Source organism: Moschus berezovskii, chromosome 2 (assembly GCF_049115385.1).
Source record: "Moschus berezovskii isolate FMDL1 chromosome 2, NW_MosBer_1.0, whole genome shotgun sequence".
Taxonomy (NCBI): domain Eukaryota; kingdom Metazoa; phylum Chordata; class Mammalia; order Artiodactyla; family Moschidae; genus Moschus; species Moschus berezovskii.
In genome coordinates, this window is record NC_142461.1 from 142,307,733 (window position 1) to 142,378,470 (window position 70,738).

The following is a 70,738-nucleotide window of genomic DNA, read 5'->3' on the forward strand; positions in this document are numbered from 1 at the left end:
CCCCTTGGGTGTTGGAAGGGGAACTTCCGGTTTCCTCTCGAGCCCTTCAATGTGCACAGGGGCTTCTCTCGAATTGAGTCCGTAAAGTGTGTTCTCCTCTCCAAAGGGGACGGCTGTGTGAGGGAACTTTCTGAGTCGAATAAAGGGTGTCAAGTACCTTTTTGCCTTTCCAGAGGGAATGTGGTATTTCTCTTGAGATGCTGCATCGCCAAATTTCCTCATCTCGCATGGAGGGGAGAATTTTGGGGTGTTTCTCGAGTTACGGCGGGAAGCTGGGGGTGCTTCTCGAGTTGCGACGGGGACCTCAGGAACTCGCTGGCGTTGCTTCAGGGAAGTCAGGTCCCCTTTGGTGTTGGAAGGGGAACTTCCGGTTTCCTCTCGAGCCCTTCAATGTGCACAGGGGCTCCTCTCGAATTGAGTCTGTAAAGTGTGTTCTCCTCTCCAAAGGGGAAGGCTGTGTGAGGGAACTTTCTGAGTCGAATAAAGGGTGTCAAGTACCTTTTTGCCTTTCCAGAGGAAATGTGGTATTTCTCTTGAGATGCTGCATCGCCAAATTTCCTCATCTCGCATGGAGGGGATAATTTTGGGGTGTTTCTCGAGTTGCGGTGGGAAGCTGGGGGTGCTTCTCGAGTTGCGACGGGGACCTCAGGAACTCGCTGGGGTTGCTTCAGGGAAGTCAGGTCCCCTTTGTTGTTGGAAGTGAAACTTCCGGTTTCCTCTAGAGCCCTTCAATGTGCACAGGGGCTCCTCTCGAATTGAGTCCGTAAAGTGTGTTCTCCTCTCCAAAGGGGACGGCTGTGTGAGGGAACTTTCTGAGTCGAATAAAGGGTGTGAAGTACCTTTTTGCCTTTCCAGAGGGAATGTGGTATTCTCTTGAGATGCTGCATCGCCAAATGTCCTCATCTCACATAGAGGGGAGAATTTTGCGGTGTTTCTCGAGTTGCGGCGGGAAGCTGGGGGTGCTTCTCGAGTTGCGACGCGGACCTCAGGAACTCGCTGGGGTTGCTTCAGGGAAGTCAGGTCCCCTTTGGTGTTGGAAGGGGAACTTCCGGTTTCCTCTCGAGCCCTTCAATGTGCACAGGGGCTTCTCTCGAATTGAGTCCGTAAAGTGTGTTCTCCTCTCCAAAGGGGACGGCTGTGTGAGGGAACTTTCTGAGTCGAATAAAGGGTGTCAAGTACCTTTTTGCCTTTCCAGAGGGAATGTGGTATTTCTCTTGAGATGCTGCATCGCCAAATTTCCTCATTTCGCATGGAGGGGAGAATTTTGGGGTGTTTCTCGAGTTACGGCGGGAAGCTGGGGGTGCTTCTCGAGTTGCGACGGGGACCTCAGGAACTCGCTGGCGTTGCTTCAGGGAAGTCAGGTCCCCTTTGGTGTTGGAAGGGGAACTTCCGGTTTCCTCTCGAGCCCTTCAATGTGCACAGGGGCTCCTCTCGAATTGAGTCCGTAAAGTGTGTTCTCCTCTCCAAAGGGGAAGGCTGTGTGAGGGAACTTTCTGAGTCGAATAAAGGGTGTCAAGTACCTTTTTGCCTTTCCAGAGGAAATGTGGTATTTCTCTTGAGATGCTGCATCGCCAAATTTCCTCATCTCGCATGGAGGGGATAATTTTGGGGTGTTTCTCGAGTTGCGGCGGGATGCTGGGGGTGCTTCTCGAGTTGCGACGGGGACCTCAGGACCTCGCCGGGGTTGCTTCAGGGAAGTCAGGGCCCCTTTGGTGTTGGAAGGGGAACTTCCGGTTTCCTCTCGAGCCCTTCAATGTGCACAGGGGCTCCTCTCGAATTGAGTCCGTGAAGTGTGTTCTCTTCTCAAAGGGGACGGCTGTGTGAGGGAACTTTCTGAGTCGAATAAAGGGTGTCAAGTACCTTTTAGCCTTTCCAGAAGGAATGTGGTATTTCTCTTGAGATGCTGCATCGCCAAATTTCCTCATCTCTCATAGAGGGGATAATTTTGGGGTGTTTCTCGAGTTGCGGCGGGAAGCTGGGGGTGCTTCTCGAGTTGCGACGGGGACCTCAGGAACTCGCTGGGGTTGCTTCAGGGAAGTCAGGTCCCCTTTGGTGTTGGAAGGGGAACTTCCGGTTTCCTCTCGAGCCCTTCAATGTGCCCAGGGGCTCCTCTCGAATTGAGTCCGTAAAGTGTGTTCTCCTCTCCAAAGGGGACGGCTGTGTGAGGGAACTTTCTGAGTCGAATAAAGGGTGTCAAGTACGTTTTTGCCTTTCCAGAGGGAATATGGTATTTCTCTTGAGATGCTGCATCGCCAAATTTCCTCATCTCGCATGGAGGGCAGAATTTTGGGGTGTTTCTCGATTTGCGGCGGGAAGCTGGGGTTGCTTCTCGAGTTGTGACGGGGACCTCAGGAACTCGCTGGGGTTGCTTCAGGGAAGTCAGGTCCCCTTTGGTGTTGGAAGGGGAACTTCCTGTTTCCTCTCGAGCCCTTCAATGTGCACAGGGGCTCCTCTCGAATTGAGTCCGTAAAGTGTGTTCTCCTCTCCAAAGTGGACGGCTGTGTGAGGGAACTTTCTGAGTCGAATAAAGGGTGTCAAGTACCTTTTTGCCTTTCCAGAGGGAATGTGGAATTTCTCTTGAGATGCTGCATCGCCAAATTTCCTCATCTCGCATGGAGTGGTTAATTTTGGGGTGTTTCTCGAGTTGCGGCGGGAAGCTGGGGGTGCTTCTCGAGTTGCGACGGGGACCTCAGGAACTCGCTGGGGTAGCTTCAGGGAAGTCAGGTCCCCTTTGGTGTTAGAAGGGGAACTTCCGGTTTCCTCTCGAGCCCTTCAATGTGCACAGGGGCTCCTCTCGAATTGAGTCCGTAAAGTGTGTTCTCCTCTCCAAAGGGCACGGCTGTGTGAGGGAACTTTCTGAGTCGAATAAAGGGTGTCTAGTACCTTTTTGCCTTTCCAGAGGTAATGTGCTATTTTTCTTGAGATGCTGCATCGCCAAATTTCCTCATCTCGCATGGAGGGGATAATTTTGGGGTGTTTCTCGAGTTGCGGCGGGAAGCTGGGGGTGCTTCTCGAGTTGCGACGGGGACCTCAGGAACTCGCTGGGGTTGCTTCAGGGAAGTCAGATCCCCTTTGGTGTTGGAAGGGGAACTTCCGGTTTCCTCTCGAGCTCTTCAATGTGCACAGGGACTCCTCTCGAATTGAGTCCGTAAAGTGTGTTCTCCTCTCCAAAGGGGACGGCTGTGTGAGGGAACATTCTGAGTCCAATAAAGGGTGTCAAGTACCTTTTTGCCTTTCCAGAGGGAATGTGGAATTTCTCTTGAGATGCTGCATCGCCAAATTTCCTCATCTCGCATGGAGTGGTTAATTTTGGGGTGTTTCTCGAGTTGCGGCGGGAAGCTGGGGGTGCTTCTCGAGTTGCGACGGGGATCTCAGGAACTCGCTGGGGTAGCTTCAGGGAAGTCAGGTCCCCTTTGGTGTTGGAAGGGGAACTTCCGGTTTCCTCTCGAGCCCTTCAATGTGCACAGGGGCTCCTCTCGAATTGAGTCCGTAAATGTGTTCTCCTCTCCAAAGTGGACGGCTGTGTGAGGGAACTTTCTGAGTCGAATAAAGGGTGTCAAGTACCTTTTTGCCTTTCCAGAGGGAATGTGCTATTTCTCTTGAGATGCTGCATCGCCAAATTTCCTCATCTCTCATGGAGGGGAGAATTTTGGGGTGTTTCTCGAGTTGCGGCGGGAAGCTGGGGATGCTTCTCGAGTTGCGACGGGGACCTCAGGAACTCGCTGGGGTTGCTTCAGGGAAGTCAGGTCCCCTTTGGTGTTGGAAGGGGAACTTCCGGTTTCCTCTCGAGCCCTTCAATGTGCATAGGGGCTCCTCTCAAATTGAGTCCGTAAAGTGTGTTCTCCTCTCCAAAGGGGACGGCTGTGTGAGGGAACTTTCTGAGTCGAATAAAGGGTGTCAAGTACCTTTTTGCCTTTCCAGAGGGAATGTGGTATTTCTCGTGAGATGCTGCATCGCCAAATTTCCTCATCCCGCATGGAGTGGAGAATATTGGGCTGTTTCTCGAGTTGCGGTGGGAAGCTGGAGGTTATTCTCGAGTTGCAACGGGGACCTCAGGAACTCGCTGGGGTTGCTTCAGGGAAGTCAGGTCCCCTTTGGTGTTGGAAGGGGAACTTCCGGTTTCCTCTCGAGCCCTTCAATGTGCACAGGGGCTCCTCTCGAATTGAGTCCGTGAAGTGTGTTCTCCTCTTAAAGGGGACGGCTGTGTGAGGGAACTTTCTGAGTCGAATAAAGGGTGTCAAGTACCTTTTTGCCTTTCCAGAGGGAATGTGCTATTTCTCTTGAGATGCTGCATCGCCAAATTTCCTCATCTCGCATGGAGGGGAGAATTTTGGGGTGTTTCTCGAGTTGCGGCGGGAAGCTGGGGGTGCTTCTCGAGTTGCGACGGGGACCTCAGGAACTCGCTGAGGTAGCTTCAGGGAAGTCAGGTCCCCTTTGGTGTTAGAAGGGGCACTTCCGGTTTCCTCTCGAGCCCTTCAATGTGCACAGGGGCTCCTCTCGAATTGAGTCCGTAAAGTGTGTTCTCCTCTCCAAAGGGCACGGCTGTGTGAGGGAACTTTCTGAGTCGAATAAAGGGTGTCAAGTACCTTTTTGCCTTTCCAGAGGGAATGTGCTATTTCTCTTGAGATGCTGCATCGCCAAATTTCCTCATCTCGCATGGAGGGGAGAATTTTGGGGTGTTTCTCGAGTTGCGGCGGGAAGCTGGGTGTGCTTCTCGAGTTGCGACGGGGACCTCAAAAACTCGCTGGGGTTGCTTCAGGGAAGTCAGGTCCCCTTTGGTGTTGGAAGGGGAACTTCCGGTTTCCTCTCGAGCCCTTCAATGTGCACAGGGTCTCCTCTCGAATTGAGTCCGTAAAGTGTGTTCTCCTCTCCAAAGGGGACGGCTGTGTGAGGGAACATTCTGAGTGGAATAAAGGGTGTCAAGTACCTTTTTGCCTTTCCAGAGGGAATGTGGTATTTCTCTTGATATGTTGCATCGCCAAATTTCCTCATCTCGCATGGAGGGGATAATTTTGGGGTGTTTCTCGAGTTGCGGCGGGAAGCTGGGGGTGCTTCTCGAATTGCGATGGGGACCTAAGGAACTCGCTGGGGTTGCTTCAGGGAAGTCAGGTCCCCTTTGGTGTTGGAAGGGGAGTTCCGGGTTCCTCTCGCGCCCTTCAATGTGCACAGGGGCTCCTCTCGAATTGAGTCCATGAAGTGTGTTCTCCTCTCCAAAGGGGACGGCTGTGTGAGGGAACTTTCTGAGTCGAATAAAGGGTGTCAAGTACCTTTTTGCCTTTCCAGAGGGAATGTGGTATTTCTCTTGAGATGCTGCATCGCCAAATTTCCTCATCCCGCATGGAGGGGAGAATTTTGGGGTGTTTCTCGAGTTGCGTCGGGAAGCTGGGGGTGCTTCTCGAGTTGCGACGGGGACCTCAGGAACTCGCTGTGGTTGCTTCAGGGAAGTCAGGGCCCCTTTGGTGTTGGAAGGGGAGTTCCGGGTTCCTCTCGAGCCCTTCAATGTGCACAGGGGCTCCTCTCGAATTGAGTCCATGAAGTGTGTTCTCCTCTCCAAAGGGGACGGCTGTGTGAGGGAACTTTCTGAGTCGAATAAAGGGTTTCAAGTACCTTTTTGCCTTTCCAGAGGGAATGTGGTATTTCTCTTGAGATGCTGCATCGCCAAATTTCCTCATCCCGCATGGAGGGGAGAATTTTGGGGTGTTTCTCGAGTTGCGGCGGGAAGCTGGGGGTGCTTCTCGAGTTGCGACGGGGACCTCAGGAACTCGCTGGGGTTGCTTCAGTGAAGTCAGGTCCCCTTTGGTGTTGGAAGAGGAACTTCCGGTTTCCTCTCGAGCCCTTCAATGTGCACAGGGGCTCCTCTCGAATTGAGTCTGTAAAGTGTGTTCTCCTCTCCAAAGGGGACGGCTGTGTGAGGGAACTTTCTGAGTCGAATAAACGGTGTCAAGTACCTTTTTGCCTTTCCAGAGGGAATGTGGTATTTCTCTTGAGATGCTGCATCGCCAAATTTCCTCATCTCGCATGGAGGGGAGAATTTTGGGGTGTTTCTCGAGTTGCGTCGGGAAGCTGGGGGTGCTTCTCGAGTTGCGACGGGGACCTCAGGAACTCGCTGAGGTAGCTTCAGGGAAGTCAGGTCCCCTTTGGTGTTAGAAGGGGAACTTCCGGTTTCCTCTCGAGCCCTTCAATGTGCACAGGGGCTCCTCTCGAATTGAGTCCGTAAAGTGTGTTCTCCTCTCCAAAGGGCACGGCTGTGTGAGGGAACTTTCTGAGTCGAATAAAGGGTGTCAAGTACCTTTTTGCCTTTCAAGAGGGAATGTGGTATTTCTCTTGAGATGCTGCATCTCAAAATTTCCTCATCTCGCATTGAGGGGATAATTTTTGGGTGGGTTTAGAGTTGCGACGGGGACTTCAGGAACTCGCTGGGGTTGCTTCAGGGAAGTCAGGTCCTCATTGGTGTTCGAAGGGAAACTCCGGTTTCCTCTCCAGCCCTTATGTGCACGATGGTTCATCTCGAATTGAGTCCATAAAGTGTGTTCTCCTCACTAAAGGGGACGGCTTGTGAGGGAACTTTTTGAGTCGAATAAAGGCTGTCAATTAGCTTTTTGCCTTTCAAGAGGGAATGTGGTATTTCTCTTGAGATGCTGCATCGCAAAATTTCCTCATCTTGCATGGAGGGATAATTTTCGGGTGTTTCTCGAGTTGCGGCGGGAAGCTGGGGGTGCTTCTCGAGTTGCGACGGGGACCTCAGGAACTCGCTGGGGTTGCTTCAGGGAAGTCAGGTCCCCTTTGGGGTGGAAGGGGAACTTCCGGTTTCCCCTTCAGCCGTTAAATTTGCACAGGGTCTCATCTCGAATTGAGTCCATAAAGTGTGTTCTCCTCTCCAAAGGGGACGGCTGTGTGAGGGAACTTTCTGTGTCGAATAAATGGTGTCAAGTACCTTTTAACTCGGATGACCATTATATCTACTACTGTGGACAGGAATTCCTTAGAAGAAATGGAGTAGCCATCATGGTCAACAAAAGAGTCCGAAATGCAGTACTTGGTTGCAATCTTAAAAATGACAGGATGATTTTTGTTCGTTTCCAAGGCAAACCATGCAATATTACAGTAATCCAGGCCTATGCCCCAACCAGTAATGGTGAAAAAGCCGAAGTTAATCGGTTCTATGAAGACCTACAAGACCTTTTAGAACTTACACACAAAAAAGATATCCTTTTCATTATAGGGGACTGGAATGCAAAAGTAGGAAGTCAAGCAACACCTGGAGTAAGAGGCAAATTTGGCCTTGGTGCACGGAATGAAGCAGGGCAAAGGCTAATAGAGTTTTGTCAAGAGAATGCACTGGTCATAGCAAACACCCTCTTCCAACAACACAAGAGAAGACTCTACACATGGACATCACCAGATGGTCAACACCTAAATCAGATTGATTATATTCTTTGCAACCAATGATGGAGAAGCTGTATACAGTTAGCGAAAACAAGACCAGGAGCTGACTGTGGCTCAAATCATGAACTCCTTATTGCGAAGTTCAGACTTAAATTGAAGAAAGTAGGGAAAACCACTAGACCATTCAGATATGACCTCAATCAAATCCCTTATGATTATACAGTGGAAGTGAGAAATAGATTTAAGGGACTAGATCTGATTGATAGAGTGCCTGATGAACTCTGGACGGAGGTTCTTGACATTGTACAGGAGACAGGGACCAAGACCATCCCCATGGAAAAGAAATGCAAAAGAGCGAAATAGCTGTCTGAGGAGGCCTTACAAATAGCTGTGAAAAGAAGAGAGGCGAAAAGCGAAGGAGAAAAGGAAAGATATAAGCATCTGAATGCAGAGTTCCAAAGAATAGCAAGGAGAGATAAGAAAGACTTCCTCAGTGATCAATGCAAAGAAATAGAGGAAAACAACAGAATAGGAAAAACAAGAGACCTCTTCAAGAAAATTAGAGATTCCAAGGGAACATTTCATGCAAAGATGGGCTCGATAAAGGACAGAAATGCTATGGTCCTAACAGAAGCAGAAGATATTAAGAAGAGGTGGCAGGAATACACAGAAGAACTGTACAGAAAAGATCTTCACGACCAAGATAGTCACGATAATGTGATCACTGACCTAGAGCCAGACATCTTGGAATGTGAAGTCAAGGGAGCCTTAGAAAGCATCACTACTAACAAAGCTAGTGGAGGTGATGGAATTCCAGTTGAGCTATTTCAAGTCTTGAAAGATGATACTGTGAAAGTGCTGCAGTCAATATGCCAGCAGATTTGGAAAACTCAGCAATGGCCACAGGACTGGAAGAGGTCAGTCTTCATTCCAATCCCAAAGAAAGGGAATACCAAAGAATGTTCAAACTACCGGACAATTGCACTCATCTCACACGCTAGTAAAGTCATGCTCAAAATTCTCCAAGCCAGGCTTCAGCGGTATGTAAACCGTGAAATCCCAGATGTTCAAGTAGGTTTTAGAAAAGGCAGAGGCACCAGAGATCAAATTACCAACATCCGCTGGATCATGGAGAAAGCAAGAGAGTTTCAGAAAAACATCTATTTCTGCTTCATTGACTATGCCAAAGCCTTTGACTGTGTCGATCACAATAAACTGTGGAACATTCTGAAAGAGATGGGAATCCCAGACCACCTGATCTGCCTCTTGAGAAACCTGTATGCAGGTCAGGAAGCAACTGTTAGAACTGGATATGGAACAACAGACTGGTTCCAAATAGGAAAAGGTGTACGTCAAGGTTGTATATAGTCACCTGGCTTATTTAACTTATATGCAGAGTACATCATGAGGAACGCTGGGCTGGAAGAAGCACAAGCTGGAATCAAGATTGCCGGGAGAAATATCAATAACCTCAGATATGCAGATGACACTACCCTTATGGCAGAAAGTGAAGAGGAACTCAAAAGCCTCTTGATGAAAGTGAAAGAGGAGAGTGAAAAGGTTGGCTTGAAGCTCAACATTCAGAAAACAAAGATCATGGCATCTGGTCCCATCACTTCATGGGAAATAGATGGAAAAACAGTGGAAACAGTGTCAGACTTTGTTTTTTTGGGCTCCAAAATCACTGCAGATGCTGATTGCAGCCAGGAAATTAAAAGACGCTTGCTCCTTGGAAGGAAAGTTATGACCAACCTTGATAGTATATTAAAAAGCAGAGACATTACTTTGCCAACCAAGTTCCGTCTAGTCAAGGCAATGGTTTTTCCCGTGGTCATGTATGGATGTGAGAGTTGGACTGTGAAGAAGGCTGATCGCCGAAGAATCGATGCTTTTGAACTGTGGTGTTGGAGAAGACTCTTGAGAGTCCCTTATACTGCAAGGAGATCCAACCAGTCCATTCTGAAGGAGATCAATCCTGGATGTTCATTGGAGGGACTGATGCTAAAGCTGAAACTGCAATACTTTGGCCACCTCATGCGACGAATTGACTCACTGGAAAAGACTCTGATGCTGGGAAATGTTGGGGGCGGGAGGAGAAGGGGACGACGGAGAATGAGATGGCTGGATGGCATCACCGACTCTGTGGACATGAGTTTGAGTGTACTCCGGAATTGGTGATGGACAGGGAGGCCTGGCGTGCTGTGATTCATGGGGTCGCGGAGAGTCGGACACGACTGAGCGACTGAACTGAACTGAACTGAACCTTTTGGCCTTTCAAGAGGGAATGTGGTACCTCTCTAGAGATTCTGCATCGCAAAATTTCCTCATCTCGCATTGAGGGGATAATTTTGGGGTGTTTCTCGAGTTGCGGCGGGAAACTGGGGGTGCTTCTCGAGTTGCGATGGGGACCTCAGGATCTTGCTGGGGTTGCTTCAGGGAAGTCAGGTCCCCTTTGGTGTTGGAAGGGGAACTTCCGGTTTCCTCTCGAGCCCTTAACTGTGCACAGGGTCTCATCTCGAATTAAGTCCATAAAGTGTGTTCTCCTCTTCAAAGGGGACGGCTGTGTGAGGGAACTTTCTGAGTCGAATAAAGGGTGTCAAGTACCTTTTTGCCTCTCAAGAGGGAATGTGGTATTTCTCTTGAAATGCTGTATCGCAAAATTTTCTCATCTCGCATAAAGGGGATAATCTTGGTGTGTTTCACGAGTTGCGGCGGGAAGCTGTGGGTGCTACTCGAGTTGCAACGGGGACCTCAGGAACTCGCTGGAGTTGCTTCAGGAAAGTCAGGTCCCCTTTGGTGTTGGAAGGGGAACTTCCGGTTTCCTCTCGAGCCCTTAAATGTGCACAGGGGCTCATCTCGAATGGAGTCCGTAAAGTGTGTCCTCCTCTCCAAAGGGGACGACTGTGTGAGGGAACTTTCTGAGGCGAAAAAAGGGTGTCAAGTACCTTTTTGCCTCTCAAGAGGGAATGTGGTATTTCTCTTGAGATGCTGCATCGCAAAATTTCCTCATCTCGCATTGAGGGGATAATTTTGTGGTGTTTCTCGAGTTGCCGCGGGAAGCTGGGGGTGCTTCTTGAGTTGCGACGGGGACCTCAGGAACTCGCTCTGGTTGCTTCAAGGAAGTCAGGTCCCCTTTGGTGTTGGAAGGGGAACTTCCATTTTCCTCTCGAGCCGTTAAATGTGAACAGGGGCTATTCTCGAATTGAGTCCATAAAGTGTGTTCTCCTCTCCAAAGGGGACGGCTGTGTGAGGGAACGTTCTGAGTCGAATAAAGGGTGTCAAGGAACTTTTTGCCTTTCACGAGGGAATGTGGTATTTCTCTTGAGATTCTGCATCGCAAAATTTCCTCCTTTCGCATTGATGGGATAATTTTGTTGTGTTTCTCGAGTTGCGGCGGGAAGCTGGGGGTACTTCTCGAGTTGAGACGGGGACCTCAGGAACTCGCTCGGTTTGCTTCAGGAAAGTCAGTTCCCCTTTCGTGTTGGAAGGGTTACTTCCGGTTTACTCTTGAGCCCTTAAATGGATGACGGGTATCTCCCGTGTCGGGGTCACCCGGCACCGCACCCGACTCGCACCCGGCTCACGTGTCAGCACTGTCTGGGTCGCCTGGGACCACCGTCTGGCCGAGTGTCAGCCTTTCGTGATCGCCTGTCACCAACACCAGCCTGCATATCAGCACCATCGGGGTCGCCCGGCACCATGTCCAGGCCGTGTGTCAGCCTAGTTGGTGTCACCAGGCATGACACTCGGGCCACCATCAGCCCCTTCTGGGTTGCCGGTACCACACCCAGGTGACGTGTCAACCCTGTCGGTGTCGCCCGGTACCATCCCCAGGTCACATATTAACCCCTCAGGGTCTCCTGGCACCACCCCTGGGCCTCATGTCAGCGCTGTTGGAGTCACCTGGCACCACCACCGAACCGCATGCCAGCCCCACCTGGGTCGTCCGGCACTGCCCCCTGTCAGCGAGTCAGCCACGTTGGGGGTCACCCGGCACCACAACTGGGCCATGAGACATCGCAGTTGGAATCACACGGCACCACCCCCGGGCCGAGTGTCAGTGCTGCCAGGGTTTCCCAGCACCCATCCTGGGCCACATTTCAGCGTCATTGTAGTCACCCAGTGCCAACCAAGAGGCATGTCTCAACCCCATCGGGGTCACCAAGCACCGCCCCTGGGCCCCGTATCAGTGCCATCAGGGTCACCCGGCACCACCTCCGGGCCGAGTGTCAACCTTTTCAGGGCCGCCAGGCAACATCCCCTGGCCGCATATCAGCATCCTCAGAGTCGCCCGGCGATGCCCCCGGGGCCATGATTCAGCGCCGTAGGGGTTGCATGGCAATGCTCCCAGCACACGTGTCACCATCGTCAGAGTAGCCCAGCACCACCCGCGGGCCGCATATCAGCACCGTCAAAGTCACCCGGCACCACCCCCAGGGCGCATGTCAACCTTGTCAGGGTCATCCAGCACCATCCCCAGGTTGCGTGTCAACCCCTCAGGGTCTCCAATCACTACCCCCGGGCAGCGTGCCAGCCCAGTCGGAGTCGCCCAGCACCACTGCCGAGCCACGTGCCAGCTCTATCTGGGTCGCCTGGCACTGACCCTGTCCGTGAGTCAGCCCCATCGGGGTCACCTGGCAGCACAACTGGGCCGTGAGTCATTGACATTGGAGTCGCCCAGCAGTGCCCCCGGGCTGCATGTCAGCTACGTCGGAGTCGCCCAGAACCACCCTCAGGGCACTTGTCAGCATTGTCAGAGTCACCCGGCACCACCCCCGGCCACATGTCAACCCTGTCAGAGTCACCATGCACCACCCCCAGGTCGTGTGTCAACCCCATCGAGGTCACCTGGCACCAACCCCGGGTCACATGTGAACCCTATCAGGGTCACCCAGCGCCGCACCCGTGCCACATGTGAGCACCGTCAGGATCGCCCAGGCACACCACAGGGCTGCATTTCAGCATCGTCAGAATTGCCTGTAGTGTCCCTGGCCCGCATGTCAGCACTGTCTGGGTCACCCAGGATCACTTTGGGGCGCGTGTCAACCCTTCGTGGTCGCCTGGCACTGACCCCAGCCCGCAGGTCAGCACCATCAGGATTGCCCGGCACCGCCCCCGCGTCGCATGGCCATGCCATTGGAGTCACCCGGCACCACCCCAGGGCCACATGTCAGCCCCATCAGGGTCGTCAGGGACCACACTCGGGTCACGTGTCAGTGCCATCCGGGTCTCTTGACACTGCCCCCGGACCACATGTCAGCACTCTCTTTGTCACCTGGGACCACCCCCAGAGGACGTGTCAGCCCTTCATGGTCGCCTGGCATTGACCCCGGCCCACATGTCAGCACCATAAGGATCGCCCAGCACCACTGCCAGGCCGCGTGTCAACCCCATCAGAGTCACCCTGCACCACCCCCAGGTCGTGTGTCAGCCCCATTGGAGTCGCCCGGCACCACCCTCAGGTCACATGTCAACCCCTCAGGATCTCCCAGCACCACCCCCGGGCCGCATGTCAGTCCAGTTGGAGTCGCCCGGCAACACCGCCGAGCCACGTGCCAGCCCCTACTGGGTCTCCTGGCACTGGCCCCTGTCCACAAGTCAACCGCATCGGGTTCACCCGGCGCCGCTCCTGGGCCACGTTTGAGCGCTGTCGGAATCGCCCGGCCATGACCCCAGGCTGCATTTCAGTGTCGTCAGAAAGGCCCAGCAGCGCCCCCGGCCCACATGTCAGCACTGTCTGGGTTGCCCAGGACCAGCCCCGGGGTGCATGTCAGCCCTTCGTGGTCGCCTGGCACTGACCCCGGCCCACATGTCAGCACCGTTGGGGTCGCCCGGCACCACCCCCGGGCCACGTGTTAGTGTTGTGGGAGTCTCCCAGCACCAATCCCAGGTCGCCTGTCAACCCCATCGGGTTCACCCGGCACCACCCCGTGACGCATGTCAACCCCATCGTGGTCACCCGGCACCGCCCACGGGCCACATGTCAGTGCCATCGGGGTCACCCGGCACCGCCCTTGGGCCGCATGTCAGCCCTGTCGGGGACGCCCAACACTGCCTCTGGGCCGTATGTCAGCCCCATCGGAGCTGCCCAGCACCATCCCCAGCCCGCATGTCCACCCCTTCGGGGTCACCAGGCACTGCCCTGGCCCCGTGTCAGCCCCGTTGGGGTCCCCAGGCACTGCCCCGTCCACGTGTCTAGCCCATTGGGGTCTCCCAGCACCACCCACAGGCCGCGTGTCAGCATTGTCAGTGTCACCTGGCTCTGCCCCCGGGCCACATTTCAGTGTCATCTGGGTCTCTTGGCACCACCACCGGACCGGGTGTCAGCCCCATCGGAGTCGCCCAGCACCACCAGCGGGCTACATGGCACCCTCATCGGAGTCGTCCAGCACCACCCGCAGGTCACGTGTCAACCCTGTCAGGGTCACCCGGCACCAACTCCAGTTCAAGTGTGAACCCGGTTGGGGTCGTCCGGCTCCACCCCCGGGCCACGTATCAGCACCATCAGGGTTTCTGGGCACCACACCTGGGCCGCATGTCAGGGTCGTAGGAGTCTCTCGGCACCGCCCCCGAGCCATGTCTCAACCCCATCAGTGTTGCCCAGCGCCACTCCGGGGCTGCGTGTCAGTGATGTCAGGGTTGCCCGGCACCAGCCCCTTGCCACGTGTCAACCCCTTCGGGGTCACCTGACACCACCCCTGGGCCGAGTTTCAGCGCCATTGGAGTCGCCCGGCTCCACCCCTGGGCCGCATGTCAACCCCATTGTGGTCACCTAGCACCACCCCTAGGTCGTGTGTCAACCCCGTTGAGGTTGCCCGGAACCACCCCCAGGCCGTGTGTCAGCCCCATTAGAGTCGCCTGGCACCACCCCCCGGCCGCGTGTCAGCATTGTCGATGTCGCCCGGAACCACCCCCTGACCGCGTGTCAGCCTCATCAGTGTCACTTGGCACCACGCCCAGGCCGCATTTCAGTGTGGTCAGAATCGCCAGGCAGGGCACCCGGCCCACATGTCTGCCCCATTGGGTTTGCCCGGCACCACCCCCGGGCCATGTGTCAACCCCATCGGAGTCGCCCAGCACCACCCCCAGCCCACATGTCAGCATTGTCTAGGTCACCCGGGACCACCCCAGGGCCTTGTGTCAGCCCTTCATGGTCACCCAGCACTGACCCTGGCCTGCATGTCAGCAGCACCGTTAGGGTCATCTGGCACCACCCCCGGGTCACGTGGCCACCCTGTTGGGGTCTCCTGGCACTGCCCCCAGGCCGCAATCCAGCCCCGTCCAGGTCGCCAGGCACCACACTCAGGCTGCATGTTAGCCCCGTCAGGGTCACCCGGCACCACCCCCGGGCCACACGTCACCCCCGTCGGGGTTGCCCAGCACTGCCCCCAGGCCACGTTGTCAGCATCGTCGGAGCCACCCGGTACCACCCCAGGCCACATGTCAACCCCATCGGGGTCACCAGGCACCACCCATGGGCCAAGTGTCTGCACCTTTGGAGTCACCCGGTGCCACCTCCTGCTGCCTGTCAGAGCCAACAGGGTTCCCCGGCACCACACTGCAGGCCACGAATCAGCGCCATGGATTCACCCCGCATCACCCCTGGGCCTCAAGTCAGCATCGTCAGAGTCGCCCAGCTCCACCTCCGGGTAGTGTGTAAACCCTGTCGCGGTTGCCTGGCACCACCTCTGGGCCGCATGTTGGCATCGTCGGAGTCACCCGGCACCATCCCGTGACACATGTCAACCGTATCAGAGTCACCTGGCACCGCAAATGGGCCACATGTAAGCCCCATCGGGGTCACCAGTCACCACCCCGTTGCGTGTCAGCATCGTGAAAACCACCCGGCATCACCCCCTAGCCTCATGTCAGTCCCATCGGGGTCACGTGGCACCGCACACGGGTGGTGTGCCAGCCCCATCAGGGTCGCCCGGCACTGCCCCCAGCCTGCGTGTCAGCCCTGTTGGGGTCTCCAGGCACTGCCCCGGCCACGTGTCAGCATCATCAGAACCACCCAGCACCACCCCCGAGTCTCATGTCAGCCCCATCGGAGTCGCCCGGCACCACTGGCAGGCTGCATGCCAGCCGCATCAGAGTCACCCGGCACCACCCGCAGGTCATGTGTCAACCCTGTCAGGGTCACCCGGCACCAAAACCAGTTCTAGTGTGAACCCCATCGGAGTCATCCGGCATCACCCCCAGGCCACGTGTCAGCACCGTCAGGGTATCCCAGGACCACTCCCAGGCTGCATGTCAGCATCGTGGGAGTATCCCGGCGCCACCCCCAAGCCACGTCTAAACCCCGTTAGTGTCAACCGGCGCCGCCCCCAGGCTGCATGTCAACACCTTCGGGGCCACCCAGCACCATCCCTGGGCCACGTGTCAGTGTCCTTGGAGTCACCCGGCACCACCCCTGGGCCGAGTGTCATCGGCGTTGGAGTCTCCCGGCACGACCCATGGGCTGCATGTCAGCCCCATCGGAGTCGCCCAGCACCACCACCTATCCACGTGCCAGGCCTGTCTGGGTGGCCCGGCACTGCCCCTTGTCCGCAAGTCAGTGCCATCAGAGTCGCCCGGCACCGCACCACGGGAAACGTGTCAGCGCTGTTAGAGTCAACCGGCACTTCCCCCAGGCCACGTGTCAGCATTGTCGGTGTCTTCCGGAACCATCCCCGGGCTGCGTGTCAACCCCGTCGGGGTCACCCGGCACCAACCCCAGGTCGCGTGTCAACCCCGTCGGGGTCACCTGGCATCACCTGCAGGTCGTGTGTAAACCCTGTCGGGGTCTCCCGGCACCAACACTGGGTCACATGTGAACCCCTTCGGTGTCTCCCGGCACCGCTCTCGAGCTGTGTGTCAGTGCCGTCAGGGTCTCCTGGCACTGCTCCCGGGCCTCATGTCAGCATTGTCGGAGTCTCCTGGTGTCATAACCGAGCCGTGTCTTAACCACATTGGGGTCGCCCGGTGCCACCCCTGGGCCACATATCAGCACCTTCAGGGTCGCCCGGCACCACCACCGGGCTGCAAGTCAACCCCTTCATGGCCACCCAGCACCATCCCTGGGCCACGTGTCAGCATCTTCAGAGTCGCCCGGTGCTGCCCCCAGGCCACGTGTCAGTGCCATAAGGGTCACTCGGCACTGCCCCCAGCGTGCGTATCACCACGGTCTGAGTTGCCCGGCACCACCCCCAGGCCACATGTCAGCACCATCCAAGTCAGGAGACACCACCCCCAGGACGGGTGTCAACCACGTCGGGATCGCCCGGCACCACCCCCAAGCCGCATGTCAGCCCCATTGGGGTCATCCGACACCACCTCTGGGCCACGTTTCAGTCCCGTCGGGGTCTCCCGTCAACGCCCCCGGCCCACATGTCGGCACTGGATGGGATGCCCAGGACCACCCCCGGGCAGCGGGTCAACTCTTTGTGGAAGCCTGGCACCGACCCTATCCTGCAGTTCAGCACTGTCGGGGTCGCCTGGCATCCCCCCAGGTAGTATGGCCACCCCGTTGGGGTCGCCCAGCACCACCCCCGGGCTATGTGTCAGCCCCGTAGGGGTTGCCCAACACCAACACTGGGCAACGTGTCAGCCCTGTCGGGGTCTCCCGGCACCACCCCCAGGCCGCGTTTCAGCGTGGTTGGAGTCGCCCGGCAACACCCCCAGGTCCCGTGTCAACTCCGTTGGGGTTGGCCGGCACCACCCCCAGTCCGCGAGTCAGCCCCATTGGGTTCACCCAGCACCACAACCGGGCCGCATGTCTGCGCCTTAGAGGTCGCCCGGCCACCACCCCCGGGCAGCATATCAGTTTCATCAGTCTCCCAGCAGCGCCCTTGGCCCTCATGTCAGCCCCGTCTGGGTCGCCCAGCACCACCCCCAGGCCGCATTTCAGCGTTGTTGGAGTAGCCTGGCAACACCCCCAGTTCACATATCAACCCTGTCGCGGTAGCCCGGCACCACTCCCGGGGCCGTGTCAGCCCCGTCGGAGTCGCCCAGCATCATGGCCGGGCTGCGTGCCAGCCCAGTCTGGGTCACACGGCACCGCTCCATCTGCAAGTAATCCCTGTCGGGGTCACCCAGCACCACGACCAGGCCACGACTTATCGCCATTGGACTCACCCAGCACCACCCCCGGGCCGCGTGTCAGATCCGTCAGAGTCACTTGGAACCGTCCCCATGCCATGTGTCAGCGTCGTCAGAATCGACCAGCAGAGCCCCTGGCCTTCATGTCAGCCCCATCAGGGTCACCCGAAACCACCCACAGGCCACGTGTCAGCCCCATCGGGGTCGCCCAGCACTGCTCCCAGCTGGCATGTCAGCATTGTCTGGGTTGCCCAGGACGTGTGTCACCACCATCAGAGTCGCCCGGCACAAACCCCGGGCCGCCGGTTAGTGCCATGGGAGTCGCTTGGCAACACCCCAGGGCCGCATGTCAGCGTTGTTGGAATCACCCAGCGCCACACCCGGGGCCGTGTCAGCCACATCAGAGATGCTCAGCACCACCGCTGGGCCACGTTCCAGCCCCTTTGGGGTCGCCCAACACTGCCCCCGGTCTGTGAGTCACCACCTTTGGGGTCACCCAGCATCGCCCCCGGGGCGCATGTCAGCATTGACAGAATGGCCTGGCACCACCACAAAGCCATGTGTCAGCCCCGTCGGGATCTCTCGACACGAAACCCTAGGCCATATGTCAAGCCCGTAGGGTCACCCGGTACAGCGCACGGAAAGGGTGTCAGCGCAGTCGTGTAATCACATGTTATCATCTGTTATCACATGTAATCACATGTTATCGTGTGTTATCACGTGTTATCGTATGTAGTCACATGTTATCGTATGTTATCACATGCTATCGTATGTTGTCACATGTTTCCGTATATTATCGCATGTAATCACAATTTATGCTATGTAATCACATGTTATCGTATGTTATCACATGCTATCGTGTGTTTTCATATGTTACAGTATACTATCGCATGTAATCACATGTTATCGTATGTGATCACATGTTATCATATATAACCGCATGTAATCACGTGTTACTGTGTAATCACGTGTTATCATATGCAATCACATGTAATCATATGTTATCGTATGTTATCACATGTTATTGTACGTAATGACGTATTATCCTGTGTTATCACGTGTTATCGTTGGTGATCGCATGTTATCGTGTGTAATCCCATGTTACCGTATGTAATCACATGTAACCACATGTTATCGTGTGTTATCACGTGTTATAGTATGTTATCGCATGTTAAACTGGGTAATCACGTGTTATCATTTGTTATCACATTTATCGTGTGTAATCACATGCAATCATATGTTATCATTTATAATCACATGTTATCACATGTTTTATATCGCATGTTATTGTGTGTGATCACATGTGATCCTATGATATCGTATATGATCACAGGTATTCACATGTTATCGTATGTTATCACAGGTTATTGTGTTTAATCTCGTATTATCGTTTGTTATCACCTGTTGTCAATTGTGACAACATATTTTTGTGTGTAATCACGTTACAGTATGTAATCACATGTTACCTTATGATATCGCATGTAAGCACATGTTATCCTATGTTATAGCATGAAATCACATGTTATCGTGTGTTATTGTATGTTATCACATGTTATCACATATTAACATGTGTCATTGTATGTTATCGTTTGTCATCTTATATTTTCCCATGTTATCGCATGTCATCGCATATTACGTATGTTATCACATGTTACGGTGTGAAATCACGTGTTATCATTTTTATCACATGTAATCACATGTTATCGTGTGTTATCACGTGTTTTCGTATGTTATCACATGTTATCTCATATAATCATATGTTATCGTACTTTATCATATGTCATCACGTGTTATTGTATGTTATCACCTGTAATCACATGTTATCATAGGTTATCACATGTTATTGTGTGTTAGCACGTGTTATCGTATTTTATCGCATGCAATCATAATTCATCATATATAATCACGTGTTATCTTATGTTATCGTGTGTTATCGTATGTTATCACCTGTAAGCATATGTTATCATATGTAGTCGCATGTTATCATATGTTATAACATGTTATCTTATGTAATCACATGTTATCATTTGGTATATGTTATCACATGTTATCGTGATATATTGCATGTTATCACATATCATGTGTAATCTAATGTGAGATCGTATTAAATCGTACATTATCGCATGTAATCGCATATTATCAAATGTTATCACATGTTATCGTGTGGAATCAGATGTTATCATTTGCTATTAAATATTATCGTGTGTTATCGTATGTTATCACATGGAATCATACGTTATCGCATGTTATCACGTGTCATCGTATGTTGTAACCTGTAATCACATGTTATCATATGTAGTCGCATGTTATCGTATGTTATCACGTGTAATCACATGTTATCGTGTGTTACAACGAGTTCTCAGGTTAACGTGTGTTATCCCATGCAATCATATGTTATCGTATGTAATCGCGTGTCATCGTATGTTATCACGTGCAATCACATGGTATCATTCGTAATCACATGTTATCGTATGTTACCACATGTAATCACAAGTTATCTATCGCATGTTATCGTGTGTAATCTCATTTGATCCTATATTATCGTATATGATCACATGTATTCACATGTTATCGTATGTTATCATATGTTATTGTGTTTAATCACGTATTATCGTTGGTTATCACGTGTTGTCATTTGTAATCACATGTTTTCGTGTGTAATCACATGTTACCCTATGTAATCACATGTTACCTTATGATATCACATGTAATCACATGTCATCTTTTATTATCGCATGTTATCACATGTTACCGTGTGTAATCGCGTGTTATCATTTGTTATGACATGTAATCGCATGTAATCATATGTTATCGTATGTCAACACGTTCTATTGTATATTATCACCTCTAATCACATGTTATCGTATGTTACCACATGTTTTCGTGTGTTTGCACGTGTTTTCATATATCATCAAGTGTTATCGCATGTTATCGCAAGAAATCACATGTTGTCGTGTCTTATTGTATGTTATCACATGTTAACATATATGCTATCGTTTGTCATCTTATATGATCGCATGTTATCGCATATTATCGTGTGTTATCACGTGTTATCGTATGTTATCACCTGTAATCACCTGTTATCATATATAGTCTCATGTTATCTTATGTTATCACGTGTAATCACATGTTATCATGTGTTACAACAAGGTTTCATATGTTATCGTGGTTATCCAATGCAATCATATGTTATCGTATGTAATCGCGTGTCATCGGATGTTATCACGTGCAATCAAATGTTGTCGTTCGTAATCACCTGTTATCGTATGTGACCACATGTAAACCCATGTTATCTATTGCATGTTATCTTGTGTGATCGCATGTGATCCTATATTATCGTATATGATCACATGTATTCATATGTTATCGTATGTTATCACATGTTATTGTGTCTAATCGAGTATTATCGTTTGTTATCACGTCTTATTTGTGATAACATGTTTCCGTGTGTAATCACATGTTACCATATGTAATCACATGTTACCATATGATATCATATGTAATCACATGTTATTGTATGTTAGCGCATGAGGTCACATGTTATTGTGTGTTATTGTATGTTATCCCATGTTAGCACATATTAACATATATGTTCTCATTTGTCATCTTATATTATCGCATGTTATCGTATGTTATCACATGTTACCGTGTGTAATCACGTGTTATCATTTGTTATCGCATGTAATCATACGTTATCATACGTTATTATATTTCATCACGTGTTATTTTATGTTACCACCTGTAATCACATGTTATCATATGTTATCACATGTTATCGTGTTTAAGCACGTGTTTTTATATGTCATCAAGTGTTATCGTATTTTATCGCATGAAATCACATGTTATCGTGTGTTATTGTATTTTATCACATGTTATCACATATTAACATGTATGTTAACATTTGTCATTTATATTATCGCATGTTATCACATATTATCCTATGTAATCACATGTTATCGTGTTTTATGACGTGTTTTCCCTTGCAATCATATCTTATCATATGTTTCTCATGTTATCATATTTAATCGCGTGTTATCAACTGTAATCGTGTGTGATCGCATGTGATCCTATGTTATCGTATGTGCTCACATGTTATCGCATTTAAAACATATTATCGTATATTATCATGTGTTTTCACATGTCACCATATGTTACCACATGTTATCGTGTGTAATCAAATGTTATCATATGTAATCACATATTATTGTCTGTAATCACATGCTATCGTATGTAATCACAGGTTATCGTATTTTATCGCCTGTGATCACATATTATCGTATGTCATCACATGTAATCACATGTTATCATATATTATTGCGTGTAATAACGGGTTATCGTGTGTAATCACGTTATCATATGTAATCACGTGTTCTCCTTTTTGATCACCTGTTATCGTTTGTGATCGCATGTTATCGTGCGTAAGCTCAGGTTACCGTATGTAATCACATGTAACCACATGTTATCTTGTGTTAATACGTGTTATCGTATGTTATCGTATGCAATTATGTTATTGTATGTCATCACGTGTTACCTATGTTATCACCTGTAATCACATGTTATCTTATGTAGTGGCATGTTATCGTTTGTTATCACATGTAATCATATGTTATCACAGGATATCACATGTTATCGTGTGTAATATCATGTTATCAGTTATCGTATGTTATCACATGTTATCCTATGTTATCGCATGTAAGAATATGTTATAGTATGTAGTCGCATGTTATCACGTGTAATCACATGTTATCGTATGTAACCACATGTTATCGTATTTTATCACGTGTTATTCTATGCTATCACATGTAATCGTGTGTTATCGTCTGTTATCCTATATTATAACATGTAATCTCATGTAATCACATGTTATCGCATGTTATCGCATGTGATCACATGTTATCGTGTGTAATCAAATGTTTTCGTGTGTAATCACGTAACCGTATATTATCGCATGTTATCCTATGTAATCACATGTTATCGTATGTTATCACATGTGATTCTGTTTTATCGTATGTTGTCGTGTGTAATCATGTGTTATCACTTTATCGTGTGTAGTCGCATATTATCACATGTTATCGTCTTTTGTCACATGTAGTTACATTTTATCGTATGTTATCACACATGGTCACATGTTATCGCATGTTTCCACCTGTAATCACGTGTTATCGTATATTATCACACTTAATGACGTGTTATCGTATATAATCACATGTTATCATATGCTATCATATATAATCACGTGTTATCACATGTAATCACCTATTAACAAATTTTGTCATATGTTATAGCATGGTATCGCATGTTAACATATGTTTTCACCTGTTACAGTATGTTATCGCCAGTGTTCGCATGTTATCGTGTATGATCAACTGTTATATGATCACATATTTTCGTTTGATATCACATGTTACCGTATGATATCACATGTAATCACATGTTATCATGTTATCGTATGTAATCACATGATATCGTATGCAAGCACATGTTACCATATGTAATCGCATGTTACCATATGTCATTACATGTTATCATATTCTTATGTTATCGTATGTTATCACAGGAATCACATGTGATTACATGTTTATCGTGTGTGATCACATGTTCTCGTATGTTATCACTTGTTATAGTGTGCAATCACGTGTTATCGTGTGTAATCACATGTTATCATATATAATCACAGTTTATCATGTGTAGTCGCATGCTATTGTATGTAATCACATGTTATTTTATTTTATCGCCTGTTATCACATGTTATCCTATGTAATCACATGAAACCATATGTAATCGCATGTTGCCATTTGTCATTACATGTTATCGCATGTTATCACATGTTATCGTGTGTAATCACGTTATCGTTTGTTATTATGTAATCACATATTATCGTGTTTTATCACGTTTTATCATGTTATCGCATGTAATTATATGTTATGTTATCGTATGTAATCACATGTTATCGTATGTTACCACATGTAAACACATGTTATCGTATGTGATCACATTTTATCTTGTGTGATCCCATGTTATCGTGTATGATCCCGTGTTATCCTATGCTATCACATGTAATCGTGTTTAATCGCATGTTATCGTATGTCATCTCATATTATCGCATCTAATAATATGTTATCTCATGTTATCACGTGTTATCCTGTGTAATCACATGTTATCATATGTTATCACATGTTATCAAGCGTAATAACGTGTTATCCTTTTTATCACGTGTTATCATTTGTGATCGCATGTTATCCTCTGTAATTCCATGTTACCTTATGTAATCACATGTAACCACGTGTTATCACGTGCTATCGTGTGTTGTTGCATGTTATCTTTTGTTATCACATTTGTCGTTTATTATCACGTGTTTTTGTATGTTATCGTATGTTATCGCATGCAATCATATGTTATCGTATGTAATCACGTTTTATCGTATGTTATCACCTGTAATCTCATGTTATCATATGTAGTCTCATGTTATCGTGTTGTATTCTATGTTATCACATATTATAGTGTGTAATCGAATGTGATTGCATCTCATTGTATATTATCGCATATTATCATATGTTATCGCGTGTTATCCTGTGTTATCGCGTGTTATCCTGTGTTATCGCGTGTTATCCTGTGTTATCGCGTGTAATCATGTTATCGTATGTAGTCACGTGTTATCGTATGTAATCACATGCTTTCATATGTAGTCGCATGTTATCGTATATAATCACATGTTATCCTGTGTTATCACGTGTTTCCGTGTGTTATCCTGTGTTATCGCATGCAATCATATGTTATCGTATGTAATCACATGTTATCGTATGTAATCACATGTAATAGCATGTGATCACGTGTTATCATATCTTATCACGATGCAATCACATTTTACCATATGCTATCTTATGTTATCGCATTTAATCACATGTTATGGTCTGTTTCACAAGTACTCACATGTTTCCGTATGTTATGATATGTTATCACATGTAATCGTATGTAATAACATGTTATCGTGTGTTTTGTATGTTACCACATGTAGTCGCATGTGATCACATGTTGTCAAATGTTGTCGTATGTTATCACATGTCATCGTATGTTATCACATGTCATCGTGTGTTTCGCATGTTTTTTAAGAGAACTATCTTATAGATTTATTAATGAAAAATACTTTACAAAAACAATATGTTTGGCCCTAAAATAGTTCAGCTGACTCTGAGGGTTTACAGCAGCGACTTAGCAAGTGGCAGTAATGGCTGTGCTGCTGAGGACAGGAAGGTGTATTAGTTTGCCTGAATCCCATCTGTTCTGAAGGGTAAATGTTATGTTGGCAGCCTCACGTTCTAGCCGCTGATTTGGGGGCTGAGGGAAGGCCGACAGTCTGGGCAGGTGGGTTAACCTGAATGATGTTGTCAGGACCAAGACCTGTGGGCTACATGTCCAGACCTCCAAGGATGAGGGATGGAGAAGACAGAAGGTCGGATAATAGGGATAGGTGGATAAAACAAAGCACAGAAGTTGGTAATATAACAGCGAACAGAATATGCGGGCTTAGAGTATTCAAGAATAAAATGGTGACCCTAAGATCCTAAGGAATGGCTAGTGTTCAGAGTAACATGGATTCATCTTTAAAGTGGATCAAAAAAAACCCTATACAGCAGCTGCTTCCTTTTGCTAGGTGAATGGAAATTGGAGTTTCCAAATATTCCCTCAAAGAGCCAGGTCTCCTTAGGGCTTCCTGGAACCCCTGGGAGAAATTGCCAGCTCTGTGTTGACATAAGACTTGCACAACCTTGGCAAGGATGCAGGGTACCAACTCTGTGGCAGTACAGTTTAACAGAGAAAGCTGTGGCTCCAGGAGAGGAAAGGGGTGACCCTTACCACCTGCTGTGCTGCAGGGCTCTAGCCCTGACCTGTTCTCTGCCAGGGGCATCTGATAGGACAAACAGAAACTCCTCTCTCCCTGTCCTCCTGTGCCTAGACGGCAGGGCATAACTGCTTTGCCTGCAGTCATCATCTGGGGGCATATCTACTCTTCGAGGACCAGGGGCTCAAAACCCTGGAACAGGACCTGAATTCCAAGCTGACCTCAAGTGTACACAAAGACTGCTTGATGGTGGTGGCACAGACACAGGATGAACAACAAGAGGGTGGGAGGGTGAATGGAAAAGATCACCCCAGGACTGAGCATGAGGAACCTGAAGGCCCTGGTGTCTTTCTGGTAGTGTGGCAGTGTGGGTTAGCTGAGGCTTGCACCCTGGAGTAGTCAGGAATCTGGCCCCAGTATGCTGGTTGGCCTCTGACCATGGTCCCCGGGATGCATCTGTTCTGGAATGATGGGGGAGACTCTGGTAGTTCAAAGTCCTTCCTGTGTACTTGACCCCTTCGGTAGTTTAACCCCTATCACACATAGCCAGAAACTGCTGGACACGCCTCGAAGTTCCTGGGGATCTATGGGGATCCCCTGCCATGCTGGGCATCAAAACATCTGGTGTTATCCTAAATTATCACATTTTATCGTGTGTTATCACGTTATAACATGTTATTACATGTTATCGTCTGTTATCACATGTAATCGTCTGTTATCATATGTTATCGTCTGTTACCACATATTATCAGGTGTTATCACGTGTTATCGTATGTTTCACATGGTTTCATATTTTATCACTTGTTATCGTATGTTATCATATGTTATCACGTTACTGTGAGTTTCGCATGATATAGTATGTTTCACATGTTATCGTATGTTACGTATGTTATCATATGTTACCGCATGTTGTCATATGTTATCGTATATTTTCATATGCTATTGCAGGTTATTGTATGTTGAAATATGTTATTATTCTCCCATATTGTTGTATGTTATCACATGCTATCATATGTTATCATATGTTAGCACATGCTCTCATATGTTATGGCATGTTATCGTGTGTTATCACATGCTATAATATGTTATGGCGTGTTATCATGTTTTATCACATGTTATCATATGTTATGGAGTGTTATCGTATGTTATTGTGTGTTATCACATGTTATTGCATGTTGTCACATGTTATCCTGTTTTATTGTATGTTATCTTATGCTATCACATTTTTATATATTCTCTATGTTATTACATGTATGTTATTGGATTTAACGTATGTTATCGCATACTATTGCATGTTGTCACATATTATCGTATGTTATCCTATGTTGTTGCATGTTGTCATGTGTTATCATGAATCATCGCATGCTATTGTATCTTATCACAAGTTTCTCCATTTTATTACATGTTATCGTGTGTTCTTGTATGTTATGGTGTGTTATTGTATGTCATCGTGTTTTATCGTGTATTATCATTTGTTACCATATGTTATCATATGTCACTGTATGTTATTACATGTTATTGTTTGTTATCGCATTTTATCGCATGTTATCACATGTTAATATGTGTTATCAACTGTTATCATATGATGTCATGTTATTGTATGTTATCATATATTGTATGTTATTGTATAAATTGTGTTATCGTATATTATCACCTATCATATTTTAACATATGTCATCACATTTCTTTGATCTTCTTGAGGGCGGTACGGATACTAAAACTGTGAGGTATCATCTCAGCTGACAAGCAGTAGCATTCTGGGTGTGATCCCGCATCCCATGATTGTAGGCCACATTGTGCCTGTTTCTCTTTGTGCATTGCTTAAACAGTGCTGTCAAGCAACATATGCACCATGTACACAAAAGTTCTTCACATATATCTGACAGAGTTCTCAGTGCTCTACTCAAGACCTGTTAAGTTTGGAGACAACAGAGTTCACATCTTTCCAAGTAGCCCTGCGGCTTAGATTGCATTAAAAGGCAATACCACAGGTAAGCCTAGGAAGGGGCAGAGTTATGTCTGACACACTTCCTCAGCCTGATCCTTCAAGGGAACCTACGCTGTGAGCTAGGAAAGCGTTTTAAGCCTCGGAAAGTGAAAGGGACATGCAGGCCTCGGACCCGGAAATATGGGTGCTTTGAGCAAATCTCAGCGTCTCCCAGTGTTAAAGTGAACTCCTCTTTGCCAAACAGAGCTTTCCAACGCAGGCCCATAGGCTGCCTCTGCATCTGCGAAGGAAGCTCTCTAATCCCGCTTCCTGCGAAATCTGCTTCAACCTGAGTGAAAAGTCCTTGGAGAGGTCTTTCCTCAGGGGCAGATTCTCCTGTGCCTGGGGAAGAGGGAAGGGCACCACACTCCCAAGGAAAGGCCAGACACACACCACATGTCTTTGCTTTTCCTGAGGGTGGCAGGGAGCCAAAAATTATGAGCTAGCTTCTCAGCTGATACGCAGGCGCATTCTGGATGTGATCCCGCATCCCGTGCCTCGAGCCCCATGGTGCCTGTTTCTATCTGTGCGTCACTTAAACAGTGCGGCCAAGCAACGTCTTCACCATATACACAAAAGCGCTTCCCTTCCATCTGACACAGTCCTCAATATTCTGCTCTATAAATCATAAGTTTGGAGACAACCGAGCCGAACCTCCTTTCCAATGAGTCCTGAGGCTTAGATTGCATTGAATGGCAATACCACAGGGAAGCCTAGGAAAGGGCTGAGTCATGTCGGACACACTTCCTCAGCTTGCTCCTTTAAGGGAAGCAACGCTGTGAGCTAGGAAAACCTTTTCAAGCTCGGAAAGTGTATGAGAGATGCAGGCCTTGGACCCGGAAATATCGGTGCTTTGAGCAAATCTCAGCATCTCACAGTGTCAAAGCGAACTCCTTTCTGCCGAATAGAGATTTCCAATGCAGGTGGGTCGGCTGCCTCTGCATTTGCGAAGGAAGCTCTCTAATCCCGGTTCCTGCGAAATCTGCTTCTCAGGCTGAGTGACTATCAGTGGGTACGGTCTTTCCTCTGGGGCAGTTTCTCCTGTGCCTGGGGCTGCCGGAAGGGCACCACACTCACAGGAATAGGCCAAACACACCCCACATGTCTTTGCTCCTCTTGAGAGCTGCAGGCAACCTCAAACTCTCAGGAAGCTACTCGGCTTAGAGGAAGAAGCACTCTGGCTGGGATCTTGCATTCTCTGCCTGGAGGCCCATGGTGCCTGTTTCTCTCTGTACACTGCTACAAGAGAGCGGCCAGGCAACACCTTCCCCATCTACAGTTCTGCTCTTCCCTTCCATCTGACAGAGTTCTCACTGCTCTACTCTAGACCTAGGAAGTTTTGCTGAGTCATGTCTGACACACTCCCTCAGCCTGCTCCTTCATGGCTAGCAACGCTGTGAGCTAGGAAAGTCTTTGGAAGCTCAGAAAGTGTAAGAGAAATGCAAGCCCCCACCCAGCAATATTGGTGCTTTGAGCAGATCTCACAGCCTCCCAGTGCCAAAGCGAGCTCCTCTCTGTCAAATACAGCTTTGAAAATGCAAGCCACTCTGCTGCCTATGCATCCATGAAGGAAGCTCTCTATTCCCGCTTCCTGCGAAAGCTGCTTCAACGTGAGAGAAACGCCCTTGGAGAGGTCTTTCCTCAGGGGCAGTTTCTCCTGTGCCTGGGGAAGAGGGAAGGGCACCACACTCCCAAGGAAAGGCCAGACACACTCCACATGTCTTTGCTTTTCCTGAGGGTGGCAGGGAGCCAAAAATTGTGAGCTAGCTTCTCAGCTGATACGCAGGAGCATTCTGGATGTGATCTTGCATTCCGTGCTAGGAGGCCCATGGTGCCTATTTCTCTCTGTGCATTGCTTCAACATTTTGGCCAGGCCACAACTTCGCCATCTACCCTTCTGCTCTTACCTTCCAAATGACAGAGTTCTCATTGCTCTACTCTAGACATAGGAATTCTGGAGACAACCGGGCTGCTCCTCCTGTGCAAGTAGTTATGCGGCATAGTTTGAGTATAAGGGAAAAACCACAGGAAAGCCCAGGAAAGTGCTGAGTCATGTCTGACACACTCCCTCAGCCTGCTCCTTCATGGGTAGCAAGGCTGTGAGCTAGGAAAGTCTTGGGAAGCTTAGAAAGTGTAAGAGAGAGGCAGGCCCTAACCCAGAAATTTCGGTACTTTAGCAGATCTCACAGCCTCCCAGTGCCAAAGCGAGCTCCTCTCTGCCAAATACAGCTTTCCAAATGCAGACCGGTCTGCTACTTATGAATCCATGAAGGAAACTCTCTACTCCCGCTTCCTGCGAAATCTGCTACAGCTTGAGTGAAAAGACCTTGGATAGGTCTTTCCTCAGGGACAGTTTCTCCTGTGCCTGGGGAAGAGGGAAAGGCACCACACTCACAATAAAAGGTCAGACACTCTCCACATGTCTTTGCTCTTCTTGAGAGCAGCAGGGAGCCTAAAACTGTGATGTAGATTCTCAGCTGATACGCAGGAGCATTCTGGCTGTGATACTGCATCCCCTGCCTGGAGGCCCATGGTGCCTGTTTCTCTCTGTACGTTGCTTAAACAGTGCGGCCAAGCAAAGTCTTCACCATATACACAAAAGCGCTTCCCTTCCATCTGACAGAGTCCTCAATGTTCTACTCTAGACCTCATAAGTTTGGAGACAACCGAGCCGACCCTGCTTTCCAAGGAGTCCTGAGGCTTAGATTGCATTGAATGGCAATACCATAGGGCAGCCTAGGAAAGGCCTGAGTCATGTCGGACACACTTCCTCAGCCTGCTCCTTTAAGGTAAGCAACGCTGTGAGCTAGGAAAACCTTTTCAAGCTCGGAAAGTGTACGAGAGATGCAGGCCTCGGACCCGGAAATATCGGTGTTTTGAGCAAATCTCAGCATCTCAAAGTGTCAAAGCGAACTCCTTTATGCCGAATAGAGATTTCCAATGCAGGTCGGTAGGCTGCCTCTGCATTTGCGAAGGAAGCTCTCTAATCCCTGTTCCTGCGAAATCTGCTTCTCAGCCTGAGTGACTATCAGTGGGAACGGTCTTTCTTCTGGTGCAGTTTCTCCTGTGCCTGGGGCTGACGGAAAGGCACCACACTCACAGGGAAAGGCCAAACACACCCCACATGTCTTTGCTCCTCTTGAGAGCTGCAGGCAACCTCAAACTCTCAGGAAGCTTCTCGGGTGAGATGCAGAAGCACTCTGGCTGGGATCTCGCATCCCCTGCCTGAAGGCCCATGGTGCCTGTTTCTCCCTGTGCGTTGCTTCAACAGAGTGGCCAGGCAACATCTGCCCCATCTACCCTTCTGCTCTTCCCTTCAATCTGACAGAGTTCTCACTGCTCTACTCTACATCTAGGACGTTTGGAGACAACCGGGCTCCTCCTCCTGTGCAAGTAGTCCTGGGGCCTAGTTTGAGTGGAAAGGCAAACCACAGGCAAGCACATGAAAGGGCTGACTCATGTTTGACACACTCCCGCAGCCTGCTCCTTCGTGGGTAGCAACCCTGTGAGCTAGGAAATTCTTTGGCAGCTCTGAAAGTTAAAGCGAGATATAGGCCCCAACCCAGCAATATTGGTGATTTAAGCAGAACTCCCAGCCTCCCAGTGCCAAAGCGAGCTCTTCTCTTCCAAATACAGCTTTGCAAATGCAGGCCGCTCTGCTGCCTATGCATTCACGAAGGAAGCTCTCTAGGCCGGCTTCCTGAGAAATCTGCTTCAGCTTGAGTGAAAAGCCCTTGGAGAGGTCTTGGCTCAGGGGCAGTTTCTCCTGTGCCTGGGGAAGAGGGAAGGGCACCACACCCCCAAGGAAAGGCCAGACACACTCCACACGTCTTTGCTCTTCTGGAGGGCGGCATGGAGCCTCCAAATGGGAGGTAGCTTCTCAGCTGAGACACAGGGGTATTCTGGCTGTGTCCCGCAGCCCCTGACTGGAGGCCCACGGTGCCTGTTTCTCTCTGGGCGTTGCTTCAACAGTGCGGCCAAGCAACATCTTCACCATGGGCACAACAGCGCTTCGCTCCCATCTGACAGACTTCTCAGTGCTCTACACTAGACCTCTGAAGTTAAGAGACAACCGAGCCCAGCCTCCTTTCCAAGGAGTCCTGCGCCTTCCATTGCACTGAAAGGCAATAGCACAGGGAAGCCTAGGAAGGGGCTGAGTCATGTCGGACACACTTCCTCAGCCTGCTCCTTTTTCAGGGAAGCAACGCTGTGAGCTAGGAAAGCCTTCTCAAGCTCGGAAAGTGCAAGAGAGATGCAGGCCGCGCACCCGGAAATCTCGGTGCTTGGAGCCAATCTCAGCGTCTCCCAGTGGCAAAGCGAACGCCTCTCTGCCAAATACAGCTTTGCAGACGCAGGCCGCTAGGATGCCTCTGCATTGGCGAAGGAAGCTCTCTAATCCCTCTTCGCGCGAAAACTGCTTCTCAGCCTGAGTGAATCTCAGTGGGAACGGTCTTTCCTCTGGGGCAGTTGCTCCTGTGCCTGGGCTGCCGCAAGGGCACCACCCTCACCGGGAAAGGCCAAACACACCCCACATGTCTTTGCTCCTCTGGAGAGCTGCAGGCAACCTCAAACGCTCAGGAAGCTTCTCGGCTGAGACGCAGAAGCACTCTGGCTGGGATCTCGCATCCCCTGCCTGGAGGCCCATGGTGCCTGTTTCTCCCTGTGCGTTGCTTCACCAGAGCTGCCAGGCAACATCTTCCCCATCTACCCTTCTGCTCTTCCCTTCCAGCTGACAGAGTTCTCAATGCTCTACTCTAGCCCTAGGAAGTTTGGAGACAACCGTTCTCCTCCTCCTGTGCAAGGAGTCCTGGGGCCTAGTTTGAGTGGAAAGGCAAAACCACAGGCAAGCCCAGGAAAGTGCTGAGTCATGTCTGACACACTCCCTCAGCCTGCTCCTTCATGGCTAGCAAGGCTGTGAGCTAGGAAAGTCTTTGAAGCTCAGAATTGGAAGCGAGTTGCAGGCCCCAACCCAGCAATCCCGGTGCTTGGAGCAGATCTCACAGCCTCCCAGTGCCAAAGCGAGCTCCTCTCTGCCAAATGCAGCTTTGCAAACGCAGGCCGCTCTGCTGCCTCTGCATCCACGAAGGAAGCTCTCTAGGCACGCTTCCTGCGAAATCTGCTTCAGCTTGAGGGAAAAGCCCTTGGAGAGGTCTTTGCTCAGGGGCAGTTTCTCCTGTGCCTGGGGAAGATGGAAGGGCACCACAGTCCCAAGGAAAGGCCAGACACACTCCACACGTCTTTGCTCTTCTGGAGGGCGGCATGGAGCCTCCAACTGGGCGGTAGCTTCTCAGCTGAGACGCAGGGGAATTCTGGCTGTGTCCCGCAGCCCCTGCCTGGAGGCCCACGGTGCCTGTTTATCTCTGGGCGTTGCTTCAACAGTTCGGCCAAGCAACATTTTCACCATGGGCACAACAGCGCTTCCCTTCCATCTGACAGACTTCTCAGTGCTCCTGTCTAGACCTCTGAAGTTGGTAGACAGTCGAGCCCAGCCTCCTTTCCAAGGAGTCCTGTGCTTTCGATTGCACTAAAAGGCAATAGCACATGGAAGCCTCGGAAGGGGCTGAGTCATGTCGGACACACTTCCTCAGCCTGCTCCTTTTTCAGGGAAGCAACGCTGTGAGCTAGGAAAGCCTTCTCAAGCTCGGAAAGTGCAAGAGAGATGCAGGCCGCGCACCCGGAAATCTCGGTGCTTGGAGACCATCTCAGCGTCTCCCAGTGGCAAAGCGAACGCCTCTCTGCAAATCCAGCTTTGCAGACGCAGGCCGCTAGGCTGCCTCTGCATTGGCGATGGAAGCTCTCTCATCCCGCTTCCTGCGAAATCTGCTTCTCAGCCTGAGTGAATCTCAGTGGGAACGGTCCTTCCTCTGGGGCAGTTGCTCCTGTGCCTGGGCTGCCGCAAGGGCACCACCCTCCCAGGGAAAGGCCAAACACACCCCACATGTCTTTGCTCCTCTGGAGAGCTGCAGGCAACCTCAAACGCTCAGGAAGCTTCTCGGCTGAGACGCAGAAGCACTCTGGCTGGGATCTCGCATCCCCTGCCTGGAGGCCCATGGTGCTTGTTTCTCCCTGTGCGTTGCTTCAACAGAGTGGCCAGGCAACATCTGCCCCATCTACCCTTCTGCTCTTCCCTTCAATCTGACAGAGTTCTCACTGCTCTACTCTACATCTAGGACGTTTGGAGACAACCGGGCTCCTCCTCCTGTGCAAGTAGTCCTGGGGCCTAGTTTGAGTGGAAAGGCAAACCACAGGCAAGCACATGAAAGGGCTGACTCATGTTTGACACACTCCCGCAGCCTGCTCCTTCGTGGGTAGCAACCCTGTGAGCTAGGAAATTCTTTGGCAGCTCTGAAAGTTAAAGCGAGATATAGGCCCCAACCCAGCAATATTGGTGATTTAAGCAGAACTCCCAGCCTCCCAGTGCCAAAGCGAGCTCTTCTCTTCCAAATACAGCTTTGCAAATGCAGGCCGCTCTGCTGCCTATGCATTCACGAAGGAAGCTCTCTAGGCCGGCTTCCTGAGAAATCTGCTTCAGCTTGAGTGAAAAGCCCTTGGAGAGGTCTTGGCTCAGGGGCAGTTTCTCCTGTGCCTGGGGAAGAGGGAAGGGCACCACACCCCCAAGGAAAGGCCAGACACACTCCACACGTCTTTGCTCTTCTGGAGGGCGGCATGGAGCCTCCAAATGGGAGGTAGCTTCTCAGCTGAGACACAGGGGTATTCTGGCTGTGTCCCGCAGCCCCTGACTGGAGGCCCACGGTGCCTGTTTCTCTCTGGGCGTTGCTTCAACAGTGCGGCCAAGCAACATCTTCACCATGGGCACAACAGCGCTTCGCTCCCATCTGACAGACTTCTCAGTGCTCTACACTAGACCTCTGAAGTTAAGAGACAACCGAGCCCAGCCTCCTTTCCAAGGAGTCCTGCGCCTTCCATTGCACTGAAAGGCAATAGCACAGGGAAGCCTAGGAAGGGGCTGAGTCATGTCGGACACACTTCCTCAGCCTGCTCCTTTTTCAGGGAAGCAACGCTGTGAGCTAGGAAAGCCTTCTCAAGCTCGGAAAGTGCAAGAGAGATGCAGGCCGCGCACCCGGAAATCTCGGTGCTTGGAGCCAATCTCAGCGTCTCCCAGTGGCAAAGCGAACGCCTCTCTGCCAAATACAGCTTTGCAGACGCAGGCCGCTAGGATGCCTCTGCATTGGCGAAGGAAGCTCTCTAATCCCTCTTCGCGCGAAAACTACTTCTCAGCCTGAGTGAATCTCAGTGGGAACGGTCTTTCCTCTGGGGCAGTTGCTCCTGTGCCTGGGCTGCCGCAAGGGTACCACCCTCACCGGGAAAGGCCAAACACACCCCACATGTCTTTGCTCCTCTGGAGAGCTGCAGGCAACCTCAAACGCTCAGGAAGCTTCTCGGCTGAGACGCAGAAGCACTCTGGCTGGGATCTCGCATCCCCTGCCTGGAGGCCCATGGTGCCTGTTTCTCCCTGTGCGTTGCTTCACCAGAGCTGCCAGGCAACATCTTCCCCATCTACCCTTCTGCTCTTCCCTTCCAGCTGACAGAGTTCTCAATGCTCTACTCTAGCCCTAGGAAGTTTGGAGACAACCGTTCTCCTCCTCCTGTGCAAGGAGTCCTGGGGCCTAGTTTGAGTGGAAAGGCAAAACCACAGGCAAGCCCAGGAAAGTGCTGAGTCATGTCTGACACACTCCCTCAGCCTGCTCCTTCATGGCTAGCGAGGCTGTGAGCTAGGAAAGTCTTTGGCAGCTCAGGAAGTGGAAGCGAGATGGAGGTCCCAACCCAGCAATCCCGGTGCCTGGAGCAGATCTCACAGCCTCCCAGTGCCAAAGCGAGCTCCTCTCTGCCAAATGCAGCTTTGCAAAGGCAGGCCGCTCTGCTGCCTCTGCATCCACGAAGGAAGTTCTCGAGGCCCGCTTCCTGCGAAATCTGCTTCAGCCTGAGGGAAAAGCCCTTGGAGAGGTCTTGGCTCAGGGGCAGTTTCTCCTGTGCCTGGGGAAGAGGGCAGGGCACCACACTCCCAAGGAAAGGCCAGACACACTCCACACGTCTTTGCTCTTCTGGAGGGCGGCATGGAGCCTCCAACTGGGAGGTAGCTTCTCAGCGGAGACGCAGGGGCATTCTGGCTGTGCTCCCGCAGCCCCTGCCTGGAGGCCCACGGTGCCTGTGTCTCTCTGGGCGTTGTTTCAACAGTGCGGCCAAGCAAAGTCTTCACCATGGGCACAACAGCGCTTCCCTTTTATCTGACAGACTTCTCAGTGCTCTGCTCTAGACCTCTGAAGTGGGGAGACAACCGAGCCCAGCCTCCTTTCCAAGGAGTCCTGTGCCTTCCATTGCACTGAAAGGCAATAGCACAGGGACGCCTAGGAAGGGGCTGAGTCACGTCGGACACACTTCCTCAGCCTGCTCCTTTCAGGGAAGCAACGCTGTGAGCTAGGAAAGCCTTCCCAAGCTCGGAAAGTGCAAGAGAGATGCAGGCCGCGCACTCGGAAATCTCGGTGCTTGAAGCCCATCTCAGCGTCTCCCAGTGGCAAAGCGAACGCCTCTCTGCCAAATCCAGCTTTGCAGACGCAGGCCGCTAGGCTGCCTCTGCATTGTCGAAGGAAGCTCTCTCATCCCGCTTCCTGCGAAATCTGCTTCTCAGCCTGAGTGAATCTCAGTGGGAACGGTCTTTCCTCTGGGGCCGTTGCTCCTGGGCCTGGGGCTGCCGCAAGGGCACCACCCTCACAGGGAAAGGCCAAACACACCCCACATGTCTTTGCTCCTCTGGAGAGCTGCAGGCAACCTCAAACGCTCAGGAAGCTTCTCGGCTGAGACGCAGAAGCACTCTGGCTGGGATCTCGCATCCCCCGCCTGGAGGCCCATGGTGCCTGTTTCTCCCTGTGCGTGGCTTCACCAGAGCGGCCAGGCAACATCTGCCCCATCTACCTTTCTGCTCTTCCCTTCCATCTGACAGAGTTCTCCCTGCTCTACTCTATCCCTAGGAAGTTTGGAGACAACCGGGCTCCTCCTCCTGTGCAAGGAGTCCTGGGGCCTAGTTGGAGTGGAAAGGCAAAACCACAGGCAAGCCCAGGAAAGTGCTGAGTCATGTCTGACACACTCCCTCAGCCTGCTCCTTCATGGCTAGCGAGGCTGTGAGCTAGCAAAATCTTTGGCAGCTCAGGAAGTGGAAGCGTGATGCAGGCCCCAACCCAGCAATCCCGGTGCCTGGAGCAGATCTCACAGCCTCCCAGTGCCAAAGCGAGCTCCTCTCTGCCAAATGCAGCTTTGCAAATGCAGGCCGCTCTGCTGCCTCTGCATCCATGAAGGAAGCTCTCGAGGCCCGCTTCCTGAGAAATCTGCTTCAGCCTGAGGGAAAAGCCCTTGGAGAGGTCTTGGCTCAGGGGCAGTTTCTCCTGTGCCTGGGGAAGAGGGAAGGTCACCACACTCCCAAGGAAAGGCCAGACACTCCACACGTCTTTGCTCTTCTGGAGGGCGGCATGGAGCCTCCAACTGGGAGGTAGCTTCTCAGCTGAGACGCAGGGGCATTCTGGCTGTTATCCCGCAGCCCCTGCCTGGAGGCCCACGGTGCCTGTTTCTCTCTGGGCGTTGCTTCAACAGTGCGGCCAAGCAACGTCTTCACCATGGGCACGACAGCGCTTCCCTTCCATCTGACAGACTTCTCAGTGCTCTGCTCTAGACCTCTGAAGTGGGGAGACAACCGAGCCCAGCCTCCTTTCCAAGGAGTTCTGCGCCTTCCATTACACTGAAAGGCAATAGCACAGGGACGCCTAGGAAGGGGCTGAGTCACGTGGGACACACTTCCTCAGCTTGCTCCTTTCAGGGAAGCAACGCTGGGAGCTAGGAAAGCCTTCCCAAGCTCGGAAAGTGCAAGAGAGATGCAGGCCGCGCACCCGGAAATCTCGGTGCTTGGAGCCCATCTCAGTGTCTCCCAGTGGCAAAGCGAACGCCTCTCTGCCAAATCCAGCTGTGCAGACGCAGGCCGCTAGGCTGCCTCTGCATTGGCGAAGGAAGCTCTCTCATCCCGCTTCCTGCGAAATCTGCTTCTCAGCCTGAGTGAATCTCAGTGGGAACGGTCTTTCCTCTGGGGCCGTTGCTCCTGGGCCTGGGGCTGCCGCAAGGGCACCACCCTCCCAGGGAAAAGCCAAACACACCCCACATGTCTTTGCTCCTCTGGAGAGCTGCAGGCAACCTCAAACGCTCAGGAAGCTTCTCGGCTGAGACGCAGAAGCACTCTGGCTGGGATCTCGCATCCCCTGCCTGGAGGCCCATGGTGCCTGTTTCTCCCTGTGCGTGGCTTCACAAGAGCGGCCAGGCAACATCTGCCCCATCTACCCTTCTGCTCTTCCCTTCAATCTGACAGAGTTCTCCCTGCTCTACTCTAGCCCTAGGAAGTTTGGAGACAACCGGGCTCCTCCTCCTGTGCAAGGAGTCCTGGGGCCTAGTTGGAGTGGAAATGCAAAACCACAGGCGAGCCCAGGAAAGTGCTGAGTCATGTCTGACACACTCCCTCAGCCTGCTCCTTCATGGCTAGCGAGGCTGTGAGCTGGGAAAGTCTTTGGCAGCTCAGGAAGTGGAAGCGAGATGCAGGCCCCAACCCAGCAATACCGGTGCCTGGAGCAGATCTCACAGCCTCCCAGTGCCAAAGCGAGCTCCTCTCTGCCAAATGCAGCTCTGCAAAGGCAGGCCGCTCTGCTGCCTCTGCATCCACGAAGGAAGCTCTCGAGGCCCGCTTCCTGCGAAATCTGCTTCAGCCTGAGGGAAAAGCCCTTGGAGAGGTCTTGGCTCAGGGGCAGTTTCTCCTGTGCCTGGGGAAGAGGGAAGGGCACCACACTCCCAAGGAAAGGCCAGACACACTCCACACGTCTTTGCTCTTCTGGATTGCGGCATGGAGCCTCCAACTGGGAGGTAGCTTCTCAGCTGAGACGCAGGGGCATTCTGGCTGTGATCCCGCAGCCCCTGCCTGGAGGCCCACGGTGCCTGTTTCTCTCTGGGCGTTGCTTCAACAGTGCGGCCAAGCAACGTCTTCACCATGGGCACGACAGCGCTTCCCTTCCATCTGACAGACTTCTCAGTGCTCTGCTCTAGACCTCTGAAGTGGGGAGACAACCGAGCCCAGCCTCCTTTCCAAGGAGTCCTGCGCCTTCCATTGCACTGAAAGGCAATAGCACAGGGACGCCTAGGAAGGGGCTGAGTCACGTCGGACACACTTCCTCAGCCTGCTCCTTTCAGGGAAGCAACGCTGTGAGCTAGGAAAGCCTTCCCAAGCTCGGAAAGTGCAAGAGAGATGCAGGCCGCGCACACGGAAATCTCGGTGCTTGGAGCCCATCTCAGCGTCTCCCAGTGGCAAAGCGAACGCCTCTCTGCCAAATCCAGCTGTGCAGACGCAGGCCGCTAGGCTGCCTCTGCATTGGCGAAGGAAGCTCTCTCATCCCGCTTCCTGCGAAATCTGCTTCTCAGCCTGAGTGAATCTCAGTGGGAACGGTCTTTCCTCTGGGGCCGTTGCTCCTGGGCCTGGGGCTGCCGCAAGGGTACCACCCTCACAGGGAAAGGCCAAACACACCCCACATGTCTTTGCTCCTCTGGAGAGCTGCAGGAAACCTCAAACGCTGAGGAAGCTTCTCGGCTGAGACGCAGAAGCACTCTGGCTGGGATCTCGCATCCCCTGCCTGGAGGCCCATGTTGCCTGTTTCTCCCTGTGCGTGGCTTCACCAGAGCGGCCAGGCAACATCTGCCCCATCTACCCTTCTGCTCTTCCCTTCAATCTGACAGAGTTCTCACTGCTCTACTCTAGCCCTAGGAAGTTTGGAGACAACCGGGCTCCTCCTCCTGTGCAAGGAGTCCTGGGGCCTAGTTGTAGTGGAAATGCAAAACCACAGGCGAGCCCAGGAAAGTGCTGAGTCATGTCTGACACACTCCCTCAGCCTGCTCCTTCATGGCTAGCGAGGCTGTGAGCTGGGAAATTCTTTGGCAGCTCAGGAAGTGGAAGCGAGATGCAGGCCCCAACCCAGCAATACCGGTGCCTGGAACAGATCTCACAGCCTCCCAGTGCCAAAGCGAGCTCCTCTCTGCCAAATGCAGCTCTGCAAAGGCAGGCCGCTCTGCTGCCTCTGCATCCACGAAGGAAGCTCTCGAGGCCCGCTTCCTGCGAAATCTGCTTCAGCCTGAGGGAAAAGCCCTTGGAGAGGTCTTGGCTCAGGGGCAGTTTCTCCTGTGCCTGGGGAAGAGGGAAGGGCACCACACTCCCAAGGAAAGGCCAGACACACTCCACACGTCTTTGCTATTCTGGAGGGCGGCATGGAGCCTCCAACTGGCAGGTAGCTTCTCAGCTGAGACGCAGGGGCATTCTGGCTGTGATCCCGCAGCCCCTGCCTGGAGGCCCACGGTGTCTGTTTCTCTCTGGGCGTGCTTCAACAGTGCGGCCAAGCAACGTCTTCACCATGGGCATGACAGCGCTTCCCTTCCATCTGACAGACTTCTCAGTGCTCTGCTCTAGACCTCTGAAGTGGGGAGACAACCGAGCCCAGCCTCCTTTCCAAGGAGTCCTGCGCCTTCCATTGCACTGAAAGGCGATAGCACAGGGACGCCTAGGAAGGGGCTGAGTCACGTCGGACACACTTCCTCAGCCTGCTCGTTTCAGGGAAGAAACGCTGGGAGCTAGGAAAGCCTTCCCAAGCTCGGAAAGTGCAAGAGAGATGCAGGCCGCGCACCCGGAAATCTCGGTGCTTGGAGCCCATCTCAGCGTCTCCCAGTGGCAAAGCGAACGCCTCTCTGCCAAATCCAGCTGTGCAGACGCAGGCCGCTAGGCTGCCTCTGCATTGGCGAAGGAAGCTCTCTAATCCCGCTTCCTGCGAAATCTGCTTCTCAGCCTGAGCGAATTTCAGTGGGAACGGTCTTTCCTCTGGGGCCGTTGATCCTGGGCCTGGGGCTGCCGCAAGGGCACCACCCTCCCAGGGAAAGGCCAAACACACCCCACATGTCTTTGCTCCTCTGGAGAGCTGCAGGCAACCTCAAACGCTCAGGAAGCTTCTCGGCTGAGACGCAGAAGCACTCTGGCTGGGATCTCGCATCCCCTGCCTGGAGGCCCATGGTGCCTGTTTCTGCCTGTGCGTTGCTTCACCAGAGCGGCCAGGCAACATCTGCCCCATCTACCCTTCTGCTCTTCCCTTCCTTCTGACAGAGTTCTCCCTGCTCTACTCTAGCCCTAGGAAGTTTGGAGACAACCGGGCTCCTCCTCCTGTGCAAGGAGTCCTGGGGCCTATTTGGAGTGGAAAGGCAAAACCACAGGCAAGCCCAGGAAAGTGCTGAGTCATGTCTGACACACTCCCTCAGCCTGCTCCTTCATGGCTAGCGAGGCTGTGAGCTAGGAAAGTCTTTGGAAGCTCAGCAAGTGGCAGCGAGATGCAGGCCCCAACCCAGCAATCCCGGTGCTTGGAGCAGGTCTCACAGCCTCCCAGTGCCAAAGCGAGCTCCTCTCTGCCAAATGCAGCTTTGCACACGCAGGCCGCTCTGCTGCCTCTGCATCCACGAAGGAAGCTGTCTAGGCCCGCTTCCTGCGAAATCTACTTCAGCCTGAGGGAAAAGCCCTTGGAGAGGTCTTTGCTCAGGGGCAGTTGCTCCTGTGCCTGGGGAAGAGGGAAGGGCACCACACTCCCAAGGAAAGGCCAGACACACTCCACACGTCTTTGCTCCTCTGGACGGCGGCATGGAGCCTCCAACTGGGAGGTCGCTTCTCAGCGGAGACGCAGGGGCATTCTGGCTGTGATCCCGCAGCCCCTGCCTGGAGGCCCACGGTGCCTGTTTCTCTCTGGGCGTTGCTTCCACAGTGCGGCCAAGCAACATCTTCACCATGGGCACAACAGCGCTTCCCTTCCGTCTGACAGACGTCTCAGTGCTCTGCTCTAGACCTCTGAAGTGGGGAGACAACCGAGCCCAGCCTCCTTTCCAAGGAGTCCTGCGCCGTCCATTGCACTGAAAGGCAATAGCACGGGGAAGCCTAGGAAGGGGCTGAGTCATGTCGGACACACTTCCTCAGCCTGCTCCTTTCAGGGAAGCAACGCTGGGAGCTAGGAAAGCCTTCTCAAGCTCGGAAAGGGCAAGAGAGATGCAGGCCGCGCACCCGGAAATCTCGGTGCTTGGAGCCAATCTCAGCGTCTCCCAGGGGCAAAGCGAACGCCTCTCTGCCAAATCCAGCTTTGCAGACGCAGGCCGCTAGGCTGCCTCTGCATTGGCGAAGGAAGCTCTCTCCTCCCGCTTCCTGCGAAATCTGCTTCTCAGCCTGAGCGAATCTCAGTGGGAACGGTCTTTCCTCTGGAGCCGTTGCTCCTGGGCCTGGGGCTGCCGCAAGGGCACCACCCTCCCAGGGAAAGGCCAAACACACCCCACATGTCTTTGCTCCTCTGGAGAGCTGCAGGCAACCTCAAACGCTCAGGAAGCTTCTCGGCTGAGACGCAGGAGCACTCTGGCTGGGATCTCGCATCCCCTGCCTGGAGGCCCATGGTGCCTGTTTCTCCCTGGGCGTTGCTTCACCAGAGCGGCCAGGCAACATCTGCCCCATCTACCCTTCTGCTCTTCCCTTCCAGCTGACAGAGTTCTCCCTGCTCTACTCTAGCCCTAGGAAGTTTGGAGACAACCGGGCTCCTCCTCCTGTGCAAGGAGTCCCGGGGCCCAGTTGGAGTGGAAAGGCAAAACCACAGGCAAGCCCAGGAAAGTGCTGAGTCATGTCTGACACACTCCCTCAGCCTGCTCCTTCATGGCTAGCGAGGCTGTGAGCTAGGAAAGTCTTTGGAAGCTCAGCAAGTGGCAGCGAGATGCAGGCCCCAACCCAGCAATCCCGGGGCTTGGAGCAGGTCTCACAGCCTCCCAGTGCCAAAGCGAGCTCCTCTCTGCCAAATGCAGCTTTGCACACGCAGGCCGCTCTGCTGCCTCTGCATCCACGAAGGAAGCTCTCTAGGCCCGCTTCCTGCGAAATCTGCTTCAGCCTGAGGGAAAAGCCCTTGGAGAGGTCTTTGCTCAGGGGCAGTTGCTCCTGTGCCTGGGGAAGAGGGAAGGGCACCACACTCCCAAGGAAAGGCCAGACACATTCCACACGTCTTTGCTCCTCTGGAGGGCGGCATGGAGCCTCCAACTGGGAGGTCGCTTCTCAGCAGAGACGCAGGGGCATTCTGGCTGTGATCCCGCAGCCCCTGCCTGGAGGCCCACGGTGCCTGTTTCTCTCTGGGCGTTGCTTCCACAGTGCGGCCAAGCAACATCTTCACCATGGGCACAACAGCGCTTCCCTTCCGCCTGACAGACGTCTCAGTGCTCTGCTCTAGACCTCTGAAGTGGGGAGACAACCGAGCCCAGCCTCCTTTCCAAGGAGTCCTGCGCCTTCCATTGCACTGAAAGGCAATAGCACGGGGAAGCCTAGGAAGGGGCTGAGTCATGTCGGACACACTTCCTCAGCCTGCTCCTTTCAGGGAAGCAACGCTGGGAGCTAGGAAAGCCTTCTCAAGCTCGGAAAGTGCAAGAGAGATGCAGGCCACGCACCCGGAAATCTCGGTGCTTGGAGCCAATCTCAGCGTCTCCCAGGGGCAAAGCGAACGCCTCTCTGCCAAATCCAGCCTTGCAGACGCAGGCCGCTAGGCTGCCTCTGCATTGGCGAAGGAAGCTCTCTCCTCCCGCTTCCTGCGAAATCTGATTCTCAGCCTCAGCGAATCTCAGTGGGAATGGTCTTTCCTCTGGGGCCGTTGCTCCTGGGCCTGGGGCTGCCGCAAGGGCACCACCCTCCCAGGGAAAGGCCAAACACACCCCACATGTCTTTGCTCCTCTGGAGAGCTGCAGGCAACCTCAAACGCTCAGGAAGCTTCTCGGCTGAGACGCAGAAGCACTCTGGCTGGGATCTCGCATCCCTTGCCTGGAGGCCCATGGTGCCTGTTTCTCCCTGGGCGTTGCTTCACCAGAGCGGCCAGGCAACATCTGCCCCATCTACCCTTCTGCTCTTCCCTTCCAGCTGACAGAGTTCTCCCTGCTCTACTCTAGCCCTAGGAAGTTTGGAGACAACCGGGCTCCTCCTCCTGTGCAAGGAGTCCCGGGGCCCAGTTGGAGTGGAAAGGCAAAACCACAGGCAAGCCCAGGAAAGTGCTGAGTCATGTCTGACACACTCCCTCAGCCTGCTCCTTCATGGCTAGCGAGGCTGTGAGCTAGGAAAGTCTTTGGAAGCTCAGCAAGTGGCAGCGAGATGCAGGCCCCAACCCAGCAATCCCGGGGCTTGGAGCAGGTCTCACAGCCTCCCAGTGCCAAAGCGAGCTCCTCTCTGCCAAATGCAGCTTTGCACACGCAGGCCGCTCTGCTGCCTCTGCATCCACGAAGGAAGCTCTCTAGGCCCGCTTCCTGCGAAATCTGCTTCAGCCTGAGGGAAAAGCCCTTGGAGAGGTCTTTGCTCAGGGGCAGTTGCTCCTGTGGCTGGGGAAGAGGGAAGGGCACCACACTCCCAAGGAAAGGCCAGACACACTCCACACATCTTTGCTCCTCTGGAGGGCGGCATGGAGCCTCCAACTGGGAGGTCGCGTCTCAGCGGAGACGCAGGGGCATTCTGGCTGTGATCCCGCAGCCCCTGCCTGGAGGCCCACGGTGCCTGTTTCTCTCTGGGGGTTGCTTCCACAGTGCGGCCAAGCAACATCTTCACCATGGGCACAACAGCGCTTCCCTTCCGCCTGACAGACGTCTCAGTGCTCTGCTCTAGACCTCTGAAGTGGGGAGACAACCGAGCCCAGCCTCCTTTCCAAGGAGTCCTGCGCCTTCCATTGCACTGAAAGGCAATAGCATGGGGTATCCTAGGAAGGGGCTGAGTCATGTCGGACACACTTCCTCAGCCTGCTCCTTTCAGGGAACCAACGCTGGGAGCTAGGAAAGCCTTCTCAAGCTCTGAAAGGGCAAGAGAGATGCAGGCCGCGCACCCGGAAATCTCGGTGCTTGGAGCCAATCTCAGCGTCTCCCAGGGGCAAAGCGAACGCCTCTCTGCCAAATCCAGCTTTGCAGACGCAGGCCGCTGGGCTGCCTCTGCATTGGCGAAGGAAGCTCTCTCCTCCCGCTTCCTCCGAAATCTGCTTCTCAGCCTGAGCGAATCTCAGTGGGAACGGTCTTTCCTCTGGGGCCGTTGCTCCTGTGCCTGGGGCTGCCGCAAGGGCCCCACCCTCCCAGGGAAAGGCCAAACACACCCCACATGTCTTTGCTCCTCTGGAGAGCTGCAGGCAACCTCAAACTCTCAGGAATCTTCTCGGCTGAGACGCAGAAGCACTCTGGCTGGGGTCTCGCATCCCCTGCCTGGAGGCCCACGGTGCCTGTTTCTCTCTGGGCGTTGCTTCCACAGTGCGGCCAAGCAACATCTTCACCATGGACACAAAAGCGCTTCCCTTCCGCCTGACAGATGTCTCAGTGCTCTGCTCTAGACCTCTGAAGTGGGGAGACAACCGAGCCCAGCCTCCTTTCCAAGGAGTCCTGCGCCTTCGATTGCACTTAAAGGCAATAGCACGGGGAAGCCTAGGAAGGGGCTGAGTCATGTCGGACACACTTCCTCAGCCTGCTCCTTTCAGGGAAGCAACGCTGGGAGCTAGGAAAGCCTTCTCCAGCTCGGAAAGTGCAAGAGAGATGCAGGCCGCGCACCCGGAAATCTCGGTGCTTAGAGCTAATCTCAGCGTTTCCCAGGGGCAAAGCGAACGCCTCTCTGCCAAATCCAGCTTTGCAGACGCAGGGCGCTAGGCTGCCTCTGCATTGGCGAAGGAAGCTCTCTCCTCCCGCTTCCTGCGAAATCTGCTTCTCAGCCTGAGCGAATCTCAGTGGGAACGGTCTTTCCTCTGGGGCCGTTGCTCCTGTGCCTGGGGCTGCCGCAAGGGCACCACCCTCCCAGGGAAAGGCCAAACACACCCCACATGTCTTTGCTCCTCTGGAGAGCTGCAGGCAACCTCAAACGATCAGGAAGCTTCTCGGCTGAGACGCAGAAGCACTCTGGCTGGGATCTCGCATCCCCTGCCTGGAGGCCCATGGTGCCTGTTTCTGCCTGTGCGTTGCTTCACCAGAGCGGCCAGGCAACATCCATCTGCCCCATCTACCCTTCTGCTCTTCCCTTCCAGCTGACAGAGTTCTCCCTGCTCTACTCTAGCCCTAGGAAGTTTGGAGACAACCGGGCTCCTCCTCCTGTGCAAGGAGACCCGGGGCACAGTTGGAGTGGAAAGGCAAAACCACAGGCAAGCCCAGGAAAGTGCTGAGTCATGTCTGACACACTCCCTCAGCCTGCTCCTTCATGGCTAGCGAGGCTGTGAGCTAGGAAAGTCTTTGGAAGCTCAGCAAGTGGCAGCGAGATGCAGGCCCCAACCCAGCAATCCCGGTGCTTGGAGCAGGTCTCACAGCCTCCCAGTGCCAAAGCGAGCTCCTCTCTGCCAAATGCAGCTTTGCACACGCAGGCCGCTCTGCTGCCTCTGCATCCACGAAGGAAGCTCTCTAGGCCCGCTTCCTGCGAAATCTGCTTCAGCCTGAGGGAAAAGCCCTTGGAGAGGTCTTTGCTCAGGGGCAGTTGCTCCTGTGCCTGGGGAAGAGGGAAGGGCACCACACTCCCAAGGAAAGGCCAGACACACTCCACACGTCTTTGCTCCTCTGGAGGGCGGCATGGAGCCTCCAACTGGGAGGTCGCTTCTCAGCGGAGACGCAGGGGCATTCTGGCTGTGATCCCGCAGCCCCTGCCTGGAGGCCCACGGTGCCTGTTTCTCTCTGGGCGTTGCTTCCACAGTGCGGCCAAGCAACATCTTCACCATGGGCACAACAGCGCTTCCCTTCCGCCTGACAGACGTCTCAGTGCTCTGCTCTAGACCTCTGAAGTGGGGAGACAACCGAGCCCAGCCTCCTTTCCAAGGAGTCCTGCGCCTTCCATTGCACTGAAAGGCAATAGCACGGGGAAGCCTAGGAAGGGGCTGAGTCATGTCGGACACACTTCCTCAGCCTGCTCCTTTCAGGGAAGCAACGCTGGGAGCTAGGAAAGCCTTCTCCAGCTCGGAAAGTGCAAGAGAGATGCAGGCCGCGCACCCGGAAATCTCGGTGCTTGGAGCCAATCTCAGCGTCTCCCAGGGGCAAAGCGAACGCCTCTCTGCCAAATCCAGCCTTGCAGACGCAGGCCGCTAGGCTGCCTCTGCATTGGCGAAGGAAGCTCTCTCCTCCCGCTTCCTGCGAAATCTGCTTCTCAGCCTGAGCGAATCTCAGTGGGAACGGTCTTTCCTCTGGGGCCGTTGCTCCTGGGCCTGGGGCTGCCGCAAGGGCACCACCCTCCCAGGGAAAGGCCAAACACACCCCACATGTCTTTGCTCCTCTGGAGAGCTGCAGGCAACCTCAAACGCTCAGGAAGCTTCTCGGCTGAGATGCAGAAGCACTCTGGCTGGGATCTCGCATCCCCTGCCTGGAGGCCCATGGTGCCTGTTTCTCCCTGGGCGTTGCTTCACCAGAGCGGCCAGGCAACATCTGCCCCATCTACCCTTCTGCTCTTCCCTTCCAGCTGACAGAGTTCTCCCTGCTCTACTCTAGCCCTAGGAAGTTTGGAGACAACCGGGCTCCTCCTCCTGTGCAAGGAGTCCCGGGGCCCAGTTGGAGTGGAAAGGCAAAACCACAGGCAAGCCCAGGAAAGTGCTGAGTCATGTCTGACACACTCCCTCAGCCTGCTCCTTCATGGCTAGCGAGGCTGTGAGCTAGGAAAGTCTTTGGAAGCTCAGCAAGTGGCAGCGAGATGCAGGCCCCAACCCAGCAATCCCGGGGCTTGGAGCAGGTCTCACAGCCTCCCAGTGCCAAAGCGAGCTCCTCTCTGCCAAATGCAGCTTTGCACACGCAGGCCGCTCTGCTGCCTCTGCATCCACGAAGGAAGCTCTCTAGGCCCGCTTCCTGCGAAATCTGCTTCAGCCTGAGGGAAAAGCCCTTGGAGAGGTCTTTGCTCAGGGGCAGTTGCTCCTGTGCCTGGGGAAGAGGGAAGGGCACCACACTCCCAAGGAAAGGCCAGACACACTCCACACGTCTTTGCTCCTCTGGAGGGCGGCATGGAGCCTCCAACTGGGAGGTCGCTTCTCAGCGGAGACGCAGGGGCATTCTGGCTGTGATCCCGCAGCCCCTGCCTGGAGGCCCACGGTGCCTGTTTCTCTCTGGGCGTTGCTTCCACAGTGCGGCCAAGCAACATCTTCACCATGGGCACAACAGCGCTTCCCTTCCGCCTGACAGACGTCTCAGTGCTCTGCTCTAGACCTCTGAAGTGGGGAGACAACCGAGCCCAGCCTCCTTTCCAAGGAGTCCTGCGCCTTCCATTGCACTGAAAGGCAATAGCACGGGGAAGCCTAGGAAGGGGCTGAGTCATGTCGGACACACTTCCTCAGCCTGCTCCTTTCAGGGAAGCAACGCTGGGAGCTAGGAAAGCCTTCTCCAGCTCGGAAAGTCCAAGAGAGATGCAGGCCGCGCACCCGGAAATCTCGGTGCTTGGAGCCCATCTCAGCGTCTCCCAGGGGCAAAGCGAACGCCTCTCTGCCAAATCCAGCTTTGCAGACGCAGGCCGCTAGGCTGCCTCTGCATTGGCGAAGGAAGCTCTCTCCTCCCGCTTCCTGCGAAATCTGCTTCTCAGCCTGAGCGAATCTCAGTGGGAACGGTCTTTCCTCTGGGGCCGTTGCTCCTGGGCCTGGGGCTGCCGCAAGGGCACCACCCTCCCAGGGAAAGGCCAAACACACCCCACATGTCTTTGCTCCTCTGGAGAGCTGCAGGCAACCTCAAACGCTCAGGAAGCTTCTCGGCTGAGACGCAGAAGCACTCTGGCTGGGATCTCGCATCCCCTGCCTGGAGGCCCATGGTGCCTGTTTCTCCCTGGGCGTTGCTTCACCAGAGCGGCCAGGCAACATCTGCCCCATCTACCCTTCTGCTCTTCCCTTCCAGCTGACAGAGTTCTCCCTGCTCTACTCTAGCCCTAGGAAGTTTGGAGACAACCGGGCTCCTCCTCCTGTGCAAGGAGTCCCGGGGCCCAGTTGGAGTGGAAAGGCAAAACCACAGGCAAGCCCAGGAAAGTGCTGAGTCATGTCTGACACACTCCCTCAGCCTGCTCCTTCATGGCTAGCGAGGCTGTGAGCTAGGAAAGTCTTTGGAAGCTCAGCAAGTGGCAGCGAGATGCAGGCCCCAACCCAGCAATCCCGGTGCTTGGAGCAGGTCTCACAGCCTCCCAGTGCCAAAGCGAGCTCCTCTCTGCCAAATGCAGCTTTGCACACGCAGGCCGCTCTGCTGCCTCTGCATCCACGAAGGAAGCTCTCTAGGCCCGCTTCCTGCGAAATCTGCTTCAGCCTGAGGGAAAAGCCCTTGGAGAGGTCTTTGCTCAGGGGCAGTTGCTCCTGTGCCTGGGGAAGAGGGAAGGGCACCACACTCCCAAGGAAAGGCCAGACACACTCCACACGTCTTTGCTCCTCTGGAGGGCGGCATGGAGCCTCCAACTGGGAGGTCGCGTCTCAGCGGAGACGCAGGGAATTCTGGCTGTGATCCCGCAGCCCCTGCCTGGAGGCCCACGGTGCCTGTTTCTCTCTGGGCGTTGCTTCCACAGTGCGGCCAAGCAACATCTTCACCATGGGCACAACAGCGCTTCCCTTCCGCCTGACAGATGTCTCAGTGCTCTGCTCTAGACCTCTGAAGTGGGGAGACAACCGAGCCCAGCCTCCTTTCCAAGGAGTCCTGCGCCTTCGATTGCACTTAAAGGCAATAGCACGGGGAAGCCTAGGAAGGGGCTGAGTCATGTCGGACACACTTCCTCAGCCTGCTCCTTTCAGGGAAGCAACGCTGGGAGCTAGGAAAGCCTTCTCCAGCTCGGAAAGTGCAAGAGAGATGCAGGCCGCGCACCCGGAAATCTCGGTGCTTAGAGCTAATCTCAGCGTTTCCCAGGGGCAAAGCGAACGCCTCTCTGCCAAATCCAGCTTTGCAGACGCAGGGCGCTAGGCTGCCTCTGCATTGGCGAAGGAAGCTCTTTCCTCCCGCTTCCTGCGAAATCTGCTTCTCAGCCTGAGCGAATCTCAGTGGGAACGGTCTTTCCTCTGGGGCCGTTGCTCCTGGGCCTGGGGCTGCGGCAAGGGCACCACCCTCCCAGGGAAAGGCCAAACACACCCCACATGTCTTTGCTCCTCTGGAGAGCTGCAGGCAACCTCAAACGCTCAGGAAGCTTCTCGGCTGAGACGCAGAAGCACTCTGGCTGGGATCTCGCATCCCCTGCCTGGAGGCCCATGGTGCCTGTTTCTCCCTGGGCGTTGCTTCACCAGAGCGGCCAGGCAACATCTGCCCCATCTACCCTTCTGCTCTTCCCTTCCAGCTGACAGAGTTCTCCCTGCTCTACTCTAGCCCTAGGAAGTTTGGAGACAACCGGGCTCCTCCTCCTGTGCAAGGAGTCCCGGGGCCCAGTTGGAGTGGAAAGGCAAAACCACAGGCAAGCCCAGGAAAGTGCTGAGTCATGTCTGACACACTCCCTCAGCCTGCTCCTTCATGGCTAGCGAGGCTGTGAGCTAGGAAAGTCTTTGGAAGCTCAGCAAGTGGCAGCGAGATGCAGGCCCCAACCCAGCAATCCCGGGGCTTGGAGCAGGTCTCACAGCCTCCCAGTGCCAAAGCGAGCTCCTCTCTGCCAAATGCAGCTTTGCACACGCAGGCCGCTCTGCTGCCTCTGCATCCACGAAGGAAGCTCTCTAGGCCCGCTTCCTGCGAAATCTGCTTCAGCCTGAGGGAAAAGCCCTTGGAGAGGTCTTTGCTCAGGGGCAGTTGCTCCTGTGCCTGGGGAAGAGGGAAGGGCACCACACTCCCAAGGAAAGGCCAGACACACTCCACACATCTTTGCTCCTCTGGAGGGCGGCATGGAGCCTCCAACTGGGAGGTCGCTTCTCAGCGGAGACGCAGGGAATTCTGGCTGTGATCCCGCAGCCCCTGCCTGGAGGCCCACGGTGCCTGTTTTTCTCTGGGCGTTGCTTCCACAGTGCGGCCAAGCAACATCTTCACCATGGGCACAACAGCGCTTCCCTTCCGCCTGACAGATGTCTCAGTGCTCTGCTCTAGACCTCTGAAGTGGGGAGACAACCGAGCCCAGCCTCCTTTCCAAGGAGTCCTGCGCCTTCGATTGCACTGAAAGGCAATAGCACGGGGAAGCCTAGGAAGGGGCTGAGTCATGTCGGACACACTTCCTCAGCCTGCTCCTTTCAGGGAAGCAACGCTGGGAGCTAGGAAAGCCTTCTCCAGCTCGGAAAGTGCAAGAGAGATGCAGGCCGTGCACCCGGAAATCTCGGTGCTTAGAGCTAATCTCAGCGTTTCCCAGGGGCAAAGCGAACGCCTCTCTGCCAAATCCAGCTTTGCAGACGCAGGGCGCTAGGCTGCCTCTGCATTGGCGAAGGAAGCTCTCTCCTCCCGCTTCCTGCGAAATCTGCTTCTCAGCCTGAGCGAATCTCAGTGGGAACGGTCTTTCCTCTGGGGCCGTTGCTCCTGTGCCTGGGGCTGCCGCAAGGGCACCACCCTCCCAGGGAAAGGCCAAACACACCCCACATGTCTTTGCTCCTCTGGAGAGCTGCAGGCAACCTCAAACGATCAGGAAGCTTCTCGGCTGAGACGCAGAAGCACTCTGGCTGGGATCTCGCATCCCCTGCCTGGAGGCCCATGGTGCCTGTTTCTGCCTGTGCGTTGCTTCACCAGAGCGGCCAGGCAACATCCATCTGCCCCATCTACCCTTCTGCTCTTCCCTTCAAGCTGACAGAGTTCTCCCTGCTCTACTCTAGCCCTAGGAAGTTTGGAGACAACCGGGCTCCTCCTCCTGTGCAAGGAGACCCGGGGCACAGTTGGAGTGGAAAGGCAAAACCACAGGCAAGCCCAGGAAAGTGCTGAGTCATGTCTGACACACTCCCTCAGCCTACTCCTTCATGGCTAGCGAGGCTGTGAGCTAGGAAAGTCTTTGGAAGCTCAGCAAGTGGCAGCGAGATGCAGGCCCCAACCCAGCAATCCCGGTGCTTGGAGCAGGTCTCACAGCCTCCCAGTGCCAAAGCGAGCTCCTCTCTGCCAAATGCAGCTTTGCACACGCAGGCCGCTCTGCTGCCTCTGCATCCACGAAGGAAGCTCTCTAGGCCCGCTTCCTGCGAAATCTGCTTCAGCCTGAGGTAAAAGCCCTTGGAGAGGTCTTTGCTCAGGGGCAGTTGCTCCTGTGCCTGGGGAAGAGGGAAGGGCACCACACTCCCAAGGAAAGGCCAGACACACTCCACACGTCTTTGCTCCTCTGGAGGGCGGCATGGAGCCTCCAACTGGGAGGTCGCTTCTCAGCGGAGACGCAGGGGCATTCTGGCTGTGATCCCGCAGCCCCTGCCTGGAGGCCCACGGTGCCTGTTTCTCTCTGGGCGTTGCATCCACAGTGCGGCCAAGCAACATCTTCACCATGGGCACAACAGCGCTTCCCTTCCGCCTGACAGACGTCTCAGTGCTCTGCTCTAGACCTCTGAAGTGGGGAGACAACCGAGCCCAGCCTCCTCTCCAAGGAGTCCTGCGCCTTCCATTGCACTGAAAGGCAATAGCACGGGGAAGCCTAGGAAGGGGCTGAGTCATGTCGGACACACTTCCTCAGCCTGCTCCTTTCAGGGAAGCAACGCTGGGAGCTAGGAAAGCCTTCTCCAGCTCGGAAAGTGCAAGAGAGATGCAGGCCGCGCACCCGGAAATCTCGGTGCTTGGAGCCAATCTCAGCGTCTCCCAGGGGCAAAGCGAACGCCTCTCTGCCAAATCCAGCCTTGCAGACGCAGGCCGCGAGGCTGCCTCTGCATTGGCGAAGGAAGCTCTCTCCTCCCGCTTCCTGCGAAATCTGCTTCTCAGCCTGAGCGAATCTCAGTGGGAACGGTCTTTCCTCTGGGGCCGTTGCTCCTGGGCCTGGGGCTGCCGCAAGGGCACCACCCTCCCAGGGAAAGGCCAAACACACCCCACATGTCTTTGCTCCTCTGGAGAGCTGCAGGCAACCTCAAACGCTCAGGAAGCTTCTCGGCTGAGACGCAGAAGCACTCTGGCTGGGATCTCGCATCCCCTGCCTGGAGGCCCATGGTGCCTGTTTCTCCCTGGGCGTTGCTTCACCAGAGCGGCCAGGCAACATCTGCCCCATCTACCCTTCTGCTCTTCCCTTCCAGCTGACAGAGTTCTCCCTGCTCTACTCTAGCCCTAGGAAGTTTGGAGACAACCGGGCTCCTCCTCCTGTGCAAGGAGTCCCGGGGCCCAGTTGGAGTGGAAAGGCAAAACCACAGGCAAGCCCAGGAAAGTGCTGAGTCATGTCTGACACACTCCCTCAGCCTGCTCCTTCATGGCTAGCGAGGCTGTGAGCTAGGAAAGTCTTTGGAAGCTCAGCAAGTGGCAGCGAGATGCAGGCCCCAACCCAGCAATCCCGGTGCTTGGAGCAGGTCTCACAGCCTCCCAGTGCCAAAGCGAGCTCCTCTCTGCCAAATGCAGCTTTGCACACGCAGGCCGCTCTGCTGCCTCTGCATCCACGAAGGAAGCTCTCTAGGCCCGCTTCCTGCGAAATCTGCTTCAGCCTGAGGGAAAAGCCCTTGGAGAGGTCTTTGCTCAGGGGCAGTTGCTCCTGTGCCTGGGGAAGAGGGAAGGGCACCACACTCCCAAGGAAAGGCCAGACACACTCCACACGTCTTTGCTCCTCTGGAGGGCGGCATGGAGCCTCCAACTGGGAGGTCGCTTCTCAGCGGAGACGCAGGGGCATTCTGGCTGTGATCCCGCAGCCCCTGCCTGGAGGCCCACGGTGCCTGTTTCTCTCTGGGCGTTGCTTCCACAGTGCGGCCAAGCAACATCTTCACCATGGGCACAACAGCGCTTCCCTTCCGCCTGACAGACGTCTCAGTGCTCTGCTCTAGACCTCTGAAGTGGGGAGACAACCGAGCCCAGCCTCCTTTCCAAGGAGTCCTGCGCCTTCCATTGCACTGAAAGGCAATAGCACGGGGAAGCCTAGGAAGGGGCTGAGTCATGTCGGACACACTTCCTCAGCCTGCTCCTTTCAGGGAAGCAACGCTGGGAGCTAGGAAAGCCTTCTCCAGCTCGGAAAGTGCAAGAGAGATGCAGGCCGCGCACCCGGAAATCTCGGTGCTTGGAGCCAATCTCAGCGTCTCCCAGGGGCAAAGCGAACGCCTCTCTGCCAAATCCAGCTTTGCAGACGCAGGCCGCTAGGCTGCCTCTGCATTGGCGAAGGAAGCTCTCTCCTCCCGCTTCCTGCGAAATCTGCTTCTCAGCCTGAGCGAATCTCAGTGGGAACGGTCTTTCCTCTGGGGCCGTTGTTCCTGGGCCTGGGGCTGCCGCAAGGGCACCACCCTCCCAGGGAAAGGCCAAACACACCCCACATGTCTTTGCTCCTCTGGAGAGCTGCAGGCAACCTCAAACGCTCAGGAAGCTTCTCGGCTGAGACGCAGAAGCACTCTGGCTGGGATCTCGCATCCCCTGCCTGGAGGCCCATGGTGCCTGTTTCTCCCTGGGCGTTGCTTCACCAGAGCGGCCAGGCAACATCTGCCCCATCTACCCTTCTGCTCTTCCCTTCCAGCTGACAGAGTTCTCCCTGCTCTACTCTAGCCCTAGGAAGTTTGGAGACAACCGGGCTCCTCCTCCTGTGCAAGGAGTCCCGGGGCCCAGTTGGAGTGGAAAGGCAAAACCACAGGCAAGCCCAGGAAAGTGCTGAGTCATGTCTGACACACTCCCTCAGCCTGCTCCTTCATGGCTAGCGAGGCTGTGAGCTAGGAAAGTCTTTGGAAGCTCAGCAAGTGGCAGCGAGATGCAGGCCCCAACCCAGCAATCCCGGGGCTTGGAGCAGGTCTCACAGCCTCCCAGTGCCAAAGCGAGCTCCTCTCTGCCAAATGCAGCTTTGCACACGCAGGCCGCTCTGCTGCCTCTGCATCCACGAAGGAAGCTCTCTAGGCCCGCTTCCTGCGAAATCTGCTTCAGCCTGAGGGAAAAGCCCTTGGAGAGGTCTTTGCTCAGGGGCAGTTGCTCCTGTGCCTGGGGAAGAGGGAAGGGCACCACACTCCCAAGGAAAGGCCAGACACACTCCACACGTCTTTGCTCCTCTGGAGGGCGGCATGGAGCCTCCAACTGGGAGGTCGCTTCTCAGCGGAGACGCAGGGAATTCTGGCTGTGATCCCGCAGCCCCTGCCTGGAGGCCCACGGTGCCTGTTTCTCTCTGGGCTTTGCATCCACAGTGCGGCCAAGCAACATCTTCACCATGGGCACAACAGCGCTTCCCTTCCGCCTGACAGACGTCTCAGTGCTCTGCTCTAGACCTCTGAAGTGGGGAGACAACCGAGCCCAGCCTCCTTTCCAAGGAGTCCTGCGCCTTCCATTGCACTGAAAGGCAATAGCACGGGGAAGCCTAGGAATGGGCTGAGTCATGTCGGACACACTTCCTCAGCCTGCTCCTTTCAGGGAAGCAACGCTGGGAGCTAGGAAAGCCTTCTCCAGCTCGGAAAGTGCAAGAGAGATGCAGGCCGCGCACCCGGAAATCTCGGTGCTTGGAGCCAATCTCAGCGTCTCCCAGGGGCAAAGCGAACGCCTCTCTGCCAAATCCAGCTTTGCAGACGCAGGCCGCGAGGCTGCCTCTGCATTGGCGAAGGAAGCTCTCTCCTCCCGCTTCCTGCGAAATCTGCTTCTCAGCCTGAGCGAATCTCAGTGGGAACGGTCTTTCCTCTGGGGCCGTTGCTCCTGGGCCTGGGGCTGCCGCAAGGGCACCACCCTCCCAGGGAAAGGCCAAACACACCCCACATGTCTTTGCTCCTCTGGAGAGCTGCAGGCAACCTCAAACGCTCAGGAAGCTTCTCGGCTGAGACGCAGAAGCACTCTGGCTGGGATCTCGCATCCCCTGCCTGGAGGCCCATGGTGCCTGTTTCTCCCTGGGCGTTGCTTCACCAGAGCGGCCAGGCAACATCTGCCCCATCTACCCTTCTGCTCTTCCCTTCCAGCTGACAGAGTTCTCCCTGCTCTACTCTAGCCCTAGGAAGTTTGGAGACAACCGGGCTCCTCCTCCTGTGCAAGGAGTCCCGGGGCCCAGTTGGAGTGGAAAGGCAAAACCACAGGCAAGCCCAGGAAAGTGCTGAGTCATGTCTGACACACTCCCTCAGCCTGCTCCTTCATGGCTAGCGAGGCTGTGAGCTAGGAAAGTCTTTGGAAGCTCAGCAAGTGGCAGCGAGATGCAGGCCCCAACCCAGCAATCCCGGTGCTTGGAGCAGGTCTCACAGCCTCCCAGTGCCAAAGCGAGCTCCTCTCTGCCAAATGCAGCTTTGCACACGCAGGCCGCTCTGCTGCCTCTGCATCCACGAAGGAAGCTCTCTAGGCCCGCTTCCTGCGAAATCTGCTTCAGCCTGAGGGAAAAGCCCTTGGAGAGGTCTTTGCTCAGGGGCAGTTGCTCCTGTGCCTGGGGAAGAGGGAAGGGCACCACACTCCCAAGGAAAGGCCAGACACACTCCACACGTCTTTGCTCCTCTGGAGGGCGGCATGGAGCCTCCAACTGGGAGGTCGCTTCTCAGCGGAGACGCAGGGGCATTCTGGCTGTGATCCCGCAGCCCCTGCCTGGAGGCCCACGGTGCCTGTTTCTCTCTGGGCGTTGCTTCCACAGTGCGGCCAAGCAACATCTTCACCATGGGCACAACAGCGCTTCCCTTCCGCCTGACAGACGTCTCAGTGCTCTGCTCTAGACCTCTGAAGTGGGGAGACAACCGAGCCCAGCCTCCTTTCCAAGGAGTCCTGCGCCTTCCATTGCACTGAAAGGCAATAGCACGGGGAAGCCTAGGAAGGGGCTGAGTCATGTCGGACACACTTCCTCAGTCTGCTCCTTTCAGGGAAGCAACGCTGGGAGCTAGGAAAGCCTTCTCCAGCTCGGAATGTGCAAGAGAGATGCAGGCCGCGCACCCGGAAATCTCGGTGCTTGGAGCCCATCTCAGCGTCTCCCAGGGGCAAAGCGAACGCCTCTCTGCCAAATCCAGCTTTGCAGACGCAGGCCGCTAGGCTGCCTCTGCATTGGCGAAGGAAGCTCTCTCCTCCCGCTTCCTGCGAAATCTGCTTCTCAGCCTGAGCGAATCTCAGTGGGAACGGTCTTTCCTCTGGGGCCGTTGCTCCTGGGCCTGGGGCTGCCGCAAGGGCACCACCCTCCCAGGGAAAGGCCAAACACACCCCACATGTCTTTGCTCCTCTGGAGAGCTGCAGGCAACCTCAAACGCTCAGGAAGCTTCTCGGCTGAGACGCAGAAGCACTCTGGCTGGGATCTCGCATCCCCTGCCTGGAGGCCCATGGTGCCTGTTTCTCCCTGGGCGTTGCTTCACCAGAGCGGCCAGGCAACATCTGCCCCATCTACCCTTCTGCTCTTCCCTTCCAGCTGACAGAGTTCTCCCTGCTCTACTCTAGCCCTAGGAAGTTTGGAGACAACCGGGCTCCTCCTCCTGTGCAAGGAGTCCCGGGGCCCAGTTGGAGTGGAAAGGCAAAACCACAGGCAAGCCCAGGAAAGTGCTGAGTCATGTCTGACACACTCCCTCAGCCTGCTCCTTCATGGCTAGCGAGGCTGTGAGCTAGGAAAGTCTTTGGAAGCTCAGCAAGTGGCAGCGAGATGCAGGCCCCAACCCAGCAATCCCGGTGCTTGGAGCAGGTCTCACAGCCTCCCAGTGCCAAAGCGAGCTCCTCTCTGCCAAATGCAGCTTTGCACACGCAGGCCGCTCTGCTGCCTCTGCATCCACGAAGGAAGCTCTCTAGGCCCGCTTCCTGCGAAATCTGCTTCAGCCTGAGGGAAAAGCCCTTGGAGAGGTCTTTGCTCAGGGGCAGTTGCTCCTGTGCCTGGGGAAGAGGGAAGGGCACCACACTCCCAAGGAAAGGCCAGACACACTCCACACGTCTTTGCTCCTCTGGAGGGCGGCATGGAGCCTCCAACTGGGAGGTCGCTTCTCAGCGGAGACGCAGGGGCATTCTGGCTGTGATCCCGCAGCCCCTGCCTGGAGGCCCACGGTGCCTGTTTCTCTCTGGGCGTTGCTTCCACAGTGCGGCCAAGCAACATCTTCACCATGGGCACAACAGCGCTTCCCTTCCGCCTGACAGACGTCTCAGTGCTCTGCTCTAGACCTCTGAAGTGGGGAGACAACCGAGCCCAGCCTCCTTTCCAAGGAGTCCTGCGCCTTGCATTGCACTGAAAGGCAATAGCACGGGGAAGCCTAGGAAGGGGCTGAGTCATGTCGGACACACTTCCTCAGTCTGCTCCTTTCAGGGAAGCAACGCTGGGAGCTAGGAAAGCCTTCTCCAGCTCGGAAAGTCCAAGAGAGATGCAGGCCACGCACCCGGAAATCTCGGTGCTTGGAGCCCATCTCAGCGTCTCCCAGGGGCAAAGCGAACGCCTCTCTGCCAAATCCAGCTTTGCAGACGCAGGCCGCTAGGCTGCCTCTGCATTGGCGAAGGAAGCTCTCTCCTCCCGCTTCCTGCGAAATCTGCTTCTCAGCCTGAGCGAATCTCAGTGGGAACGGTCTTTCCTCTGGGGCCGTTGCTCCTGGGCCTGGGGCTGCCGCAAGGGCACCACCCTCCCAGGGAAAGGCCAAACACACCCCACATGTCTTTGCTCCTCTGGAGAGCTGCAGGCAACCTCAAACGCTCAGGAAGCTTCTCGGCTGAGACGCAGAAGCACTCTGGCTGGGATCTCGCATCCCCTGCCTGGAGGCCCATGGTGCCTGTTTCTCCCTGGGCGTTGCTTCACCAGAGCGGCCAGGCAACATCTGCCCCATCTACCCTTCTGCTCTTCCCTTCCAGCTGACAGAGTTCTCCCTGCTCTACTCTAGCCCTAGGAAGTTTGGAGACAACCGGGCTCCTCCTCCTGTGCAAGGAGTCCCGGGGCCCAGTTGGAGTGGAAAGGCAAAACCACAGGCAAGCCCAGGAAAGTGCTGAGTCATGTCTGACACACTCCCTCAGCCTGCTCCTTCATGGCTAGCGAGGCTGTGAGCTAGGAAAGTCTTTGGAAGCTCAGCAAGTGGCAGCGAGATGCAGGCCCCAACCCAGCAATCCCGGTGCTTGGAGCAGGTCTCACAGCCTCCCAGTGCCAAAGCGAGCTCCTCTCTGCCAAATGCAGCTTTGCACACGCAGGCCGCTCTGCTGCCTCTGCATCCACGAAGGAAGCTCTCTAGGCCCGCTTCCTGCGAAATCTGCTTCAGCCTGAGGGAAAAGCCCTTGGAGAGGTCTTTGCTCAGGGGCAGTTGCTCCTGTGCCTGGGGAAGAGGGAAGGGCACCACACTCCCAAGGAAAGGCCAGACACACTCCACACGTCTTTGCTCCTCTGGAGGGCGGCATGGAGCCTCCAACTGGGAGGTCGCTTCTCAGCGGAGACGCAGGGGCATTCTGGCTGTGATCCCGCAGCCCCTGCCTGGAGGCCCACGGTGCCTGTTTCTCTCTGGGCGTTGCTTCCACAGTGCGGCCAAGCAACATCTTCACCATGGGCACAACAGCGCTTCCCTTCCGCCTGACAGACGTCTCAGTGCTCTGCTCTAGACCTCTGAAGTGGGGAGACAACCGAGCCCAGCCTCCTTTCCAAGGAGTCCTGCGCCTTGCATTGCACTGAAAGGCAATAGCACGGGGAAGCCTAGGAAGGGGCTGAGTCATGTCGGACACACTTCCTCAGTCTGCTCCTTTCAGGGAAGCAACGCTGGGCGCTAGGAAAGCCTTCTCCAGCTCGGAAAGTCCAAGAGAGATGCAGGCCACGCACCCGGAAATCTCGGTGCTTGGAGCCCATCTCAGCGTCTCCCAGGGGCAAAGCGAACGCCTCTCTGCCAAATCCAGCTTTGCAGACGCAGGCCGCTAGGCTGCCTCTGCATTGGCGAAGGAAGCTCTCTCCTCCCGCTTCCTGCGAAATCTGCTTCTCAGCCTGAGCGAATCTCAGTGGGAACGGTCTTTCCTCTGGGGCCGTTGCTCCTGGGCCTGGGGCTGCCGCAAGGGCACCACCCTCCCAGGGAAAGGCCAAACACACCCCACATGTCTTTGCTCCTCTGGAGAGCTGCAGGCAACCTCAAACGCTCAGGAAGCTTCTCGGCTGAGACGCAGAAGCACTCTGGCTGGGATCTCGCATCCCCTGCCTGGAGGCCCATGGTGCCTGTTTCTCCCTGGGCGTTGCTTCACCAGAGCGGCCAGGCAACATCTGCCCCATCTACCCTTCTGCTCTTCCCTTCCAGCTGACAGAGTTCTCCCTGCTCTACTCTAGCCCTAGGAAGTTTGGAGACAACCGGGCTCCTCCTCCTGTGCAAGGAGTCCCGGGTCCCAGTTGGAGTGGAAAGGCAAAACCACAGGCAAGCCCAGGAAAGTGCTGAGTCATGTCTGACACACTCCCTCAGCCTGCTCCTTCATGGCTAGCGAGGCTGTGAGCTAGGAAAGTCTTTGGAAGCTCAGCAAGTGGCAGCGAGATGCAGGCCCCAACCCAGCAATCCCGGTGCTTGGAGCAGGTCTCACAGCCTCCCAGTGCCAAAGCGAGCTCCTCTCTGCCAAATGCAGCTTTGCACACGCAGGCCGCTCTGCTGCCTCTGCATCCACGAAGGAAGCTCTCTAGGCCCGCTTCCTGCGAAATCTGCTTCAGCCTGAGGGAAAAGCCCTTGGAGAGGTCTTTGCTCAGGGGCAGTTGCTCCTGTGCCTGGGGAAGAGGGAAGGGCACCACACTCCCAAGGAAAGGCCAGACACACTCCACACGTCTTTGCTCCTCTGGAGGGCGGCATGGAGCCTCCAACTGGGAGGTCGCTTCTCAGCGGAGACGCAGGGGCATTCTGGCTGTGATCCCGCAGCCCCTGCCTGGAGGCCCACGGTGCCTGTTTCTCTCTGGGCGTTGCTTCCACAGTGCGGCCAAGCAACATCTTCACCATGGGCACAACAGCGCTTCCCTTCCGCCTGACAGACGTCTCAGTGCTCTGCTCTAGACCTCTGAAGTGGGGAGACAACCGAGCCCAGCCTCCTTTCCAAGGAGTCCTGCGCCTTGCATTGCACTGAAAGGCAATAGCACGGGGAAGCCTAGGAAGGGGCTGAGTCATGTCGGACACACTTCCTCAGTCTGCTCCTTTCAGGGAAGCAACGCTGGGAGCTAGGAAAGCCTTCTCCAGCTCGGAAAGTCCAAGAGAGATGCAGGCCACGCACCCGGAAATCTCGGTGCTTGGAGCCCATCTCAGCGTCTCCCAGGGGCAAAGCGAACGCCTCTCTGCCAAATCCAGCTTTGCAGACGCAGGCCGCTAGGCTGCCTCTGCATTGGCGAAGGAAGCTCTCTCCTCCCGCTTCCTGCGAAATCTGCTTCTCAGCCTGAGCGAATCTCAGTGGGAACGGTCTTTCCTCTGGGGCCGTTGCTCCTGGGCCTGGGGCTGCCGCAAGGGCACCACCCTCCCAGGGAAAGGCCAAACACACCCCACATGTCTTTGCTCCTCTGGAGAGCTGCAGGCAACCTCAAACGCTCAGGAAGCTTCTCGGCTGAGACGCAGAAGCACTCTGGCTGGGATCTCGCATCCCCTGCCTGGAGGCCCATGGTGCCTGTTTCTCCCTGGGCGTTGCTTCACCAGAGCGGCCAGGCAACATCTGCCCCATCTACCCTTCTGCTCTTCCCTTCCAGCTGACAGAGTTCTCCCTGCTCTACTCTAGCCCTAGGAAGTTTGGAGACAACCGGGCTCCTCCTCCTGTGCAAGGAGTCCCGGGGCCCAGTTGGAGTGGAAAGGCAAAACCACAGGCAAGCCCAGGAAAGTGCTGAGTCATGTCTGACACACTCCCTCAGCCTGCTCCTTCATGGCTAGCGAGGCTGTGAGCTAGGAAAGTCTTTGGAAGCTCAGCAAGTGGCAGCGAGATGCAGGCCCCAACCCAGCAATCCCGGTGCTTGGAGCAGGTCTCACAGCCTCCCAGTGCCAAAGCGAGCTCCTCTCTGCCAAATGCAGCTTTGCACACGCAGGCCGCTCTGCTGCCTCTGCATCCACGAAGGAAGCTCTCTAGGCCCGCTTCCTGCGAAATCTGCTTCAGCCTGAGGGAAAAGCCCTTGGAGAGGTCTTTGCTCAGGGGCAGTTGCTCCTGTGCCTGGGGAAGAGGGAAGGGCACCACACTCCCAAGGAAAGGCCAGACACACTCCACACGTCTTTGCTCCTCTGGAGGGCGGCATGGAGCCTCCAACTGGGAGGTCGCTTCTCAGCGGAGACGCAGGGGCATTCTGGCTGTGATCCCGCAGCCCCTGCCTGGAGGCCCACGGTGCCTGTTTCTCTCTGGGCGTTGCTTCCACAGTGCGGCCAAGCAACATCTTCACCATGGGCACAACAGCGCTTCCCTTCCGCCTGACAGACGTCTCAGTGCTCTGCTCTAGACCTCTGAAGTGGGGAGACAACCGAGCCCAGCCTCCTTTCCAAGGAGTCCTGCGCCTTGCATTGCACTGAAAGGCAATAGCACGGGGAAGCCTAGGAAGGGGCTGAGTCATGTCGGACACACTTCCTCAGTCTGCTCCTTTCAGGGAAGCAACGCTGGGAGCTAGGAAAGCCTTCTCCAGCTCGGAAAGTCCAAGAGAGATGCAGGCCACGCACCCGGAAATCTCGGTGCTTGGAGCCCATCTCAGCGTCTCCCAGGGGCAAAGCGAACGCCTCTCTGCCAAATCCAGCTTTGCAGACGCAGGCCGCTAGGCTGCCTCTGCATTGGCGAAGGAAGCTCTCTCCTCCCGCTTCCTGCGAAATCTGCTTCTCAGCCTGAGCGAATCTCAGTGGGAACGGTCTTTCCTCTGGGGCCGTTGCTCCTGGGCCTGGGGCTGCCGCAAGGGCACCACCCTCCCAGGGAAAGGCCAAACACACCCCACATGTCTTTGCTCCTCTGGAGAGCTGCAGGCAACCTCAAACGCTCAGGAAGCTTCTCGGCTGAGACGCAGAAGCACTCTGGCTGGGATCTCGCATCCCCTGCCTGGAGGCCCATGGTGCCTGTTTCTCCCTGGGCGTTGCTTCACCAGAGCGGCCAGGCAACATCTGCCCCATCTACCCTTCTGCTCTTCCCTTCCAGCTGACAGAGTTCTCCCTGCTCTACTCTAGCCCTAGGAAGTTTGGAGACAACCGGGCTCCTCCTCCTGTGCAAGGAGTCCCGGGGCCCAGTTGGAGTGGAAAGGCAAAACCACAGGCAAGCCCAGGAAAGTGCTGAGTCATGTCTGACACACTCCCTCAGCCTGCTCCTTCATGGCTAGCGAGGCTGTGAGCTAGGAAAGTCTTTGGAAGCTCAGCAAGTGGCAGCGAGATGCAGGCCCCAACCCAGCAATCCCGGTGCTTGGAGCAGGTCTCACAGCCTCCCAGTGCCAAAGCGAGCTCCTCTCTGCCAAATGCAGCTTTGCACACGCAGGCCGCTCTGCTGCCTCTGCATCCACGAAGGAAGCTCTCTAGGCCCGCTTCCTGCGAAATCTGCTTCAGCCTGAGGGAAAAGCCCTTGGAGAGGTCTTTGCTCAGGGGCAGTTGCTCCTGTGCCTGGGGAAGAGGGAAGGGCACCACACTCCCAAGGAAAGGCCAGACACACTCCACACGTCTTTGCTCCTCTGGAGGGCGGCATGGAGCCTCCAACTGGGAGGTCGCTTCTCAGCGGAGACGCAGGGGCATTCTGGCTGTGATCCCGCAGCCCCTGCCTGGAGGCCCACGGTGCCTGTTTCTCTCTGGGCGTTGCTTCCACAGTGCGGCCAAGCAACATCTTCACCATGGGCACAACAGCGCTTCCCTTCCGCCTGACAGACGTCTCAGTGCTCTGCTCTAGACCTCTGAAGTGGGGAGACAACCGAGCCCAGCCTCCTTTCCAAGGAGTCCTGCGCCTTCCATTGCACTGAAAGGCAATAGCACGGGGAAGCCTAGGAAGGGGCTGAGTCATGTCGGACACACTTCCTCAGTCTGCTCCTTTCAGGGAAGCAACGCTGGGAGCTAGGAAAGCCTTCTCCAGCTCGGAAAGTCCAAGAGAGATGCAGGCCGCGCACCCGGAAATCTCGGTGCTTGGAGCCCATCTCAGCGTCTCCCAGGGGCAAAGCGAACGCCTCTCTGCCAAATCCAGCTTTGCAGACGCAGGCCGCTAGGCTGCCTCTGCATTGGCGAAGGAAGCTCTCTCCTCCCGCTTCCTGCGAAATCTGCTTCTCAGCCTGAGCGAATCTCAGTGGGAACGGTCTTTCCTCTGGGGCCGTTGCTCCTGGGCCTGGGGCTGCGGCAAGGGCACCACCCTCCCAGGGAAAGGCCAAACACACCCCACATGTCTTTGCTCCTCTGGAGAGCTGCAGGCAACCTCAAACGCTCAGGAAGCTTCTCGGCTGAGACGCAGAAGCACTCTGGCTGGGATCTCGCATCCCCTGCCTGGAGGCCCATGGTGCCTGTTTCTCCCTGGGCGTTGCTTCACCAGAGCGGCCAGGCAACATCTGCCCCATCTACCCTTCTGCTCTTCCCTTCCAGCTGACAGAGTTCTACCTGCTCTACTCTAGCCCTAGGAAGTTTGGAGACAACCGGGCTCCTCCTCCTGTGCAAGGAGTCCCGGGGCCCAGTTGGAGTGGAAAGGCAAAACCACAGGCAAGCCCAGGAAAGTGCTGAGTCATGTCTGACACACTCCCTCAGCCTGCTCCTTCATGGCTAGCGAGGCTGTGAGCTAGGAAAGTCTTTGGAAGCTCAGCAAGTGGCAGCGAGATGCAGGCCCCAACCCAGCAATCCCGGTGCTTGGAGCAGGTCTCACAGCCTCCCAGTGCCAAAGCGAGCTCCTCTCTGCCAAATGCAGCTTTGCACACGCAGGCCGCTCTGCTGCCTCTGCATCCACGAAGGAAGCTCTCTAGGCCCGCTTCCTGCGAAATCTGCTTCAGCCTGAGGGAAAAGCCCTTGGAGAGGTCTTTGCTCAGGGGCAGTTGCTCCTGTGCCTGGGGAAGAGGGAAGGGCACCACACTCCCAAGGAAAGGCCAGACACACTCCACACGTCTTTGCTCCTCTAGAGGGCGGCATGAAGCCTCCAACTGGGAGGTCGCGTCTCAGCCGAGACGCAGGGAATTCTGGCTGTGATCTCGCAGCCCCTGCCTGGAGGCCCACGGTGCCTGTTTCTCTCTGGGCGTTGCTTCCACAGTGCGGCCAAGCAACATCTTCACCATGGGCACAACAGCGCTTCCCTTCCGCCTGACAGATGTCTCAGTGCTCTGCTCTAGACCTCTGAAGTGGGGAGACAACCGAGCCCAGCCTCCTTTCCAAGGAGTCCTGCGCCTTCCATTGCACTTAAAGGCAATAGCACGGGGAAGCCTAGGAAGGGGCTGAGTCATGTCGGACACACTTCCTCAGTCTGCTCCTTTCAGGGAAGCAACGCTGGGAGCTAGGAAAGCCTTCTCCAGCTCGGAAAGCGCAAGAGAGATGCAGGCCGCGCACCCGGAAATCTCGGTGCTTAGAGCTAATCTCAGCGTTTCCCAGGGGCAAAGCGAACGCCTCTCTGCCAAATCCAGCTTTGCAGACGCAGGCCGCTAGGCTGCCTCTGCATTGGCGAAGGAAGCTCTCTCCTCCCGCTTCCTGCGAAATCTGCTTCTCAGCCTGAGCGAATCTCAGTGGGAACGGTCTTTCCTCTGGGGCCGTTGCTCCTGGGCCTGGGGCTGCCGCAAGGGCACCACCCTCCCAGGGAAAGGCCAAACACACCCCACATGTCTTTGCTCCTCTGGAGAGCTGCAGGCAACCTCAAACGCTCAGGAAGCTTCTCGGCTGAGACGCAGAAGCACTCTGGCTGGGATCTCGCATCCCCTGCCTGGAGGCCCATGGTGCCTGTTTCTCCCTGGGCGTTGCTTCACCAGAGCGGCCAGGCAACATCTGCCCCATCTACCCTTCTGCTCTTCCCTTCCAGCTGACAGAGTTCTCCCTGCTCTACTCTAGCCCTAGGAAGTTTGGAGACAACCGGGCTCCTCCTCCTGTGCAAGGAGTCCCGGGGCCCAGTTGGAGTGGAAAGGCAAAACCACAGGCAAGCCCAGGAAAGTGCTGAGTCATGTCTGACACACTCCCTCAGCCTGCTCCTTCATGGCTAGCGAGGCTGTGAGCTAGGAAAGTCTTTGGAAGCTCAGCAAGTGGCAGCGAGATGCAGGCCCCAACCCAGCAATCCCGGTGCTTGGAGCAGGTCTCACAGCCTCCCAGTGCCAAAGCGAGCTCCTCTCTGCCAAATGCAGCTTTGCACACGCAGGCCGCTCTGCTGCCTCTGCATCCACGAAGGAAGCTCTCTAGGCCCGCTTCCTGCGAAATCTGCTTCAGCCTGAGGGAAAAGCCCTTGGAGAGGTCTTTGCTCAGGGGCAGTTGCTCCTGTGCCTGGGGAAGAGGGAAGGGCACCACACTCCCAAGGAAAGGCCAGACACACTCCACACGTCTTTGCTCCTCTGGAGGGCGGCATGGAGCCTCCAACTGGGAGGTCGCGTCTCAGCCGAGACGCAGGGAATTCTGGCTGTGATCCCGCAGCCCCTGCCTGGAGGCCCACGGTGCCTGTTTCTCTCTGGGCGTTGCTTCCACAGTGCGGCCAAGCAACATCTTCACCATGGGCACAACAGCGCTTCCCTTCCGCCTGACAGATGTCTCAGTGCTCTGCTCTAGACCTCTGAAGTGGGGAGACAACCGAGCCCAGCCTCCTTTCCAAGGAGTCCTGCGCCTTCGATTGCACTGAAAGGCAATAGCACGGGGAAGCCTAGGAAGGGGCTGAGTCATGTCGGACACACTTCCTCAGCCTGCTCCTTTCAGGGAAGCAACGCTGGGAGCTAGGAAAGCCTTCTCCAGCTCGGAAAGTGCAAGAGAGATGCAGGCCGCGCACCCGGAAATCTCGGTGCTTAGAGCTAATCTCAGCGTTTCCCAGGGGCAAAGCGAACGCCTCTCTGCCAAATCCAGCTTTGCAGACGCAGGGCGCTAGGCTGCCTCTGCATTGGCGAAGGAAGCTCTCTCCTCCCGCTTCCTGCGAAATCTGCTTCTCAGCCTGAGCGAATCTCAGTGGGAACGGTCTTTCCTCTGGGGCCGTTGCTCCTGTGCCTGGGGCTGCCGCAAGGGCACCACCCTCCCAGGGAAAGGCCAAACACACCCCACATGTCTTTGCTCCTCTGGAGAGCTGCAGGCAACCTCAAACGCTCAGGAAGCTTCTCGGCTGAGACGCAGAAGCACTCTGGCTGGGATCTCGCATCCCCTGCCTGGAGGCCCATGGTGCCTGTTTCTGCCTGTGCGTTGCTTCACCAGAGCGGCCAGGCAACATCCATCTGCCCCATCTACCCTTCTGCTCTTCCCTTCCAGCTGACAGAGTTCTCCCTGCTCTACTCTAGCCCTAGGAAGTTTGGAGACAACCGGGCTCCTCCTCCTGTGCAAGGAGACCCGGGGCACAGTTGGAGTGGAAAGGCAAAACCACAGGCAAGCCCAGGAAAGTGCTGAGTCATGTCTGACACACTCCCTCAGCCTGCTCTTTCATGGCTAGCGAGGCTGTGAGCTAGGAAAGTCTTTGGAAGCTCAGCAAGTGGCAGCGAGATGCAGGCCCCAACCCAGCAATCCCGGTGCTTGGAGCAGGTCTCACAGCCTCCCAGTGCCAAAGCGAGCTCCTCTCTGCCAAATGCAGCTTTGCACACGCAGGCCGCTCTGCTGCCTCTGCATCCACGAAGGAAGCTCTCTAGGCCCGCTTCCTGCGAAATCTGCTTCAGCCTGAGGGAAAAGCCCTTGGAGAGGTCTTTGCTCAGGGGCAGTTGCTCCTGTGCCTGGGGAAGAGGGAAGGGCACCACACTCCCAAGGAAAGGCCAGACACACTCCACACGTCTTTGCTCCTCTGGAGGGCGGCATGGAGCCTCCAACTGGGAGGTCGCTTCTCAGCGGAGACGCAGGGGCATTCTGGCTGTGATCCCGCAGCCCCTGCCTGGAGGCCCACGGTGCCTGTTTCTCTCTGGGCGTTGCATCCACAGTGCGGCCAAGCAACATCTTCACCATGGGCACAACAGCGCTTCCCTTCCACCTGACAGACGTCTCAGTGCTCTGCTCTAGACCTCTGAAGTGGGGAGACAACCGAGCCCAGCCTCCTTTCCAAGGAGTCCTGCGCCTTCCATTGCACTGAAAGGCAATAGCACGGGGAAGCCTAGGAAGGGGCTGAGTCATGTCGGACACACTTCCTCAGCCTGCTCCTTTCAGGGAAGCAACGCTGGGAGCTAGGAAAGCCTTCTCCAGCTCGGAAAGTGCAAGAGAGATGCAGGCCGCGCACCCGGAAATCTCGGTGCTTGGAGCCAATCTCAGCGTCTCCCAGGGGCAAAGCGAACGCCTCTCTGCCAAATCCAGCCTTGCAGACGCAGGCCGCGAGGCTGCCTCTGCATTGGCGAAGGAAGCTCTCTCCTCCCGCTTCCTGCGAAATCTGCTTCTCAGCCTGAGCGAATCTCAGTGGGAACGGTCTTTCCTCTGGGGCCGTTGCTCCTGGGCCTGGGGCTGCCGCAAGGGCACCACCCTCCCAGGGAAAGGCCAAACACACCCCACATGTCTTTGCTCCTCTGGAGAGCTGCAGGCAACCTCAAACGCTCAGGAAGCTTCTCGGCTGAGACGCAGAAGCACTCTGGCTGGGATCTCGCATCCCCTGCCTGGAGGCCCATGGTGCCTGTTTCTCCCTGGGCGTTGCTTCACCAGAGCGGCCAGGCAACATCTGCCCCATCTACCCTTCTGCTCTTCCCTTCCAGCTGACAGAGTTCTCCCTGCTCTACTCTAGCCCTAGGAAGTTTGGAGACAACCGGGCTCCTCCTCCTGTGCAAGGAGTCCCGGGGCCCAGTTGGAGTGGAAAGGCAAAACCACAGGCAAGCCCAGGAAAGTGCTGAGTCATGTCTGACACACTCCCTCAGCCTGCTCCTTCATGGCTAGCGAGGCTGTGAGCTAGGAAAGTCTTTGGAAGCTCAGCAAGTGGCAGCGAGATGCAGGCCCCAACCCAGCAATCCCGGTGCTTGGAGCAGGTCTCACAGCCTCCCAGTGCCAAAGCGAGCTCCTCTCTGCCAAATGCAGCTTTGCACACGCAGGCCGCTCTGCTGCCTCTGCATCCACGAAGGAAGCTCTCTAGGCCCGCTTCCTGCGAAATCTGCTTCAGCCTGAGGGAAAAGCCCTTGGAGAGGTCTTTGCTCAGGGGCAGTTGCTCCTGTGCCTGGGGAAGAGGGAAGGGCACCACACTCCCAAGGAAAGGCCAGACACACTCCACACGTCTTTGCTCCTCTGGAGGGCGGCATGGAGCCTCCAACTGGGAGGTCGCTTCTCAGCGGAGACGCAGGGGCATTCTGGCTGTGATCCCGCAGCCCCTGCCTGGAGGCCCACGGTGCCTGTTTCTCTCTGGGCGTTGCTTCCACAGTGCGGCCAAGCAACATCTTCACCATGGGCACAACAGCGCTTCCCTTCCGCCTGACAGACGTCTCAGTGCTCTGCTCTAGACCTCTGAAGTGGGGAGACAACCGAGCCCAGCCTCCTTTCCAAGGAGTCCTGCGCCTTCCATTGCACTGAAAGGCAATAGCACGGGGAAGCCTAGGAAGGGGCTGAGTCATGTCGGACACACTTCCTCAGTCTGCTCCTTTCAGGGAAGCAACGCTGGGAGCTAGGAAAGCCTTCTCCAGCTCGGAAAGTGCAAGAGAGATGCAGGCCGCGCACCCGGAAATCTCGGTGCTTGGAGCCCATCTCAGCGTCTCCCAGGGGCAAAGCGAACGCCTCTCTGCCAAATCCAGCTTTGCAGACGCAGGCCGCGAGGCTGCCTCTGCATTGGCGAAGGAAGCTCTCTCCTCCCGCTTCCTGCGAAATCTGCTTCTCAGCCTGAGCGAATCTCAGTGGGAACGGTCTTTCCTCTGGGGCCGTTGCTCCTGGGCCTGGGGCTGCCGCAAGGGCACCACCCTCCCAGGGAAAGGCCAAACACACCCCACATGTCTTTGCTCCTCTGGAGAGCTGCAGGCAACCTCAAACGCTCAGGAAGCTTCTCGGCTGAGACGCAGAAGCACTCTGGCTGGGATCTCGCATCCCCTGCCTGGAGGCCCATGGTGCCTGTTTCTCCCTGGGCGTTGCTTCACCAGAGCGGCCAGGCAACATCTGCCCCATCTACCCTTCTGCTCTTCCCTTCCAGCTGACAGAGTTCTCCCTGCTCTACTCTAGCCCTAGGAAGTTTGGAGACAACCGGGCTCCTCCTCCTGTGCAAGGAGTCCCGGGGCCCAGTTGGAGTGGAAAGGCAAAACCACAGGCAAGCCCAGGAAAGTGCTGAGTCATGTCTGACACACTCCCTCAGCCTGCTCCTTCATGGCTAGCGAGGCTGTGAGCTAGGAAAGTCTTTGGAAGCTCAGCAAGTGGCAGCGAGATGCAGGCCCCAACCCAGCAATCCCGGTGCTTGGAGCAGGTCTCACAGCCTCCCAGTGCCAAAGCGAGCTCCTCTCTGCCAAATGCAGCTTTGCACACGCAGGCCGCTCTGCTGCCTCTGCATCCACGAAGGAAGATCTCTAGGCCCGCTTCCTGCGAAATCTGCTTCAGCCTGAGGGAAAAGCCCTTGGAGAGGTCTTTGCTCAGGGGCAGTTGCTCCTGTGCCTGGGGAAGAGGGAAGGGCACCACACTCCCAAGGAAAGGCCAGACACACTCCACACGTCTTTGCTCCTCTGGAGGGCGGCATGGAGCCTCCAACTGGGAGGTCGCTTCTCAGCGGAGACGCAGGGGCATTCTGGCTGTGATCCCGCAGCCCCTGCCTGGAGGCCCACGGTGCCTGTTTCTCTCTGGGCGTTGCTTCCACAGTGCGGCCAAGCAACATCTTCACCATGGGCACAACAGCGCTTCCCTTCCGCCTGACAGACGTCTCAGTGCTCTGCTCTAGACCTCTGAAGTGGGGAGACAACCGAGCCCAGCCTCCTTTCCAAGGAGTCCTGCGCCTTCCATTGCACTGAAAGGCAATAGCACGGGGAAGCCTAGGAAGGGGCTGAGTCATGTCGGACACACTTCCTCAGCCTGCTCCTTTCAGGGAAGCAACGCTGGGAGCTAGGAAAGCCTTCTCCAGCTCGGAAAGTGCAAGAGAGATGCAGGCCGCGCACCCGGAAATCTCGGTGCTTGGAGCCAATCTCAGCGTCTCCCAGGGGCAAAGCGAACGCCTCTCTGCCAAATCCAGCTTTGCAGACGCAGGCCGCGAGGCTGCCTCTGCATTGGCGAAGGAAGCTCTCTCCTCCCGCTTCCTGCGAAATCTGCTTCTCAGCCTGAGCGAATCTCAGTGGGAACGGTCTTTCCTCTGGGGCCGTTGCTCCTGGGCCTGGGGCTGCCGCAAGGGCACCACCCTCCCAGGGAAAGGCCAAACACACCCCACATGTCTTTGCTCCTCTGGAGAGCTGCAGGCAACCTCAAACGCTCAGGAAGCTTCTCGGCTGAGACGCAGAAGCACTCTGGCTGGGATCTCGCATCCCCTGCCTGGAGGCCCATGGTGCCTGTTTCTCCCTGGGCGTTGCTTCACCAGAGCGGCCAGGCAACATC